Source organism: Leuciscus leuciscus (genome assembly GCF_965113295.1).
Source record: "Leuciscus leuciscus genome assembly, chromosome: 10".
NCBI classification, from domain to species: Eukaryota; Metazoa; Chordata; class Actinopteri; order Cypriniformes; family Leuciscidae; genus Leuciscus; species Leuciscus leuciscus.
Genome location: NC_138734.1, coordinates 8,240,406 through 8,303,491, shown reverse-complemented (window position 1 = coordinate 8,303,491; position 63,086 = coordinate 8,240,406). Strand labels below are relative to the sequence as shown.

Here is a 63,086-nt window from a genome sequence, read left to right as displayed (position 1 = left end):
TTGAATTAAGGCTTATGCTTCCCTGATACCCTACACAGGTGAAGTTGTTTGGAAAATGGAATGCTATGTTGGTTACAAGAGTGAAATCAGGCACAATATCAATGCATGTTATCAATAAGCTTTCTTTCCTAGTAAACTGGAACCACTCCAGCAAGCTTCACACTCCGAATGGTTCCATGAGTGTAGCAATCATTTAAAAAACATTTTCTGAGAAAAAACAGGGAGCAGTAGGCTAATTGTCTGTGCAAATCTCGCCGTAATGCAGGAGTGTTGGGTGGTTGCTTGTGGTCTACATGTTTCAGTTTTAAAAATCAAGATATGAGTAATAGGGAAAGTGACGCTTGCCTATAGCAGCACAACACGGAGTGCAATCTGTGTCAGATGTTATAAATATAGAACATTTTGAGACTGCATATAAAGTCTGTTTTGATTTATATATGTATCATTAATATTTATAATTAATCATAATTTGAATTGTGTGAATTGAATAGTTTTTGTGCAACCAAGTTCTTGGGTCAGACGTAACAACCCAGTTATTTATCAAGACTTTTTTTGCATCCTCTAAACACACAAAAAAATCTGCTGTCCAAAAACATTCACTGTTCCTTACTTTATTATTATTATTTAAACATTTGGTAAATGGTAAAGTAATTAAATTGTTATGGGAATTATGGGAAACAAAAAAGAAATAAAAAGAAATCAGTTGCAATTGTATTTCAGTAAAGTAATTCATAAGTTTATATTTGTTTACTTTTATATTTTCATATTTACACACAAATGTTTTTTTGTATGTTGGCAGCCTACCTGCCAAAGCCAAAGTTGAAGTGGAGATTTCTGTAACAAGCCAGATTGCTGAGAAATAAGTAAGGTGCAAAAGTTGTGGTCAGCCAGTACACTATGAAAAAATAGTACACTATGTACTTTAGTATAACTATTAATGTATTTGTGGCACACTATAAATTGGTATACTTAAAGTCTGTTAAATTGGAACAATTAATTTTGTACTAAATGCATTTTAGTTGTCCAAAAGCAGTGTTGAAGTTCAACTAAAGATGTATTTAATATACTTGTTTATTAGTGGAACTATTCCAAATATACTTAAGTACACTTTAAATATCCTCTTGTATTTACATTTTGAAATGCAGAATTGACTCAGCATAAACTTCCAATGTATTTTTGTGACATTCCAATTCCAATTCAATTACACTGTAAGAGTGTTGAACACACATTAATATTATACTGATAACAAACTTTTAGAGATTTTAAAACACATTGCAACGGTGAACCGAACAATGGTGTAATGATTCAGTTCGACTCCCAAGACAAGACGATGCTCACCCGACTGGCCAATAGGAACGTGGCCCCGCCCATGACACAATTTTCACACCAAAAGCAAAATCCTGACACAAGAGCAAGAAATTGCATCGAGAGCAAAGAAAAGCGTTTTGAGAGAAACACTTCTTTTTTTTGAGAAAATGTTTTCACACTAATAGCAAAAATATATATATTTGAGAGTTTTTTTCAAAGTATTTTGAGAGAGATTTCTTTTCTCAGAAATAATTTTAAAAAATTCTAATTTATATTTTTTATGTTCTGTGAGAAAATACTTTCTCTCAAAACTTTTTTTAGTCTCAAATATTATTATTTTTTGCCATTGGTATGAAAACTTTTTCTCTCCAATATTCTTTTTTCTCTCATGAAATGCTTTGTTGCTATCAGTGTGATAACTTTTTCTCTCAAACTTTTTTTTTTTTTTTCTCAGATCATTTATTTTCTCGCATGTAATAAAGACACAATTCTAGCTCCATACTTTAGCCAATGAGTTTCTAGACTCTAAGGTTCTCCTTCAAATGTACCGAATCTGCAACACAGATTCCCAATAGTGTGCAGTCTAGCGAGTTCGGTTGTTTGGCAAAAGTACAGAAAAAACGATTGTTGGTGATTGCATTGACTTTATGGCGTGTTCGAAACATAGATCAAGCATAGCAGTCTGACGTGCTAACTTCTGGTTCAACCAATGGTAGGACGTTGGGGTCAATGGGGGTCAAGTTTAGCTTCGCCAGTTACAGTGTTTTCAGCGGGATACACCGCTCTACAGTAATTTGAAAGTGATTGCAGTACCAGTTTTGGCCACAATCTTACATACAGTTCCTTTAAAATAGGCCTACATTTATTTCATACTATAACTACAAACCCATTGATATATTTACTGGCATATTGCCTGAGACTTACTGATATAAATATTATAAATAAACTTTATTTGGAGTTTTTCTTTATTTCCCAATGCACATTTCTTAATTTGATTTGATTTGATTACTTTATTATTGATTACTATTATTTATTAATAATAAGCCTATGTGTTTAATATCAATATTAGTAAGGATAGTATAAAATTTAAATGCAACATAATTAAAGTGTACCTATATACTTGCAATAGTTCCACTTTAGCACAATCAACTATAGGCCTACTTAAGAATATCTGTAGTTGGACCTCAGCACTATTTCCGGATAACTAAAGTGCATTAAATACAAAATTAATTGTTCCAATAGCAGACTTTAAGTAAACTAATTTAGTAAAGTACAGTTGCAGGGTATTTATATATGTAACTGTATACAAAATAAATGTATTTCAAATAGATTTTAGTATATTTATTTAGGGTAGTGTGTATGCCGATACTGAATAAATCTGACTGAATTGCAGGAGAGTGGGGGATGTGTTGTTCTATAAAGGAAATGTGTGGGCTTAATTGTTTTTTTCTAAAGAATTCAAATAAGGTAAGTTTGAGGTCTTGAGGAGGTACATTTTAAAGAGGCGTGTCTTGACATTCTGAGCACAAATCACGGGTCGTTGATCAGAGGTTTTATCACCCGGAGTGGACGAGGACACACATTTCTGAGAAAATAGTATTGTCATCCACATCAGGACAAATATGGAACAAATAACACACAAAGTCACTTTGGATGTGAGTATTTCTAAACTCTCAATGCATTTTTAGGAAATTACAGAATGGTAGTCATCACTGATTTAATTCACATCCTGTGGAATCAAAACAAGCTCTATCAATTAGAAAAAATATTGAACTGATTTGTACATTTTGAGAAAAAAAAGTTTTTTTAATAACAGCCTGATCAATTTGTTATTATTATTATTATTGGTATTATAGATACAAAATGATCAGTTTACATCTCCACAATAAATATTTCCTAGATGTTTTCCCATGAATCATTTAATTTGTCATAACTACTTTTTTTGCTACTATTACTGTTTATTATTATTATTATTAATTGTATTATTAATAATTATTTCCATTTATTTTATTTTCAAATACGGACATAAAAAAGGAAGTGAGACTTCCTTTAAATAGCTTCCTGTAAACGCCACAGGTGGATATAAAACTGCTTTGCTTTATGCAGCTAACTTTTTTCTTTTTCTTTTTTTTAAAGGCCCCCTAAGGCCCTATTAACAATAAGGTCCTATCACTTTGGATAAAAACATTTGCTAAATGCATAAATGAAAGTCTTTGTTGTCTGTTTTAATTCTGGATTTGATTTAGAAATGTATCAAAAACGGTGGTAATCAAATGAAGGTCTAAAACTAACATTTTAATAATAAATACATTTCAAATGATTAAGCAAAAAGCTTTAATGATTCAAATTATATATATAAAAAATTATTTAGATCTTTTTTGGAAGGCATCTTTAAATATTGCAACTTGCAAGTCAATCGTTGACATTACTGCAATGTGTAGTTTCAGAATTATGAGGAATTTGATTATCCAAATGTGACAGAAGGACCTGATGAAGTCGACCAGTACACCTGTCGCAACGAAAATAACCCACTGCATCTGTTTCACACCGTGTTCCAACCCCTTGTCTATGGTGTGGTGTTTCTCCTGGGCTTAACTGGAAATGGTCTCCTCTTGACAGTTCTGCTAAAACGGCGGAGAAACCTGCGCATCACAGAGATCTATCTGCTACATCTGGCCCTGGCTGACCTGCTCCTCCTCTTCACTCTTCCATTCGCGGTAACTCAAGGAGTAAGCGGGTGGCCTTTTGGAAACTTTCTGTGCAAGCTAGTGGGCCTCATTAATCGCCTCAACCTGGTGTGTGGGAGTTTGCTTTTGGGATGCATCGGCTTCGATCGCTACCTCGCCATTGTGCACGCCATCCCCAGTCTCCAGGCCCGTCGGCCTAGGACCGTTCACCTCACCTGTGCGCTGCTCTGGCTCATCTGCCTATCTGTGACCATTCCCAACATGGTGTTCCTATCCGTGGAGGAAGAGAACAACTCTACCAGGTTCTCTTGTTCTTACAACAACCATGGCATACATGCAAACAACTGGATGTTGGTCAGCCGCTTTCTCACACACCTACTGTGCTTCATCCTGCCTCTGGTGATCATGGGGTACTGCTACACTTCTATAATCATCACTCTTTGCCAAAGCCAGAGAAGTCTGGAGAAACAGGGAGCAATTCGCTTGGCCCTACTGGTTACATTGGTTTTCTGCCTGTGTTGGCTGCCGTATAACATCACCGTATTCATGGATACCCTGGTGGTTTTGGAGGTTATGCCTGAGCGGAGCTGCCATAGTAAAGCCTCACTGGAACGGGCGCTGATAGTGACGCAGAGCATTGGTTTTTCCCATTGTTGTCTGAATCCAATCCTGTACGCCTTCATAGGGGTCCGTTTCCGAAGAGACCTCCTGCATTTGCTAGCAAAAACAAAGTGTCTGCGTGTATGCCTGTCAGGTCTGCAAAGAAAAAGTCTTAACAGGATGTCGGTCACAGAGGCCGTTACTACCACAACAAGCAACCAATACATTTAAAAGCAGCTGAGCGTTTTTGTAATTATTGTTTTTCTGGCAAGAAAATGGAACCTTTAATAGGTAAAAAAAAACAAAAAAAAAAACGAATAGATATCACCATACTTCCCCAGTTGATTACATTAATAATTGCAACAACAACAAAAATTGTATTACAAGTTTACTGAAATGTTATGTTTAAATATGCAAACAAGGCTTTATCTAATTAAATATGCATTGGATAAAACCAGGCTCAAAATTCTTGTTTCATGTTTTATATATATATATATATATATATATATATATATATATATATATATATATATATATATATAAAACATGAAACAAGAATTTTATATATATATATATATATATATATATAAAACATGAAACAAGAATTTCTGGCTCAATGTAGGAGGAAAAACTCATTTTGAGAAAATGGCCTTTAAATATATATACTGCAATTGAAATCTACAGACGCAAACAGATAAAGTGCTCTAAAAAAGATACAGTTCTTTCCACTAGTCTGAAAAAACACTTTATGAAAAGCCAAAAAGCCCAAAATCTCAAAATTGACAGATGCATGAAAACACTGTTTTTGCCTGTAGTGTCTCGCCTTGCCAGCTATGAGCTTTACAGATATATATATATCAGAGTCAAAGGTTTTAACTGAGGGGATTTTGGATAGCTCTCTTTTATCACTCCATAAATCAGAAAATACTGTCAACAGCCAGAAATAAATAACTTTTTACCCCTTTTTTTTTAGGAATAAAATGTTGTATAAAATCAGGAAAATTATATATGAACAAACCCCTCTGTAAAAGCCTTATAAGACTATGGATAAGAATAAAACTAAAGTTTGGTGTAAGTGCTACTGAAGTGGAGATTTCTGGCTCAATGTAGGAGGAAAAACTCATTTTGAGAAAATGGCCTTTAAATATATATACTGCAATTGAAATCTACAGACGCAAACAGATAAAGTGCTCTAAAAAAGATACAGTTCTTTCCACTAGTCTGAAAAAACACTTTATGAAAAGCCAAAAAGCCCAAAATCTCAAAATTGACAGATGCATGAAAACACTGTTTTTGCCTGTAGTGTCTCGCCTTGCCAGCTATGAGCTTTACAGATTTGAGATTTACAGATCACTGAGCCAATGACTGGAAACATGACTGAAAGTACATATGTGAGTGTATGAAATCATATAAATGGGGACAATCTGTTAGTCAAAGAATGAATTTCATTAAGCAAAACAGAGCATCATCCCTAAACTGCTATAATGCTTTGCATTGTGTTTTGAATGGATTATTATTAAATATGAGATCAATTGTTCTGTAACAAATAACTGGAAATAAAAGAGTGATCTAATGGTGTCTTGAATTTTTTTGTAATGTGATCGTCGGTCAAAATGTCCCCTTAAACACATCAAAGAAGGCAAACACAAAGTAGCTGAACAGATTTTTTTTTTTTTTTTTCATATTTGTTATTAGATTTCTAATAAAACACAGTATACAGAACAGTTGCAAACAAGCACAAATTGCATATTATTTACAGCAACTATATATATATATATATACTGTATATATATATATTATATCTATATATAGATATTTATATATTACCTTCCACAACAGTTTGGTAGCCAGAATGTAATTAGAACATAGAAACCCAGAGGCTTTTTTCCTTTAACCTTTGCAATCAAACACACTGATCTCAAATTTACATATTTTACAAATATCTTAAAAAATGGCTTCAGATTTTACTTAACTGTTATGATAACCCTCAACAGTTGCATTTTCTCCCAATGTTATCTTCAGCATCAAGAGATTGTTACTTAAACCAAAGTTTTTAGCATTTTATTGCCACAGTTAGTCAAAGGCAATAAAAACATCCAAATGAGAAATAGCCATTAAGAAACAAGGTTTTTACAGTATTACAGATAAGCTAGTTTAAAAGGGCATGTTGGCCATACTTCCAGGCACGTAGCCCAATGGGCTGTCCAGTGACATGCTCCGTTGTCTAAGACTCTGGGGGCCCATCATGCCAGACTGTGAATGTGGAGGTCCCATCATAGGTCCTTGGGGGGACATGAGGGCACCCTGCTGGCCAAAGTGCTCCCCAGGGAGAGCCATGCCCCGTTGCTTAGCCTGCATCATCATCAGATTCTGCTGAGCCATAAGATTATGAGGGTGCTGCTGTGGAGACAGCATGCCACGGGGAGGGTGGGACGGGTGTTGTAAGAGGTTATTGGCCATCATGGCCTGCTGTTGCTGATGGTGGTGTTGTTGCTGAAGCTGCTGTTGAGGAGACATGCCTGTCCTGCCCATCATGTGCCCTGGGTGGCATATGGGCCCCATCCCACCTCCTGATCCCATGCCCCTGGAGCCAATCTGAGGCATGCCCATACCTTGGCGCATCCCACAATGTGAGTGTGAAGGGTGTAGGGGCAACTGTTGCTCAGCCATCATATTCTGTAGGTTAGCAATATGGGGGTTGGAGGAGGGGATGTTGCTATGGGGAGGTCCAGATGAAGAGAGCTGTTTGAGCAGTTGAGCAGAAGAAGCCTGTGGAGGCGGTTGGCCCTGGTGAGGATTTTGCTGCGGATGGGACATGGCTTCACTCTTGGGGAAGTACTGTAGGGTGCTGCTGGGCTTGTCCGCAGGAATGATACGGGAAAGATCAAACTCAGGAATGCCTGTATGCGAGGGCCTGATGACCTCACTTAGGTCTGGACCATCACCCATGGACATTGATGTAAAAGTGTCTGGTTGGTGAGGAGGCCGCTGGTGAGACATGCCTTTACTTAGAAGATGCATCTGTTGGGGTGGTAAGACCTCATCAGGACGCTGGGGATACTGCTGCCCCATACCACCAATAGGGGAGTGAAGAGGTCCCTGCATACGAGGGAATCCTCCCATCTGGTTTTGGGGGTGCATTGGGGAAACATTACAGGGCCCTATTCCATCTGGAGGTCCACCTCCCATTATTGCTGAGGTCATTCCTGGTATTCCCATAGGGTTAGGGGATGGGAGCATAGGTCCTGTGGGATCATGGGATAGCTGCGGGCCTCCTTGGAGAACCATTCCCATTGGACTTTGCGGACCACTGTGAGGTCCCATTGAACCCTGCGAGGAGAGGAGCATCTGTGTAGACTGGTGATTTCCCATGTTGCCTACTGAAAAAGAGATAACATGTAATGATTTTAATGAATAACTTCTCTAATAAAGACAGAAAGCAATTGAAAAGGTAAAATAATATAAATGGGCATCAAACGTTTATTATAGTATAATTTCCATGATGCATTGAGTTCTGGATTCTAAAACAGGTGATCAAATGTAAAATCTGTACCTGACATGTTGATTCCAGGTAGGAGGGGTCTATCAGGTAGCATCTCATCATCTGATGTAGCGATTGTTTTGATGGCGTCATGGTAGAGCGGAGTGGAGCTAGGCATGGCATACTTTGACATTTGAGACATTATAAGGGATAGAGGATTCTGGGAGGGAGGGGCATCTGGTGAGGATGTGAAAGGCATGCTAGGATTGATAGAGTTGGTAGGCTGACTGATGGGGGTTGAGTTGGAACTCCTAGGTGGTAGGGACATACCTAATGTAAACAAACAAATGGTGGAAGACATGTAAATCATGTAAAAGAGCATAAATATAAAAAAAATTAAAAAATCATATTTCTATGAATGAACAAAGAAAATAGATGTCCACACACTGAAATTGCAGCTCCAAAGAGTCTTACCAAAAAGTGCAACTTTTAAAGAATTTCAAGTTTGTATTTTTTCTTTGTCACATGTGTGTGTCTAATCAATTGTCACATGACTCTCTGTGTGTTTCCAATCTTTGTTATCACCTGTGCTTATCAAGAATTGAGTCTCAGTCCACAATGGTATTGTGCCTGATGAAGATCTGGCTGGTTGAAAAATTGCACTGTTTGGAGCTGCAATTTCAGTGTGTGGACATCTATTTTCTTTGTTAATTTGTTGCGGTTTTGTTGTCCTGCACCTGAGCCCAATTTGGTTTTGGTTTCTGATGTGCACACATTTTTTTAATCATTTTTATTCATATTTCTAAGATTTTTTTTTTTACCTGTATCAGTGGAGCTGCTCCCTCCATTGCCTGCAACCTTGACACTAGGAGGCCCTCCAGGGCTAGGCATAGCAGTCTTGGGTGAGGCAGTCCAGCCAGGTGAAGCAACAGGCATGGTTGGAGATTTAAGGTGTCCAGGGGAGCCAGATGGTGAGCGAAGACCAAGAGAAGGGCCTATTACCTGGGGGGACTTGATAGAGGTGGAAGAAGGTGTTCCAGCCCCAGAGGCTGCTGGTAGAGGAGGGTGAGATGGACCACTCTGTGGTAACTGGCTGGGTGATTTCAGGCCTGCTGCAGAGGGTGAAGGCATGAGGGGTGATGGCTCCTGGCTAAGAGAAGGCGATTTAAGCTGGTGAGATGGCGGTATAGCTGGGGAACCCATTGGGTTAACACTAATGGGTAGGTCAGGAGGGTGTCGGGCACCAAGGTCTGTACCCCTTGAGCCAGAGTTTATGGGAATGTGACTAAGTCTTGAGGTGCTGCTCATGTGGGGAGGACCTGGCTGGTCTGGTCCAAACATATCAGAGCATTGCTGCTGCATGTATAAGCCTTCACCTTGACTACCAGGAAAGGAGCTCTGATTGGGGTATTGAAGAGGTCCATCTTGCCCAGGGATCATTCCTTTGTTAGAACTACCCCGGCCATTCTGTGAAGCCCTAATGCGGGAAATGTCTTCAGGGTTCAACATCTCTCCAAGCTGTCCGCCAATTCCAGGACCTCCCCTCAGCTTCTGAGCCAACAACTGCTGCTGCTGTGGATTCATATTCATGCCCATATTTATATTGAGGTTACCCCCTAAAGGAGAGTCAACTATGTCTCTCATTGTGGGGCCACCATCACTGCCTACTCCACCAATAGGAGAGCCCATTATAGTCCGAGAACCAGGAAAGTCCATTGGATCGCCACGGGAGGGTGGGCCTCCTCCCATTCCAGGATTGGGAAAGCCTGGTCCCCCAGAGTTATCTATCATCCTAGGGCCTCCAAGCCCTGCCTGCTGCTGCTGCTGTCTGGATATTTGCTGCATGTCTAATCTATGGAGTCTGCGGAACATCTCTTCCCGTGTCATAGGGCGATCCAAATCACCTTGAAAGTGCTGGGGAGGTCCCCCAGGACCCCCTGGAGGATAGCACCCATGAAATGGGCCTCCACCACCCATGTTTGGAGGCATTTCCTCTAACCAACCCATGCCTGGCCTTGGAGGTCTCTGAGGCCCCAACCCCTCGATACCTAGAACTCCTCCAGGGCTTTCTGTGTAAACCCCCCCACCTGAAGGACCTCGCATCTGTCCAAGAAACCTTGGCCCTCGCGGACCTTCCTGATGCATGTCCATTATTCGTGAATTCCCTCCCATTCCACCCGCTACCATTGGCCCTGGCCCCCACTGTTGATCAACAGGTTTACTGTGATATGGTGGTGGGGGGCCCCTCATTAGCATTGGAGGTCCCCCAGGCATGCCCATTTCTGGGATCATGCGGAAATGCTGGGGATGTTGGTGGGGGTTAATCTCGTGTTGCCGCCTTTTCTCCTGGTAGTACTCTTCTTGTAGCTTCCTCCAAGCTAGCTGCTCTGGTGTTACACCCTCAGGTCCAAGAAGGGGCCCCATGTCTAACCCTGAGGGTGAGGAGAGGTGGTGGGAATGTGGTGGCATACTATGGTGTGGGCCCATCAGCGAGTCATCCAATCCAGGGCCACCAAGATTTTGTGTCTGTGAGATGATGGACTGTAATGGCTCCTCATACTTTTTCATTACACTGACATGGGGCATACTAGCATTGTTGCTATGGCAAACACCAGCATTCCCTCCACCATTCTCACCATCTTCTAAACCTCTACCCCCATCATTACTATTATTGTTGTTGACATTAGTGCCATTAGGATTGCCATTAGGACCTCTTGGTTCTTCATGGCCAGCACCGGCTCCACTACGGAGAAGCAACCTCTCAATGTCTCGAAGAGTCTGCAAAGAGCGTTCACGATGTTCCAGCTGCTCCTTAGAGAGGCCATCTGTGTTTCCTGGCCCTCCACGTTGGGCCAGTTCACTCTGACGGAGAACAGATAAAGCAGAGGGACTTGAGGAAGGAGACACACCTGCACCATGGTGGGGAATTGTACCTGGTCTGTCCACTCCTTCTGTTCCTGAAACCCCTGCAGACTGTGGACCTGAACTTCCTGGGCCCAGTGAATGAACTGCAGAGCGGCTGTTGCTGCTTGATGTTCCTCCTCCTCTGTGGGTTTGGGCTGGCTCACTGTCTGGATGGCCTGTGGAAGAAGGAGTACTGGTGCCAGGAAGGTGTCCTCCCACAACTCCACCAACGGAAGCTGGCCGGGGTGTACCACTTTGGGATTTGGGTGTGCCAATGGGTGGACTGTGACTAGAGCTGATCTCCGTTAGGTTGGTGAGTTTTCCAACACCAGTAGACTGCTCAGAAGAAAAAAAAGAAGAAAAAAAGGAGAAAAAAACAGGATAAGAAAGAAGGACAGGGGTGGGGGTGCTGTTAATGCCATCATTAGTCTCAGCTCAATACATCACAACAGACTTCAACTCTACTGTTTCTCATCGAAACAGGAACAAAGATGAGCATTGTGGTTTCAATAGCCATTTAAACAAATACAATTGTTCACGCCATGCAGCACCTGCAAGTGTAGGTGTTATGATACATTTTTTCCACTCTACTTTGCATTTCAAGAGCATATACATATGGATCATGATTACAAACATAAACAAACCCATATAGCTTAATCACATTTTATAATCTAACATAACAAAAATATGCAGTCATGTATGTACACTATATGTCTATATGTAAAGACAGACCTGGTCCAGCTTAGTACGAGGGACATTCTGCTGATGATACAAGAGGATAGAGTCTGTATGGCCATGCATCACTGCTTCTGCAGCGCTGCAGAAAAATAGAATCGTTTGTTTAACAACAAAATAATTGTTTTCCTATTATTTGCATAGTTTTCTATTCAGTCATGTGACAATTGCTTGTAAAAGCACACTCCTATATCCGTCACAAGAGTGTGGTGGAAAATTGTCTGCTACGTTATTACGTGCATATAAGCTCCTTTGTTGTGGCTTTCTCAAACATTTCCGGCTTAAACATGGCAATTTATGGTAAATATCCCATTTGTTCATTTAAAAATGAGACTTTCAAGCTGCAGGGTCTATTAGGACAGAAAAAAAGCAGTCATACTGACCTGTTGGCTAGGCTGGTGGTGAAGACATACACTACTTGCTGAGGGGGTCGAGGATGCAGATCTGTGCGAATACTGGGTCCATGGCCAGAACCTAATCCTGGACCTAATCCTGGACCTCCTGGATCACTAACATGGCCTGTGGCCGATGAAACAGAGTGGCCCTGACTGGGACACATAACATGCTCACCTGAGCAAGTGTTGAAAAAGAAAGAGAAGGATAGAAGAAAGATAAAAAATAAAAGGTGTATGAGTCAAACAAATAATTAACTCAGCAAACAAATTGAGTCACTTGTAAATGTCCGTGCCCAACTATCTTTTTAAGAAAAGGTAAGAAGCAATAATAATTCTTATTTCTGAAATAAATATGAATTATTATTTATTTATTATGATTTAAATATTAATAATAAATAAATATGAAAAATATCAGAATATTGTCTGATACAAGTGATTTTGTAGTTTTTGTAGCACTCATTTTTATAGTTGAAAAATAAAGATTATAACTCTGGCTGTTAGTGTTTAGGTGAAAATATGATGCTTGTGATTGCTAATTGTTACACAATCTGAAAAGTTTCAGACTCACTGGTTTATTATATCAGTATCTTGTATGCATTACCGCTCATAGAGTCTACTTTTACAAAAAAGCTCAGTGAAGGAGTTCCATGATGGCATCAGTATGTGATTGTATCAGATAATAATACATGGTACCACAGTACTGAATGATTACCATATTAATACCATATATTTCTTCATTGTTAGCATATATTATAACCCTTTCTAAAAAAAAAAATTGCAACTATAAAGATGTCAATCCAAAAACAGATTACTACAAAAAATAAAAACATATTCCAGAAAACCACAAGGAGGAGCTAAATCCCACAGAAAACTTCCCAGAGCTTCAGTTCCATTATGAACGTCTGATAGCTAAGCATTTACGTCACGAATTTATGTGGGCAGATATGAAACACTGAAGATTTGTACAAAATAGGCCATGTTCTGTCACATGAATGTCACAAGAAATTAATGGAAATATAGTGGTAAATTTGTGAACAGAAGTTACAGCACACAAAATATTAGGACAATTCGATTCATTCTAATGTCTTTCAAATTCTGATATGATTCAGGCAAGGTCAAGGTTACAGAGCTGGACATTTTTCTTAAAGGGCAACACCGAGCATGTTAGTGGTGTTATGTTGCCCTTGTGCAGGTAATGTTTCACGACACACCTTCAGTCACGTGTCTTTACACAGATAAGGGAAGCTGAGCTTACTTCACAAGAGGGGACAATAGCTCTGAAAGCTCAATATCATACCTTGCGTGCTATTAAATGGCAAGTTCACATTATAATGTCAACATTCCACTTTTTAATTTATAATATCTAATTTACTTTGCCAGATACAAATGGCATTATAAACTGTGGTTGATAAATGTCTTAAAAAGCATACTAAATTTAACTGAATACCTTTATTGTTATTGTATACTTGTTTTCAACGAAATGAATAGTATACAACGAAATTAATAATACATCCTACAAATACATACTAGTTTATTAATAGTTTATCTTAAGCTAAAAACAACTTTGGAAAGGTGGGTAAACTCAATGGTGTAGAAAAATATAATATATAAAAGCACATTATAGAAGTTTGTTGTCATTTGAATAACTATATGCCAATTGTGGCTGTCATGACAGAATTTTTAATAGATATTTCAACGAATATCGCTCCAAAACGAAAAAAGGAGATTGAGGCATTAAGTATCACAGCCTCTGTTACCATTCACTTTCATTGCGTCTTTTTTTCCCATACTGTACAATGACTGTCAATCACCAACACTTCTCTTTTGTGTTCCACAGAAAAGGGAAAGTCGTACAGAATTAGACTTCATAGACATGAGGGTCTGTAAATGATGACAGAACTTTCTTTTCCTTTTTTAGGTTGAGCTATACCTTTAAAGGGATACTCCACTTTTTTTGGAAATAGGCTCATTTTACAACTCCCCCAGAGTTAAACAGTTGAGTTTACCGTTTCCGAATCCATTCAGCCGAACTCCAGGTCTGGCGGTACCACTTTTAGCATAGCTTAGCATAGATCATTGAATCGGACAAGACCGTTAGCATCTCTCTCAAAAAAATGACCAAAGAGCTTCGATATTTTTCCTATTTAAAACTTGACTCTTCTGTAGTTACATTGTGTACTAAGACCGACGGAAAATGTAAAGTTGCGATTTTCTAGGCTGATATGGCTAGGAACTATATTCTCATTCCTGCGTAATAATCAAGAAACTTTGCTGCCGTATCATGAGTCCAGCAGGCGTAATGATATGACGCAGCGCCTGAAAATAGGTCTAATACGTTAGACAAACTTAGTCCCGGTCACGTTGGAAGTTACTGAGCTGGGGACTATTTTCAGGCGCTGCGTCATATCATTACGCCTGCTGCACTCATGATACGGCAGCAAAGTTTCTTGATTATTACGCAGGAATGAGAGTATAGTTCCTAGCCATATCAGCCTAGAAAATCGCAACTTTACATTTTCCGTCGGTCTTAGTACACGATGTAACTACAGAAGAGTCAAGTTTTAAATAGGAAAAATATCGAAACTTTTTGGTCATTTTTTTGAGAGAGATGCTAATGGTCTTGTCCGATTCAATGATCTATGCTAAGCTATGCTAAAAGTGGTACCGCCAGACCCGGAGTTCGGCTGAATGGATTCGAAAACGGTAAAACTCAACTGTTTAACTCTGGGGGAGTTGTAAAATGAGCCTATTTCCAAAAAAAAGTGGAGTATCCCTTTAAGACACTTATTTCTGTTTTGTTTTTTGTTGTTGTTGTTTGTTTATTATGTGAAAAAGTCTTCATACAGTATAGTATGCCTCTTTCACAACTTTCACATCGTCTTTGTTGAGAAGCGGTTTGGCTAAGTCTTGAAGTCCTGAGAGGAACGTGCCCTGGTCATATTTGACCCCAAAATCAAAAGAAAAAGAGGTAACAATTTATTTTACAGTGTCCTTGTTACACATGTTGCATGTAGTTACTATAGCAGTGTTATTCAAATGGTTTGTCTTAAAGCATATTTAAAAACACCACACAGACATTTAAACAACATTCAAAACTTGATTTTCACCACAGTGCGTCAGCATAGATAAACTCAGCATGTTTTGATTCCCGCATCTTTGATATGATACATTACACACTGCTGCATTTTATATATAACTTTGGTTACACTTTTTTTTTAAGGGTGTCCTTATTACATTTTAATTATACATTTAAGTACTAAGTAATATTAATTAATAACATGTACTTACTATGGGTTTAAGGTTAGGATAAGGGTTTGGTTTAGGGTTAGTTGCATGTAATTATGCATAATTTGTTATTGTTATAAGTACATGTAATATGTGTAACAAAGACACTAAAATAAAGCGTTGCCATAACTTTTTTTCCCTTTTGGTACGGTCATTTTTAGTGGCATAAAAATGGTAGTGTCATACATAACCATTACTATGGCTGTTTGTTTTTCATTTTGTTTTTAATTCAATTTTTTGTCTTCAAATGGCTCTTTCTCAGCTCTACTCTGCACAGAATAGCAGGTAGCGCAGGGTACACACACACACACACACACACACTCCAGGCTTGTGGTCACCAACTGACAGATGCACAGCCATGCTCGCAGACACAAATACACACAGTTTAATGTGAGGTGTTGCAGTGGAAAAGGAATGACTGTTTTAACATCTGACAGTTGGCCAAGATCTAAATGATGTGTATTTTAAGTAGTCATGTAATTATTCTTGTGTAATATATATATATATACATATTCAGTACCGGTCAGAAGTTTGGAAACATTACTAGTTTTAATGTTTTTGAAAGTAGTCTCATCATATGCTCATCAAGCCTGCATTGATTTGATCAAAAATAAAAAATAAAATAAAAAACTATAATATTGTGAAATATTATTATAATGTAAAATAATGGTTGTCTATTTTTATATACTTTAAAATATAATTTATTTATGTGATGCAAAGCTGAATTTTCATCAGCCATTACTCCAGTCTTCAGTGTCACATGATCCTTCAGAAATCATTCTAATATGCTGATTATCAATGTTGGAAACAGTTGTGCTGCTTAATATTTTTTGGAACCTGTGATACATTTTTCAGGATGCATTGATGAATAAAAAGTTGTATTGCATGTATTATTTAAATAGAAGTACAATGTAAAACATGTATGTGCATAATAAGTGCATTGTATGAAACCATTTAAGTGATAGTTTACCCAAAAATGAAAATTCTGTCATCGTTTACTCACCCTCATGTCGTTTCAAACCCTTTGTGACTTTGTTTGTCTCTGGAACACAAAAGAAGATATTTTTCTTATTTCTGTCCCTCCATTGACAGTCCACGCAACTACCACTTTGACGCTGTGGTCTCACTGTGACCAATGAGGTTTGTTCTCACGCATCAAGTTCACTGATCAATGTTTATATGTGAATAAAAGCCTAAATTCAATCTGTTCATCATATAAAGTGATTGTCTCTCATCAGAAATTTTGGACTAAACCGCCAAATTCATTTAGATTAGTTTTATGATCTCTTTAGGAACTTTTTAAAGCGTCAAAGTGATAGTTGCACGGACTGTCAATAGAGGGACAGAAATCTCTCAGATTTCATTAAAAATATCTTCATTTGTGTTTCAAAGATGACAACACATGACAATAAAGGTATAAAAAAAAATTGTTATTACAGTTTTGGAACGACATGAGGGCGAGTAAATGATGACAGAATTTTTATTTTTGGGTGAACTATCAGTTTAATTTAAATGTTAGTACATAGTAGTTTAAGACACTTAATATAAAGTGAGACCAAAAACTTTGCTAATGTCAATGTTACGATATGCTACAAAATGTTAATAACTGTAGAAATGCATCATCACAGACTGTGAAAAGGGCCCATTTTCATGCTAAATAAACAACATTAATTTCATTATTGTAATTGAGTTCAATCTTCGTTTTTTTTTCTTCCAAATTCTGAAATACATACAGTATGTGAGCTGAATTACAACATTTAGCCTTTTTTCACCACTGAATCAACAGGACTGCATGTTTTTATGACAACAACATCAACCAGACGTTTGTGCAAACAGTCTACAGGAAGAAACATTCATTAAGGTTTATAAGACAGTGTTTAAGTACAGGTAGAGCCTGGCAGTACTGTGTGCGCGCGTGCGCGCGCGTGTGTGTGTGTGTGTGTGTACTCACGGTGTGTGGCAGAAAGCGGTTTCTCATCTTCTTCCTCAGTTTCGGCCCCTGAACACCATTCATCACCACTGTACGGCTGCTTTCTCTCCAGCACACACCGGCGTTTGCTGCGCATCACGCCCTCTACTGGACACCATTCAGAAAAACACATAAGGCACAACAACGTAAACATACTTCAAATAAACAATTACACACGTTTATACATGACAATACGGTTTCTATCCACACTGCTATAAGCAAACACCCACAAACTGCCTCAAAAAGCACATTTAAACTGATAGAATTGTCACATACTCCAGACACAAAGCACTCCAGAAATGTTTTGGCATTTAAGAGGTATGAGAGGACACAAGGCCTCCAAAGCCTTGACACATCCCCTAACCTTGAATACCAGACACGGTGAGGGAGAAAACAGGGGGGAGAGAGTGAAAACGAGAGGAAGAGAGCACAGAGCGTTAGGTTGTGGTGTCCTCGGCCTGCGCACGCCGTGTTGGCGGCGGGCAGAGATAAAGAGCTGACCTTTTCTGCATCCTCTTTTGTTCCCAGCAGACATCAGTTTACGTAAATGAGTGAGTCAGCTCTCTTTCTCTCTCTCTGGTCTACTTTCTCTTTAATCATTGGTCCTTTCCAGGTGTGGCAGTGGAGTGGTCTGAAGTGGCTGAATTGCATTTCATTTCAATGTCTTTCTGTTTGCTTTTCTACCGGGTGAACAATATTAATAGAGAAAGAGAGAGAGGGAATACCCCTGAAAAACAGCTGGATGGTGACGGAAAGGATCTCACCACCCCATTTCTGATTCTCTCCACTCTTTCTTCACAACCAAGGGTATTATTGTTAAAACTATACTATAACTGACCTAAAACTAGAACCAAGCACTCCCTCATATTTTGACCGATAAAATCCATGACTTGACAGTTACAGAAAAAAAGAAAATATATATATATATATATATATATATTTATATAATATTTGAAGCATTTTCTATTTCAATATTTTATAATATTTATATCAATATGATATTATTTATATTTTATGTTATTAAAATATTTAATATATAAAAAAAAATCAAATGTAGGCCCTATTAATATTATTTTAAATAATAAATAAATAAATAAATAATTTAAATGAATTACATTTTAAAAACTATTTGTAGAAAATATTAAGATATTTTAAAATATTGTTATTCATATTATATTATTTATTTATATTTTAAATGTTATTAAAATATTAAATATTATTTGAATATATATATATATATATATATATATATATATATATATATATATATATATATATATATATATATATATATATATATTCATTTTATTTTAAACATTTCAGTAAAATTACATTTTTAATCAAAACACTAATTAAAATTAAAATGAATTTTTCGAAACTTTAAATTATTCTTTTAAATTATTTTAAGATATTTAAAAATATTATTATTTATATTTTAAACGTTGTTAAAATATGTTATATTATTTTTTAAAAAATCTAATATATTAATATTATTTTACACATTTCAGTAAAATTACATTTTAATCAAAACACTAATTGAAATTAAAATGAATGCTATTTTCAGAACAAATTATTTTTTAGATATTTTTAAATATTATTATTTATATTATTCACATTTTAAATGTTATAAAAAAAAAATCAAACCTATTATTTTAATCATTTCAGTAAAATAAAATATTTAATCAAAACACTAATTTAAATAAAAAGAAATGCTATTTGTAACCTACGATAACCCCATCTTCTACCTTTCATGCGGTTATAAAGCCAAACAGGTGTGAGTGTTTGTGTGAAAGCATGAGTGTGTATTCACACACAAAGGAGCTTCAGTGCTATTACAGGAAGCCCAGATGACTCAGTTTCTCAAAATCACACTATTGGCCCGTTATTTCCCCTGATCTCTCTCTCTCTAATACACACACAACATACACAAAGCACTGGGCAAATGGAAATAAAATAAGAATCGCACAATGAACCAAACAAAAAGAAACGGCTCGCTCACACTCACACACACACACACACACACACACACACACACACACACACACACACACACAGAGTGAAAAGAAAAACACGCCTCCGCAATCCAGGAAGAGAAGACCTGTTATTGCTTTTCATATTGGGCAGAAACTGTTTGGGTGATTCTCACAAGACCTGTCAGGAACAAGTTTTGCTCATATTTCACCCAAAATAAATAAGTACATACATTTTCCATAGATTTTATGCATTTTTATGACAATTGAGCACTCTCACTAGCTCCAATTCTCACTGTCGTAATGCAGTCCCGTTTGCTTTCACACATTTAAATCTAGCACTCCGTCAGGTTTATGCCCTGTCAGCATTCACAGCTTTATTGACAATTATGTGGCATAAAAACCGGTTAACATGAAATTATATTGTACAACATCTTAGCGGTAGTGGCATTCATAAGTGTTACTAGGGCAACCAGAAGTAGAAACAGACCAGCGTCCAATCAGTACAGCAACTGCTGACATGCAGCGACAGAGTCATTGGTGTGTGATTCCTATTGGTGAATTTTCATTTTGGTGAATGATTCCTTTCATGATGGTCCTGGTGAAGCAGTTAGACTTTTTTATAATTATTAATTCATTTGTTTTGGGATATTGTAAACCATTTATATATAATTTAAATGTTTATACATTTTTATTTTTGCAGTTTTAATTTATTAAATAAAATATTATTTTATTTTATTTTTGCAACTGATAAAAAAAAGTGCATTCACTTATTATATTTAACTTCTTTTTCTCATTTTCATTACATATAAGTATTATTTAAATTGTTTGTAAAGTATTTATATACCATTTTATTTTTACAATGATTTTAACTTACAAATGTATAGTAAATTTGTATTCTAATTCAACAAAAATAATTGCATGACAATAGATAAATATAATGAGAATCACCAGTAAGAATCTGAATTACAGAAGACTCCAAATTAAAACACGCAGATTACAGTAATGATAATTTGAGGAGTAATTTGCTTAATTGGCAAAAAAAAAATTGTTTATTTCTTTATGCAAAAAAAGTATTTCATATCTTCTGCTTTGGCTTTGGTGTGAAATATGACCTTATTATGTTTTTTTGTCAAAATCACCAAACCACATTAGGGAACTGTGTGTGTGTGTGTGTGTGTGTGTGTGTGTGTGTGTGTGTGTGTGTGTGTGTGTGTGTACTAGGGAACCTGTTGTCATTCAGGAACTTGTTGCGTAGTCTCCCTCCCCCTCAGTCTCTCCACCCCGCTCTATTCTACTTCCTGTGTGTGTGCAGTGTGTTTCTCTACCCCCACTTAATTAGAGAGTGACACACAAGAGGACGACCAAAAGGAAAACACAAGCACATGTGTGCACATGCATTGCACTTTGTTTCAGGAGAATAACATCTTACATGATACAAACATATAAGAACTCACACAAACTCACACACACACACACACACACACACCAGTGTTGCCAGATTAGAAATGTCGAAGTATCGTACCAAAACCTCAAAATTATCGTTTTTTGAGAAAAATTATCGTACACGAACCAACACATAAAATATAGCTATTTTCCAACAATTTTATTTTCCAAATAATTTTACAGCCAATTTAAACAAGCTGTGTAATACGCTCGCACTAACTGGAGGAAGTCTGGCTACTAAACTTTTTTTTGCCAAAGTGCAAAAGATATGCTGACAGTCCACATTTTGAACTAGACCATAATTAAACTATGATACAGAGAGAAAAAAGTGCACAATTAACACTAGAAAGATTCAAATTCCATCTCTAAGTCGCTGTCATCATCAGATGCCACATCCACTTGTGCTGTGTTGGCAGATGTCGTTGGTTGGGGAATACTTTTACGGTACAGATTGGATGCCGTCATGGAGCGCAGCATAGTGTTCGTCGGTTTGAAGGCGTGACACCCACCAGCATACTCATTTGTTTAGCACTTTACTGCTTCGTTTTGTTAAATTGATCTAAACTGAACTGTCTTTTTCGGCAAAACTGTAGTGTAGTGTTGACGTGCGGTCGACACCGTGTGGTGTGTGTGTGTGTATACGTGTGCTTGCATGCAGGCAGGCGAGCCTGCGAAATGATTCGGGGTCAGAGAGAGAAGCGGTAGGATGTGTGTTTGGACAAACGACTGAAAACTCTGAAATTATCGTACATTATGGGATTTTTTTCATTATTGATCGTACATCGTACAGAGGTCAAATTTATCGTACAAATACGATAATTATCGTACATCTGGCAACACTGACACACACACACACACACACACACACACATGCTCAGAAAGGTCAGGACATTTTGGGGTGGCTGAAAACAGGCAGTTTCATCTTTACTGTGTTTCCAGTTAAAAGGGGAATTCCAGAAGTATGGCCTTTTTTTTTTTTGTTGTTGATTGAGAGATACAGTGATACAGAAAAATTTGTAAAATGAATATGTGTAGTGTTGAATTTGGTTGTACATGACCTATTGAGTATCATGCTGTGTGTCAGATATCAGATATCAATATTAAGAAATTGAATTTTGTGAGCAAACTAAGGTGGAAAAGGTTTCCAAAAAGACGAACAGTTTTAACAGATGTACGTCACAAAAAAATTACAAATATTTGCAAAAAATTATCAAAACTAATTATAATATGCACCACCTTGCATGGGTCCTATCCATTTCAACAACAACAACAACAACAAAATAAATCGAACTATCTTCAATTTTCCTTTAACTCAAATCCCACTGATATATATGTATATACAGTATGTATGTATATACTATATGTTTCAGGCTGTAATCTGGAAATCAAAGGAAAATATACAGGTGTATACAGCCAAATCCAGGGATTAGTTATTTGTTTCTCAGGTGGCTCAGAAAACGAACAGTTATTACATAAAGTAAAGCTAGTCAGTCAGATTGGATCCGATGTTTTGATAAACCTCATGCCATTTTGTTCAACGGACTGTGGGCGGCTGGTGGACATTCGGATGAGTGTTTCATTACGCCTACCTTTGGCATCTGGCTCCAAAACAGGGGTGAGTGACTCTCTTTGGTCTCCTGTGTCCATGGAGACGCTCCTTTCCCTCTTTGCCTTGGTCTTCATCATCCCAGCAATGCCACCACCGGATTGGTTGAGGCTCTTCAGTCCAGGGTTGCCAGGAGAAATCTGGTTGGATTTGACTCCATGGCTCCCAGACCCACTGCCCTTTGACCCTTGGTTGCCAGCAGGTCCTTGCTGCTGTGCTTGGTTTACATTGGGGAGCTGTGATTGGGCCCCACTTGTCACTTGCTTGCCATGATTGGATAATTTATTTTCAGAGTGCATTTGATTGGCTGGTGATGGAGAGGAAACTCTTGGGTTGCAGCAATGTGTCGTGTCTGTCTGTCAGTGAGACTGCAAACAGACAGCTGAAGGGAGAAAGAGAAAGAAGAAAGAGTATAAGAGTTTGTCTTATAAATTTCCAGTAGTAACAAAGAAAATTTTACCAACTTCATGTCATGGCGGTATAACAGTTTAGGGCTGTCACGATTCCTCGATTAAATTCCAATACTCAAAAAAAATCCTTGATTGCAATTTATCCGTGTCGAGTAACCGGCGAAATACTGTAAGTGGCGCATTTCACAGACGAGAATCCATGAACTACCTCAGGAGGGACTAAATGCCGCTAGGTGGAACAAACTGTAATTGGCACTACAGTCTTTTCAAAATAAATGAAACGAGTTGTACCAAAGTTGTACCAAACTTGTATCGAACCATGACCCCAAACCCGAGGTGCGTACCGAACCGTGACTTCTGTGTTCCATTGCACCCCTAATATATACATTATATATATATATATATACAATTTGAAAGTGATATAATATATATATATAACTCTTTAAAGGTGAACTAAGTAACTTTTTTTACCTTAACTGAACAGCTTCGGAGTCATTGGAATGGTTATATTACTTATTTCGGGTTGAATGGTGGTCTTTTCGCACCCCCCTGGTGCCCGTGAGCGGAAAACACGCACTTGCAACTTTGAGCCGGCGGGCCGCCGGCCGCTGCGTCAGGAAGTCTCGCGTGATATCAGGTCTCGCGATGTAAACAATTGCTTTACGGCCAAAAGAAATCTGCAAAAATGCTGTCATTATTGCGCTCCCTCACGCTGTCCGAACGACCGTTTTAAAGAACGTCCCATCTGCTTTGATGTCGTTGATCTATAGCCTCTGGTGTCTGAGAATCACCAACGAGTCTTTACAACAGTGTTGTCAAATATCTATTCCGAAGCTGTGGGGGGAGCTCTAGAGAGAAACCTGCGAGCAAAAAGCGAGAATACAGCGAAAAAATCCCGAAGCTACTGAGTGCTGCTTTAAAGTCATCATGAAATCAAAATTGACCCTATTTACTGTTAACGCATATTACTAGTCTTGTGGTGAACAATTAATCTGTGCAAGTTAATACACAGAAAAAAATCGTTTGTCGTTGTAATCTTTAATCAAAATCTGAAAAGTCACTTCCGCTCTTGAATGGCGTTCCTTTTCTGATGACGTCAGTTTGACGGCTTGGGTTGAAAACGCTTAACCACTCCCCTCAAACCGTTGGTCTGCTATGAGCAGAGATGGAGAGGAGGAGCACTAAAGTAAAACCCCGCCCTCTATTCAATATTCCGTTTCACTTGGAAATACGTCACAACACTGGAGAAAAGTCGTTTGCAACTTCCGGTTCACGGGGACTTTAATAAAATCAAATCCTGAACTTGAGTTGCATGAGGAGCTCACAGGACTCTGTATAGGACTCTCATCTAATTTTGTTCATGTTTAGTGCAGACACAATGTCAGGTGGCAGAGGACGCTGCGGGTTTGATTTACGCACCTCATTGGGATGAAGGTCCAACAATCAAGCGCATTCCGACGTCTCCTCACTGCACGCACACTGATCTGTAACACACACGCATTCAAGAGAGATTTAATTATGCTTTAATTGAACTCAATTATGATCTATTAAACATAAAAAGAAAATAATGAACCATTTTAGCATACTGACTGGAGAAAAATGAAAACCTTTGAAAGAGAGGCTTTTGGAGAGGCGTAACTGTCCCTTTAAGAAGGGGGCTGTAAATGATGTTTGGATACTCTGATGCCCAGAAGTGAGTTTCTTGTTTAATTTGCTCCACCCACAGTGAGCAGAAACCACAAAAACTCCCCACCTTCAATAATAATATCCAGACTGTCTCATTTTTCAACAAACAATTCTCATCCTCGCTCTTTCTCTCCTTTTCTCATTTCCACTTCCTTTCTTTCTTTCTTTCTTTCTTTACAAATGTAGAAAATATTAAGACACCTTGTGAGAACTTAAACAGCAATATTTATGTCTTTCATTAAATGTGTAACTACTTAGAAAATGTACGTATTTACATAGATCCTAAATATCCATAAGATCATCTATATGCTGATTTACTCTGAAAAGGTGAGTAAATTAAACCTTGCATTATAAATACAGTATATAACCATTTAAAATTTACAGTATTTCACTTCTGGAAATGAACCGATGAGTCATCTTGCACTCAGGGGCGTGTCCAAATGACTAGCAAAAGCAAACAGCCCCCAAAGACAAAAGGCTATTTAAAAATGATTAAGACAAAAAAGGAAACATGCATTCATGTGCAAAATCAAGTTTGACTTTTCTTTTTTTTCTTTTTTTATATGCCCCTCATAATCTTTAATCAAATATGCTAACCTCCCCTCCCCCTTGTTCCCTTCATGACACACACTACCAGTCAAAAGTTTTGGATGAGTAATATTTTTAAGGTTTTTAAGGTTTTTAAAAGAAGTCTCTTCTGCTCACCAAGGCTGCATTTATTTGATTAAAAATACCACAAAAAAACCTGTAATAATGTGAAATATTATTCCAATTTAAAACAGCTGTTTTCTATGTGAATATATAGTAAAGTGTAATTTACTCCTGTGATCAAAGCTGAATTTTCAGCATCATTACTCCAGTCTTCAGTGTCACATGATCCTTCAGAAATCATTCTAATATGATGATTTGATGCTCAAGAAACATTTCTCATTATTATTAATGTTGAAAACAGTCATTTACATTTTTATTTCAGGATTCTTTGATGAATAGAAAGTTCAAAAGAACAGCATTTATCTGAAATAGAACGCTTTTGTAACATTAAACACTACCGTTCAAACGTTTGGGGTCAGCAAGTTATTATTATTATTATTATATTATTATTTTATTTTATTTTTGGGGGGAAAGAAATAAAATAAATCAATACTGTTATTCATTATGGATAAATTAAATTGATCAAAAGTTACTGTAAAGACATTTATAATGTTACAAAAGATTCTATTTTAAATAAATGCTGTTCTTTTTAACTTTCTATTCATCAAAGAATCCAAAAAAAAATAAAAATACACAACCGTTTCAACATTGATAATAATAAATATTTTTTTTGAGCATCAAATCATCATATTAGAATGATTTCTGAAGTATCACGTGACACTGAAGACTGGAGTAATGATGCTGAAATTCAGCTTTGATCACAGGAATAAATTTAAGTTATTTTAAATGGTCATAGTATTTAACAATATTATTGTTTTTGTTGTTGTTGTATTTTTACTCAACAGCATTGGTGAGCAGAAGAGACTTAAACAATCTTACCGATCCATAACTTTTGAACGGCAGTGTATGTCTCGACGGAGGGTGGTGTTATACAGTATCCTCCACAATTGACTACAAACTGCCATTCAGATCTGCCTCCATTTAGTTTAGCAATGCCCAATTTCGTACCATCCAATCAATTTCTGAAGGACGAAATCAAATCGCGCCCTAAGTTTTTTTCAATCCAGAAGCCGTTTAACTCGGACATATGTCACAATAGAGAAGAAAAGACTATCTAAACGTCTGTTTCATGTCGACTTTAAGATATATTTACAGAGGAAAAACGGGATTTAAAACAAACTGACCACATTCCAAGAGTTAGTGTGGACCCAGAACAAATACACACGTAAAAACACATACACATGGCTCTCAGCACAGCTGCCAGGGCTGAAAATGTGTGAAGGATCAGGTTTCCCTCATGTGAATGAAGAGAAACTGCACACAATCCCAGCAGCCACCTGCCTGTGTCCATAACCTGCAGACCTGTCCTGCATGTGTCTGTGTGGAGGGAGTTCCCATGCGTTCGCTGCAGGTCTGTCATGTCGAACGTGTAGGAGAGGCATGCGGTACATGTCATACATACAGGTCTGAACAGGACGCCCTGAAACCTATTGAACAAAACACACCAGCGTTCATGGAAATGATCGAAAGAAATCAGTCTTATTCTCCAGATTCTAAAAGCTAATAGGGCTGCACGATTTAAAAAAAATAAATAAAAAATGCTTGTGCTTGTTAGTAGGCCTGCACAATTTGGGCAACATTTTGTGATTACACAAAATAATAATAATAAAAATGTCTTCATTTTCAAACATTAAACTCTCAAACTTTTATTTTGCTTCTCTTTTGGTGATAAGCGCATCTCATTATTAGTTTGGGAAGATGTGTGAACATGTTGCGTTCCCAAATGCACGTTAAAGGACAAGTTCGGTATTTTACACTTAAAGCCCTGTTTTCAGATCGTTTCTGATGAAACACAATGGTTAAGATTGAAATTTGGACAAATGATGCTGGCCCGAGAATTTTCTCATCCAATACAAGTCAATGGAGTTGGACAAAAACTACGATAAAACCTGTTGGAAAGCATCTTTTGCAGCGATTTTTGTGTGAGCATATCAGCGAACACCCCTGACCACTCGGTGAGTTTCACGTCTTTGTAAACGAAAGTTTAATGCGTTTTAGGAAGGATTGTTCCAGTGCACATATGCAACTATTGTGGAGGTGGGGGGGGGGGGGGGGGGGGGGTGCTACCACAGAAACCGAAAATTCTCGGGCCAGCAGCATGTGTCCAAATTTCAATCTTAACCATTGTATTTCATCAGAAACGATCTGAAAACAGGGCTTTAAGTGTAAAATACTGAACTTGTCCTTTAAAGTGACCTAACTCAGAGCAGATGCAGAGATGGGGTTCGTGTGGAGAAGCATTTACTGCAAACCGAGCCGCTCTGAGATGCTAAAAACATGAGCTGCTCACGTGTAAAAGAACACAGTGCTGCGCTTCATTCTGAAACACAGAGCGCATATATTTATTTCATTAAATCACAGCCGTTGTACATTGTACCGCAATTTCGGTATATTTTTATTAATCGTGCAGCCCTAAAAGCTGGCATTTTAAATTGTACTTAAAACCAAAATTCTAATATTTACTCGTAAACTACTCGTAATACTCGTACGTATTATAGAGATGCACCGATCAACCGGCCAGGGACCGAAATCAGCCGATTTTCTGCATGCGCGCAATAACGTCAGCTGCGCATCCTCGCTCTCTTCTCTCCAACCCGCCTCCTCTCACTCACTCGTCTCATTCGCTCCGATTAAATAGTGCTTATACTGTATTTGCGCATAATTTTACTAATTCACACAGGTTTCACACTCACACCAAAAGCACGCGCACCACCAATCTATATAAGTGGTGCATACATAAAGCCGCCTCTCAAACAGCTTGTGAGTCACAAGTACCAAAATGAGTGGCTTACTTCACTTAAATGATCAAATACATACAAAATTATGTCAAAATGCCCGTCTTGGCAAGTAATCAGTTAAACAGTCAGTTTTGGAACGTAAATAGTCGAGAAAGATAACAGATTTTATTTTATTACTGGCTTTTTACTGGTGTTTTTTTTATGAAAATAAAATTTTGCATTGAAAAAAAAAGTAGATTTTTGTTTGTATGCTGTCAATTATAGTTCTTAGAAAGAAAATAATAATAGTCAAAATCAGTATCAGCAGGTCACACTTACAAAAAAAATACGGAAATCATCATCAGCCAAGACCATTGCAATCGGTGCATCTCTAACGTATTACACACACACACACAGGCTCACAAACTCTTCCAGTCAGTGTGTCTGTGATGCTAGCGGGGTCCCACACACATTTCCATCCCAGAGGCATTCAAGCTATTGACCTCAAAAACAAATGAAACATTATCGGTCCCTCTCACACCCCCTCACTCGCACACCTCTGCCCCTCTCGCTGCCTCCATCACACTCTCCGTCTCTTCAACGGGAAACTTTCTTTTTCCACTTACTGCCGTTCACAAACACCCTCTCCTTCCTCCATCGAGAGTTATTTACACCCTTTCTTCCTCTCGGTCTCAAATGATGCGCTTTTCCCCTTTCTCTTTCTCTTTGAGGTGAGGTGTGTAATTTCTGTGCCACAGCGGCACCAAATGGATATGTGAAAATAGTTCGATTTCAACACTTTCTGAAGAAGATGCGAGTGGTGTTTGCCAGTGCAAAACTGGGACGATAACTTTGTTTATTCTAAACGTGCGCCGTAGTTATGTATTCTGCTGCTTTAAATGCTAAAGCTCTGTAAAGTCAGCTGGATTCTGATTGGTTGTCATTGTTTTTATTATTCATCAGCTGGTAAAAATCATTCTGAAAGTGATTCCAATTATATTTTTTCTGTCTCGTTATAGTTATAGTGTAGACTTCATTATCCTCAAAGAATTAGAACGATTATTAAAACTTAATAGTAAACCAGTAGTACATTTATGCTGTTCCTGAGATTGTTACACTTGTGTGGTTGTTAGGGTGGTTTGAATGTTTTTATGCATTGTTGCTTTACAGTGTTTTGAACTGTTTTTGCACATTGTTGTGAGGTTACTAAGGTGTTTGAAATGGATTGTATGTTTTGTTGTGCTGTTGCTAAGTTGCTCTGAGTGTTTTTACACATGTTGTGTGGTTGCTAATGTGCTCTGGCCGGTTCTATATATTACTGTATTTATGTTTGTGGCACAAACAGTCAGTTTGCTGTTGTTGTATTTTATTTTATTTTCAAATAATTATATTAATCAAACAAACAGATAATCCCACACCCCAAATATAGTCAGTGTTTATATTTATCAGAGGAATGAATCTGAAAATGGCTTACTGATTGTCATCGCTGCACATAAAACTGTAAAATAGGTAACAAGTATTCTATAAAATAAATTTTAAAAAAAATTTAAAAAAACACACTTTACCATTAAATTGTAGTTTCAGAGGCGTTACCTCACACACAACCTGCTGGACATCATTTAGTCATTAACTAAAACACACACAGTGTTCATTACTCATTAACTCTAAGAGGAAATTCTCTCATGATAATGTATCGCAACACCCTTTGTGCTCATCTTCTAGTGTGGACAGGCCATGTTGACTGCACTAACTAAAATCATTAGCATTATGGCTGATGCCAGCGCCAGTTTCTAGAGAGAAAGGTGGCAAGCTGATGATACTATATACATATAGTCCCTAGTGAAAAAGTAGTAATAAACTTTATTTCAGACCCAGGGTTAAAACTGCAGAGCAGGTGTAGGTACCCCGACACTGACAAACATATGGCTTGCACTGGAGCTTCTTGGAGCTCTCAGCGGCAGCCTCATGCTGTCATTATAAGCCACTATGAGTTTTCTAATGCTGCCTTGCTTATAACGACACCACAGGTAGGCAGTATACAAAGATGTACAGTATGCTCTAAAAAGTGAGATCTTCACAGGTACAGAGCACATGCTAAACTTATGACACATGTTCGCTTGTACATACAGCTTCCGACGCTGCCTATAGATATCCTTATCATCAGAAAGGTCATTTGCAATAATATGGCCCAAATATGTAATCTCTCCGCACACCCCAAGTGCAGTGCCAGACAGATAGAAGTCGGGGAAGTTTGACTGTCTATCTTCTCTACTTCTGATAATCATGATCTTACTCTTTTTTGCATTGTATTTTATTTTATATCAAAATCAGCACCATACTGTGTGCGTATTCTCAGAAGCTGTTGTAGACCAGCACTATATGGCCTTAAAATGACCAAATCATCAGCGTACATAAGGTGATTAATTAGTGAGTCACCAACCCTACAACCTGTACCACATGCATTTAAAATCACAGACAAATCATTCATATACAGAATTCAGACAGATTTCCGCCCTGGCGAACACCATTGGTCACTTGGAAGGGAGCAAAGTTTTTTTTTTTTATACAGCCTATACTTTAAAAGAATATACATAAGTGCAATGTTTTCAGACACTTAATTGCGTGTTAATTGCAATTAAATTAAAATGTGTCATATTTAAAATTTATATATTAGATGCAATTAGCTGAACTTTAGAGATCTTGTTTTTTAACCCACTTACTGTAAGTAGCCTAGTCAGTTTAAAATATATTAACTTTAAATGTAATATTAAAGCTGCAATCCGTAGTTTTTCCTCTTCGTCGCCATCTCTGTTCAAAATCTGCAACTGCAGTTATTCGCGGAATTATCAACTTTATGTGCATTGTTTTTATGTAGCTCCTTTTCAAAGGTCAAAGGTCACCCTTCCGCCGGAACTCGACTCACTCGTGAACGCGTATACAGCCGTAGCGGGAAACCAGTGATTGTTTATTAAGTTTTAAATATGGATATATTTCTTACTAAAACCCATCGCTTCACTTCAGAAGGATTTATTAATCCACTGGAGTCGTATGGATTACATTTATGATGGATGGATTCACTTCAAAAACTCTATTCAAAGCCATTACAAAGCTGAGAAGAGCCAGATCCGATTGTGTTCGGCTGAATGAAGAAAGTCATATACACCTAGGATGGCTTGAAAGTGAGTAAATTATGGGATGATTTTCATTTTTGGGTGAACTATTCCTTTAAAGTGTGTTTAGAAACTCTTTTTAATTGGCCTTTTCATTCAGCATTATTATATTATCTCAAGTAAAGTTTTTTTTTTTACTTTTAAGATTTGAAGTACACTACGAGTGCACATTCAATACAATTAAGCACACTTTTTCACATGGGGAAGGGCTGTCAATCAACTAAAATATTTAATCTCACACAGACTAAAGGCTGCAAAACTATTCGGACGGGACTAGTTTTCTAAATGACGTTTGAGTTACAATTCTTTATGACAGAGTTTATAACAGAGGTGGGAGTGTGTGTTCTAGACGTGGGCGTTACAGAAGGTCATGGGCTGTGCGTGCATGTGTGCGTGTGTGCGTGCATCACGTATTATGTATATATCTTTTCATCTATTATAATCTATTTGTTCATTTTAATTTATTATTTAAAAAAAACAAAAAAACATTTATTGCAGTGGCTGTTTATAATAATCCTGCATTCGAGAGCAGAGAAATCTAGACAAGTATCTCACTCTTACCTGACACTGATATTAAAAACAGTAGGTCATGTGCTCTGGAATTTTTACTGAGGTTGTGTGAGAAAAACACAAATTCTGACGGGATCAAAATCGCAAAGTACGTCTGTGAAACACGAATTTCTCTAACGACCCCATGGAAACCCAGTCCCATCCAAATAGGGCTTTGATTTGTTTCTTATTCCTAGAACATTAAAGATCCCATCAAAACAAAGTATTGATGATTTGTGTTCAATCAAATGCCCTCTAAAACGAGAATGCCCCTCCCCCGATACCACCTGTGACAGCAACTATTTAAACAAATGTCCCACCTAAACTTCCTGTGTAAAAAGTTTTGTTGCATTTGTCATAGTTTCTGTGCATTTAACCATGAAGTCTTTAAAGCAGCAATTGCATCAGTGTGTCTGAATAACTGTCTTAGAGGAACACAAATGCACACCTCCTAAACCAATGAACAGTTTGTGTGAAAGAGAAAGAGATTAGAGAGAGAGAGGGAGGGAGAGAAAGTGAGATGTGGGAGAGAGCAGAAGACAGAGAGAAAAACAGAGAACATCTTAAGAGAATGACCCAGAGAACCCTGTGAAAAGCGTGATTTTTTTTCAACCGTTTCTTCTCAAAACTCAGCTATTACCGCTTGCCACTTTGATCCCATTTACACAGTCCAGGACAAAACAGAAAGAGGATGATATGAGAAAAAACAAGAGCTCGAAATGGGAGTTTGTGTCTTGCAAATGGCATTTGAATTGAAAACATGAAACTGACGTCAGCCAAAGAAACTTTCCAGAGATTCAAGTTGTGTTTGACAGAAACAAAATGAACTTCTGAGATGATTGGGGGGTGCTGATGTCATGAGGGGACCACCAGCATATAAAGCCCAGATGACACACAAGACAGATTCAGAATGGACATTCCCAAGTGTGTGTGTGTGTGTGTGTGTGTGTGTGTGCGTGTGTGTGTGTGTGTGTGTGTGCGTGTGTGTGCGCGTGTGTGTGCGTGTGTGTGTGTGTGTGTGTGTGTGTGTGTGTGTGTGTGTGTGTGTGTGTGTGTGTGTGTGAAATGAGAAAAATGAGTACATTACACAACTAGCGAATCACCACCAAACAAATAACTGCAAAAAAACAACAGATATGTGTCTGTCGAGTCGACAAACTCTCCCATCTGCTCTACAAATGTGCAACAAATGGGTAAATATTCTGCCAAGTGCCAAATAACAGCAAATGTGAATGGACATGCAAGGCCATAAAGTACAGAGTTTGTTAAATTGAAAGTGTAGCTTGCCACACTAATTAATTTAAAGTATTTAAACTACAGTTAAGGGTCGTTCACACCAAGGATGAGAACTAAACATTTTTAACAATCATTCTAATTCCGTGAGAACAAACCACAACTATAATAACAACACACAGAGGAACGATTTCGTTGGAATCATTTTCAGAAAAAATATTTTTGTTTCCAGTAAATGAATGATAAAGACATTGACAGCCAATCAGAATCCTCCAAAATTTAAAAAGCTCAAGCATTTAAAGCAGCAGTAGACATAACTGGAGTATGCATGTATGTTGGTGTGGACGATAATATAGCTATCATTAAAGTTATCGCTAAAAGTATTCCTTTATCATAATTCCTGAGAAACGCTGTTGAAAGTGGATCGGACTGAGCACCAAAACACACTTGTAGCCAATCGGCAGTAAGGAGCGTATACACTTATTTGGGGGGAGGTGCCTGTATTGCATAGCGTGTTTGTGAATTTGGGGGCGGAGCTATTAAGATATGTGTAATCCTATTTGATAGGGGTGTGTTTGTTTTGGTGATTTTAATGTCAACAGCGTTTTTCAGAAATCACTTACTGCAGCTGTAAGCTAACCTTTCTTGCCACACTTGTACAATTGTGTTGCGAAAAAAAAAAAGCAATACAAAAACCACAAAAAGACTATTTAAATACAAATCCTGCGTGTTCTGCATGTCTCCGTGTGAGTGAATGGCGCAGACGCACGGTTTCATTTGCCACACGCACACAGAAGCACGTGTGCACGCTCGCAGTGTTTTTCATCCTCTGCCGCCTCATATACTTCATCTCCAGAGCTGAGAGTCACTACATCAGCATTTTACCCTCTCATTTGAGAAACACAACAAGATTCAAAGGTCTTCACAGCAACCCGTCAAACTAAAAGTTTTGAAAACTTGAAGAAATTGTTTCAGAAATATATTACTGTTGTACAGTTGAATTAGCTAAGTCTCAATGGAATAACACTAACACTAATAATAATAATAATAATAAATTACCGGTATTAAAACTTTATTTTTAAGGAATAATCACAATTTCATAGAAATATATATTTTTTAAACATAAAAATTGTTGTTTATATGAATTCAATTAAGAAGACATGTTTTTTTTGGGGGGGGGGGGGGGGGGGTAAAAATAAAAACAGAAAACACAGAATTTAGTAAACAGTAAAACGGAATTTGAGAAAAAAGAAATTAAATGTATTTCAAAGAGCCCTAAACATGTAATTTTTGTTAAACTTTAAAAAAATTGTTGTAAAATTGCATAAGTTTCATGATTTTATTAATTACACATGCTTTTTGATTACTAAAATTTTATTTAACCATTAAAATATAGTCGATCGGACTCAGAAAGAAAGAAAAAAACGAATTTGGAAAAATATAAAACGAAATTTTTGGGGGGAAAAAACGGATTTCATAGGGCTCTAAGTACAGCTATACAAAGTTTTGTGACACTTCTTCCTCCACATCAGCAAAATAATGCATAAATTAAAGAACTGTTAACTGAGAAAAAGAAAATCATTTGAAACTAGCAGAAACCAAACCAACCCTAACACTCTTATCCATGTAGTTTTAAAATCTAAGAGCAAGTCTCCAACAGACAAGCGCACACACACACACACACACACACACACACACACACAGACAACTTACACTGTTGCACATTTTTAGCATGCTGAGGTATATTTATAGCTCCAAATGCCCAAAGGAGAGCAGGAGAAAAGTACTAGGAAAATTCTAGGCCCTCTCCTAAGACACACACACACACACCTCTCACCCTCTCTTATACTTGCGTAAACACATAAATCTCTCACACACATGCACACAGAGCCGTACTGTAGGCAATACAGGGTCAATACTGTGACCAAAGTGTGTGACAGAGGAGTTAAACGTTAACAACACACACACAGACGCACACACAGGGAAGGCTTTATGACATTGGCCCCAGCTTAACAAACTACATTTGAGCGCGGCGCCAGTGGAAATGTGGGGAGGGGAGAAAGAAGAGAGAGAGAAGAATGAAAGGGTCTGATGCCTCTCTGTCCCAGCCTGTCCACTTAGACTTAGTCTCTCTGGCAGACGAAATTGTTTGTTTCCAAAACAAGCTCTTTGACTTTTCCAACTTAACAACTTAACTTCGTAAATGTTGCAGCCAGATTTAATTTGGTTGAGAAAATGGTGCGAGATGAGAGTTGAATGACAAACCTATGGACGTCCTATTAGCAGCGTGTTGTGAGCTGATATGGGTTTATTGAAAGGCTGATACCAATATCTATATAGCAGATCCACACACAATATTAGGATATACAAATATATACAATAACATGAAAGAATATTTGCAACACATTTTACTTCTGCAATACGACATGATATTACCAGGTGAAACAGAACGTTCATCAACAACAACAACAACAACAAAATGTAGGTTGGGAATAGATTTTAACCATCAGGAATTTTGCAGGAAAGTTTGCAGTTATTTGCAGAGGACCGGGGTCAAAAACAATACAGTCTGTCCAATGAATCATGCCATATGGTCATCGTATTGTAATTCCCGAATGTACAACAATGTATAACTGAACATTTGCTTAGGGTATAGGCTAAGAGGGAAGGCTAAGTATGCTAAGCTAGTTTGCTGAGCAGTTAACTTGCCAAATAAAGGACAATAACATTTTATATAGATTTTAGGGTTGTCACAGAACCAAAATTTCAGCAGTCGGCAATACCAGTAAAACATTTAGGTTCTCAGTAAAATGTTGCCCCATTTTGTCTCGTCTATTGGGTATCACTGTCAATCATCGCAGTTTCCGATTCAATCAAACATTTATATAAGGTTGTCAATCTAGCAGTGTAGAAAAGCCAAACTTGTATTTAGATTGTGAATGGGAAGAGCCTTCCCTTTTTGTCAATCTCTAAAAGCGCCAGCTCACTGAATTCTGCACTCTGGCTAAAACTCCTGTTCAAATAAACAAATATGTCTTAATTGTAAAAATGAATGTCTTATTTACATTGCATTTTCACTTTTTTGGTTAAAATGAAAGGATTCACATTTAATAAAATAAAACCTTGTGCATTTTCAGCTTCATTTCAGCAAGTTTCATGTTAAGCTAAGTCTGACTAACTTATAGACTAGCACCTCTTATAGGCCACTGCGTTCACACACTTAAGAGATATGATTATGATTGTCTACAATGCTCAACGGTTGTAAAAACACGCTGTAAATAGAAGCCTTCAACGCTCAGAGCGTAATATGCACCAATGAATCAGTAAAACCAGAAGAGTCAAGTTTCATAAACATAGCCACTATATTAAGACTAGTCTGACCATCTAGCAGTTAGTTAGAGATATTCAGCCTCACTTTTCGGATTTGAATAAGACCAATCTACCTTTTTATGTAACTTTTGACTTTTAAAGGTTATGTCCAGTCTTAAAGAAAAAAATTTGATTACTAACTTGTAAGACTAGCCTAAGCAGTTTATACAACCGGACACAGGTATTATGTACATTTAGTCAAATTTGATTTCATGTCGACTTTAATGATGGAAAATGAGATGTACAAAAATTGCAAAAAAAAAAAAAAAAAAAAAAAAAAAATGTAGGCAATATTCAAAATTCACAACCAAAAATCACTCAAAAAAAAAAAAAAAATGCAGGCATTAAAAAGGCTGTTTTTCCCAGCAAACCCCTGTGACAAACTTCTGGCAACTATTTTCAGCAAACTGTTTTGATTCCCACAAATTAACCTCATGTTTTGTGCAAATAAACAGATTTTGCCAGGGCTGTTACTCGCACACTTCATATAATCAATGCAAATCACAGACAAAGGCTAGTTACTGTGATGAAAGTTTATGTACACACATACGTTGTTGACTGGCTCCTATTTGGCATGGAGTTCAAAGGGTCAGCGATAATGTACTTAATCCCACTACATCACCTGATGCCAAGACCTTTGCTCACACCACTGAGCACTATAAAGGAAAGTTAAACATGCTCAAGCTGACTGCCATGCTGAAAGCTCTAATCATTCACCTGCTACCGGCATTTAAAAGCCCATAAGCACGTCCAGGTCACAACTGAGCATTCACTGCCGCCAATCAGGTCTTTCAGCTACTGTACGCTCGGACAAGCCCAGAAACAATGATCTGAGCTTCAATTACAACAAATGTGATCACAAAGGTCACAAATTATTTCAGTCCATGATTTAGAGTCAAGAATTTGGGTGGGGAAATTTATTGTTAAAGGCACACCTTTTTGGGGTGCAAGTTAAAGAAAAAAGCTTTGTAAAGAGAGAGTATAACTGCAGACTCACTTAAGTATTTTTATTATTTCCGATTATGTTTAGAATTTCCAATAAACAATAAAATAAAAATACTTAAGTGAGTGTGCAGTTATACTCTTTCTTTACAAGGGCACAGTTCGCCCAACAATGATTGTCATCATTTACTCACCCTCATGTCTTAATCTGTATAACTTTCCTTCTTCCATGGAACAGATACGCGGAATATTAGTTTGAGATTGGTATTTATTTTAAGGATACACTGATACTTTGTTTTTAGATATTTTTGGTAGGGAATCGGGATTAGGGATGGGACGATTACCGGTTTCTCTATAAACCACGATAAAATGTACTGACGGTTAGTATTATCGTTTAAAATTGAATTATCATTAAAACCGTGTTCGATTATCGCGTTTTTAATAACTCACTGTAAATCCTGTCCAGCCAGCAACAGGCTGAGGCAAGCGCAGCGCGCAATGTTGTTGTTTTTTTTATTCGAGAAGGAATGGCGGAAGGCAGATGAATGTTTTAAATCTTACATGATCACAAAAATATTATCAAACTCAGTAAACAATAAATCAACTCTGATTTCATTTTCAATACAATCGAAAACGGAGACGCAAGACGGCAAGTTGTGTTTGAATGAAACGAGAGAGCACGTGCGCGTCTGTTGTGATGTGCGCTGTGTTATAATACATTGTTATTGACTACGGTCATTATAAGGAAGGAAATGCCACATAATATAATCTTGCTTAAAAATGTGCATAGAGCTGCTTGTTTTATTTGTTGTTTGTTGATTTTCAAATATAAAACTTGTTGAAATGTTTTCAGTGTGAGCATCAGTTATTTTTGAGCACTTTCATCTCGTTTTAACAAAACCGTGATAATATTGATAATCACGATAATTTTGGTCACTATTATCGTGATATGAAATTTTCATACCGTCCCATCCCTAATCGGGATGTGTAAAAATATTTTCAAAATCGATCATATTTTCCCTGTAATTGTTCCTCATATTTTCCCTCTAATCCTAAGGCAATCAATGGCAAAATTAACACACAAAAAATAGGACATGGCTTCAGGAAGGGATGAACACAGCTGATGAACGCACAAAGTTTGGCCTGTAACACTAAGCAATCATATGGCTTGAAAAATACAATGCGCAAATAGACTTCTGTGATATTTTTATGGAGCTTTTGTGTCCTTTTGAAGCCTTTAAAAAAAAGCGATTAACACAGTTTTTTACAAAAGTTCTCCTTTCGTATTCTATTGGAAACTTAAAAATTAAAAGAAATCCTTTGATGAACATGAGGGAGAGTAAATGACAACTATCCCTTCAATTTCTTGGGGGGAAAAAAACAAACAACTTCCACTATAACTCTACAAATCTCTCAGAATTGAGCACGCTTATGGCAATGCCATAGAAAATATATCGCCCCACACCCAAATGACGACCGATGACTCAGCGTTCGACAGAATAGCTACTCATCAGAATGAGAGAGAGACAGAGAGGCCTAATTGTTAGAAGTCGGGATTGTGTCTTGTTTGAACACGAAACTTGCCGAGCCAAAACCCAATTTCCCACGCGTCAGCTGAAACCACCTGAGTCAAACGTGCTTTCATCCCGAGTCTGACTAATACGGCCACTTTCTCACTTTCCTTAATTTCTTCCCTGCCTCTGCAGCGGGGACTACTTCACACAGTCTGAACACTTCCCCCTCCCATCGCTCTCTATTTCTGTCTCGGTATGTGTTCCGCTCATTCCCTAATGAAGTGTATGAAGAGGGAGCCATTAAACACGTTTTAAACCATGTTCAAACCCATTATTCATGCTGCCTGTAGGATCGCATTTGACATTTGACTGAGCATCAATTATGTTTGACAGCTCTATAAATGATACATAAAAGGACTTGTTGGTAGGGCTTGCTAAGGCAAGCATTACAATTGCTTATACTTATGGCTTGAGGTTCATTACAATTTTGAACTCTAAGTATTATAAACTTCAGCACATGACTCGTTTGTGCTACAGACATGAATTGCTCCTCACATTGTAATCTTGTTGAGAAGAGGTGATTGGACAGGTTTTTTTTAAGCATTTCATATTGATTTGACACAAAGAATGATCCGTTCAAGGATATTTAGGATATAGATACTAATCTAATGAAAATGACAGGAACAGCAAGGAACGAACAGACAGCTGACAAACAAAATTTGTACAAACTTCAGAAACAAAACTTCAGAATAGACTTGCTTTATACTTTTATGGTGTGTTTTTTTATTTATTTTTTGAAGCAATCAATCATAACTGAATGGGAAAAAAGCAACCAGTACATTTTTCTAAATTGTATTATGTTTCTAAGTGATTGTAATTGTTTCTGACAAAGTGACAAAGACATGGGTGTAGCATATCTAGGAACTAAAATATCATAGAGACTTAAAGGGATAGTTCACCCAAAAAATTTAAATTCTGTCATCATTTACTCATTGACTTACATAGTATAGAAAAAAAATACTCAATAGAAAGTCAATGGGGTCAATTTGGTTACCGACATTCTTCAAAATATCTTCTTTTGTGTTCAGCAGAAGAAATAAATTCATACAGGTTTGGAACAATTTTGGGGTGAACTATCCCTTTAAAGGTGGGCCCAAGGTTAGTTTTGCTTTTTCAAATTTGTTTTTATTTCAATAGCAAATTTACTGTAATAATGATTCAATGTTTTGCACGTTGCAGTTATGCAAGCAAATGTGGTAAAACATGCTAGCAAAACATGCTCAAGCATGCTAGCAATACATGCTCAAGCATGCTAGCAATATGCTACTACATGCCTGCAATGTGTTAAATCATGTTAGCAATGTGTTCAAATGTAATTCTAGATAAGGAATGAGATGAGGAATCGACAGAACAGTTCCTGAATTATGTTAAAGGTGCTGTATGTAACTTTTTCACTCTACTAATTCATTATTCATTGTCATGTAAAATCCTAATCCCCTACAAAACAGTCATTGGAAATGCTTTAGGGTCCAAAGGGGCTAAAATTTGGCAAATCTCAGTGATATGGGGGGGGGGGGGGGGGGGGGGGGACTGTGTTATTGGAGGCAGGACAAAGCCTTGCTTGGCCTATCAGGCACAAAACGGGGGCAGCTTACTGGATTGAGTGCATTTTCAGCAGAATCACTGGATTAACACGCCATTGTCATCTGCAATCCCATGAAGACACAGATCAAATGTGAAAGTTACAAGAATTATTGATTTTTATTGCATAATTAATTTCAGTTTTACGCACTTTCAGTTTTTTTATTTACTTTGCATTGGTTATTTAGTTTCCGTTAAAGACAATGTTTTTAAATAAACCGTTTTCATTTTAGTATAAGCTACCTATCAGAACACACAGAAAACAACTTATTGAAACACCCTAGCATTGAGGTGGAAGGTTTTGCATGTAGAAGTGTAGTACCTTTTGCAATGGGTGATGGGAAATCTAGGTGCTTAGGTAAAGAGGTATTAAGAGGTCAGTATGTCACTGAATTCTCTTTCCTGCTGAATCATGTTTGAACGTAACTGATCTAGTAAACTGATCTTGTGCACGTAGGCTTTCAAATTAATGTTGCATAACTAGGAGATGAGTAAATATGGAAAATAATGGCGCTGAACACTCCCAGCCTGGCTTTTAGTAAAAAAAAAAGAAAGAAAAGAAAATGGGTCAGATTGTTAAAACCTGTTTTCATCACAATAGAGGGTTTACCTAGAAACTTCCCACTGGTAGAGTGTCTATCTAGTAATTTTCTCTCAGTCTCTCTCTGTCCAGCAGCGAGTCTTCTCTCTTCAGTAAGTCTATTGTTCTTACGCTGCAACAGGCCGTCTGTTTTTCAGTAGCCTGTTGTCGTGGGAGTGAGTGCAGTGCAGTCTCGAGTAGAACAAAAGGTTACGAGAGTGCAACTGTCATTTGTGCAACAGGGACGACGACGAGGCTGCAGGTGAGAGCATGTGTGACTTTATCAGAAATCAGAAATTAACCGGGCCGGACCCTTTACTCCCATTCTCCAGGACAAGCTGAGTGCAGTTTGGGAGCGCTGAGACTTTAGGACGCCAACTGCAGGCTGCATGCGTCAAGAACTTGCTCATTCACACTGATCTAATTTTCTTCTGAATATTTCACTGTCCTAAGCCTCACTGATGCGTCACAGAAAGCCATCCGAAAAATCGAATCTGCATGATCTTCGTCAAAGTGACTTTGATGATACAGATGTTTGTTTTTGTTTTACCAATGAACTCCCATGACTTTTCCAATCATTTGTGGTCATATATATATATATATATATATATATATATATATATATATATATATATATATATATACTGTATACACATACACATGACTGTGTCAGTACACCAGTTTAGCAACATGGTCTACCCCCAGTAAAGTAATAGGAAATAAGATAGATAGTATAACTAAACATCCTAAATCTAAAAGATATATTTGTCAACACAGGAAAGGAAACCACTCCAGAAAATAATACTTGCAATGCACTGACCAATCACATCTGCATTCGCATGCTTGTGTAGAGAATGTTTCTGGGCTTAGTGGAGACTTGCATTATCTCCCAAGTGTGTACTGAACATCCGAGACACCCTGCTGAACAACTTTGATAAATAACATAATCAACAACAACTCACGACAAATTATAATCACTCTCAAACTCCTTTTTTGATGTCAGGTGATTACTTTTCTCAAAAGACAATTTGGTAATTATCTATAATTACCGAAAGCTTCTCTTCTAGTTTCACACAATCAGTTGGATACATACACCTCATGCCAGGATATTTGCAAATGTAAACTAATCATAATCATGTTGTAATAAACATGATTGGCATTTTCAAAACAAAAAACTTTAGAGAATAATTCGCATGCCTGAATAAGTGTGTTCTTTGGTGCACTGCAGGCGACTGGTGCAGTGCATTGTGGGACTTGCACAGGTGAAGCCAAAAAATCTGCCTGTTGGGGGTTTAGGAAGGTTGCTGTGGCACGTACACATGACAAGGGTCTCTGCAAATGAAAGCAGCGTGAGAGAAGAGAGAAGAACGCGAGGCCTAAAGCGGACTGGATGATGACACAACAACAAACAGAGCGACCGAGAACGGACGCAGTCGGGTGGAAATCATCTCGCAGCCGGGCTTGTTTGAAAACACTGCCCGTGCCCCTGCGCCAAGAAACAATGCCACAACAAAGTGAAAGAATACTGTTTATTTAAGAGGAAGGGAGGACAGACTGCAGCACTCTGAAGAAGGGAAACAAGGAAGGAGGAGTGGAGCAATCAAAGGCAAAGGAGCCAATATAAACACCCTCGCTGCAGATAGAGGCTGAGACACTGTTTCCTCAAAAGTAAAAACATGTCATCCCAAAACCTGTATGATGTTATTTTTCCCACGGAATACAAAAGTATAAAGTGGACATATTATGCCCTTTTACATTGTCTTGGTTTTGTTTTTGGAGTCTACAAGAATAAGTTTTCTTCCATAAACTGCTGGATGGAAATGCCAAGATGTGCATAAATTCAGAAAATTAATTTGAAATGAAATGAAAATAAAAAAAAACGTATGCGCTCATAATATTATAATATCATAATATTTTTATCCGATAAGAAAGCATACGCATAAACTAAAATTGAAACACATTTACTGAATAAATACCCAGATGCGCATCAAACAAATCATGTGACTTTGCGCTAGGGCTGGGCGATATATCGATATAAAAAATATATCGATATATTTTTTAAATGCGATATGGAATTAGACCATATCGAATATATCGATATAGTTCAAATTTGCGCTGTGATCCTTGCTCCCCGCGCCTCCTTTTCCACTCTGCGTGCGTGTTTAGAGCATATGTTATGAGAGGCGAATCATGACTACTTCAGAAAACCCAGCACAATAGGAACTACCAGGCAGTGACATAAGTGTACGCTGAGATAAAGTTTTTCACCTCAGAAAAACTGACTTTCTTGTCCTGTCAGCCGTTATCCTGTTCTCGTTGCGCACACTCTTCTATTGCACGCGCAAATGCGGCGGCGCGCGCGCTGTATCGCCTCACTGATCAAGTGCAAAAGAAACTACGAGCATGCAACGCCGTTACGTTGTAAATTACACGAAATAAAAGTAATGCAGGTATGATTTTCATTCTATTTACCAGGAGCAGTTTCCATGTTTCATTAACAGTTATTGTTAATATTGTGTATTCACCATGGTAACTGTCCTTTCCATATTAACCCCAAAATGCCACTATTTTTCTTTGTGTTATTTTTAATATTTTTAAATGACTGTAGTGGCTCATACCAACATTGTATTAACAAAAACTAGTTTGGGACTGCCATTTAATAACTTTAGCATAGGCCTAATGTTTATTTATTAGTACTAGTCTTTACTATTAGTCATATTCTTACAATTTATGTTATATATATGTATATGTATGTATATATATATAGGCAAATTATAACATGTCTACACAAAATTTGTTTATAGCCTATATATATTGAATGTAAACGTTGATAATCATAATTAATAAATCGCAATTACAATTCGAAGGGAATAATCGGCAATTATGATTTTTGTCATAATCGTGCAGCCCTAACTTAGGTGAAGAAACCTGTTTATTATTTATTCATCTGATTTTGCAACTGTTCACTGAAATAGTTGGTTTCAATAAAACTACTTGTGACGTCATATTTGGCTTTGACTTTGACTGAACATTTTCTCTCACTTTGCGGAAAAAATATCGGGATATATATCGTATATCGATATTCAGCCTAAATATATCGCGATATGACTTTTGGTTCATATCGCCCAGCCCTACTTTGCGCGATGAAATGGCGTCCCTCTTTTGCACCTCGCTTTTAAATCACTAATTTAAAAGCGAAAGTAAAATGCGCACGGGCATTCATAATGGGTGGAGCAGAGCAAGCGTTTGCAGTTCATTCCTATGGAAGCTTAACTTCTGCTCCGCACCATTGGACACGCACTGTTGTGAATGCCATGCGCCCACGCACATTTTATGTTCGGTTTCAAATTAGCGCCATTTGGGGAGAGGCAATTGCTTGAATGGTGGGTTCATTATTATTCTTAATGAAAATCACAACAACAAAACAGTGCACTTAACAACTCACTTAAATAGGTGCTTTTACATTTCGCTTTGAAATCAAATCTTCCGCCGTCGTCTTGTCAGTCAAGAGTGAGGTGAAATGGGTGAAGTAAAGTTAAATCTGACTCCTGCTGCTGATCTGTGCAGCGACTCTCATTCGGCTAACGCTGAATTGAGCAGACACGTTCAGTTTTTAACTGTAGTGTTTGTTCTCTAACTGAACCCATTTTTGTTACTATTAAAAATCTAAACGACGGTGGGGGAGGCAGTGCCACGGTGGGCAAGTGATGTAACCGGTGTTGCGGCTGAATAACGGTAACACCGACAATCACAGCAAGCCTAATAGCTAGTAACATTAAGCCCCTATTTACGAAAAGACCAATTGCTCTGATTGGTCGGCTAGACCAGTGTGTTGTGATTGGTCAACCGCTTAGAGCGTGTTTCGGAAATGTCACACCCCTTAGTAGAGCTGTACGATAAACCGTTAAAAGATTGCAATCTCGATTCAAACACCCACACAATCTCATTCCTAAAATTATTCGATTCGTCCATGTCTATTAAACGTTTAACAAAATCACAGCGGGACATTCAAATCTGCGTTTTGCCACTGACCCAGAGAGAACAGAATGAAACAGCTTCACAAACAGCCTTTTTAACCACACACAGTATCATTATTTCTGTGTTACAAATATTCAAATGATCACAGAAGTATTGGGATAAAAGTTTACAGTTCAGATATAAACACTGATGTCGATCAAAATAGAGCAAATCAACTTTTGAAAGTAACTTGGTGCTTTAAATAATGATTGCTTTAAACAAGTGACTGCTAACAAAAATGTGTTCATTGAATCATAAATTCAAGAGATTCGTTCAGAAATTCTGATTCATCCAGTAATGAAACAAGAGAAGTATTTATGAGTGAGTCATTGAATCATTATTTCAAATAGATTTTTTAAAAAATTAATTCAAATTAATTAAACATTTTAAATAAGACTGCAGCAATTAACATTTTGTCATAACCTCTATGACGTGTTATTTTGTTCAGTTGTCTCTTGTCTGTTCAGAATCATGGGAAAATCGGCATTTGATCAAAAAAAAAAATCATGATTCTCAATTTATCCAGAATAGTGCAGCTCTACCCCTTACAATAACCACATAACCAAGTTATAACCAAGCAACTCAACCAGGCCTCATCCCCCTTCTTCTTCTTTTTTGGCATATGCCTTGGGCGGGAATTATTTAAATGAGGAATATTGAAAAAAAAATTGGAATTGGAATTGGCCATGAAAATATTTTATTTTTATGTAATTTTGTCATTATAGGGTAAGGTTTTTTTATACATAAATCAAATTCTGATTAATTTATTCTAATGAATCAATCAGAGAGATTTGTGAATTTGTGTTTGTAATTATTAGGAATATGTATTCCATAGAAAGTTACGTGGCTTTTTCATGGCCTTTAAGTTATTAATTTCTATGATTGTCCATGCCTGCAAAACATTTTAAAATACTCTGATATTTCAGATTTTCCATGAAAACTGTGTCCCTTAAATAAATGTGATTTCTGTGTATGTGCGCATTAAGTCAGGAAAGAGATTTGTGTACATCATGCTAGTACACATGACAGTCTGCAAACAGGGCTGGGTGAAAATTAATTATTTTTCTTTGCTAATAATATAAAATTAGGGAACATTGTAAATATCAAAATGGCATCAATGCAATTTTAATTCATCCATTAAGATTCCTAAAGTTTATGTAATGCAGGTATTTCAATAGAAGTATTTGCAATCCATTCAGATTCTGAAAATCTGATTCTAAAACTATTTGTTTGCGTCGTTGCTCAAAAATGTTCACAGAAATTCCTGAAAATATTACCATGTTTTATTCCTAATACTGTTTTACTGCCTATAAATTAAAATAGAATTAGTCCTTGTGTTCCTTCAGTGAAAACAGTGTGGAAAACATACCTTGATTATTTTCAAGCTGTGTAAAGTGTGCATTTTAAAGCGTGTCATTCTCTTTCACTAATCCAACCAAATAGAATTGCACAAAAAATGACTATGTAATGTGTTTAGGTGCACTGAATACTCCCTCTTGTCTGCTATTGGACAGAACAACAGATCTTGCCCCAAACTCACACCATTGGTTGAGCCAGTGTTGCTGTGTCGGCCTGGTAAGGATAGTTTTTTCTTACCCAGATCAATCTGCAAAAATGACTACAAGGGGTATGAGGTAAACATGTATGCATTCATTTGGATACAGAATGATCAAATCATGGAACAGAGTTTCTTGGAAGCACATACCATGTGACCCTGAAGAGAACAGAAAAACAGAGAGTGAGAGAGAGCGAGAGAGAGGGCGGGCAGCAGTACAGCATAAACAGATTGTCATAGCCACAGAACAGCAGTGTGTGTGTATGTCCGCAGTCCCTCGGTGAGCTCTGCAGTCTCTCTCTCTCCGTCTCATTCTCTCTCTGTAAAGACAGGGAAGAGCTCGGCTCACTTTGCATGGGGGTCAAGGGTTGTCTCTTTTCCAACACACTCTGGGCCATCAGCCAACAAGAGCAAGGAAAAAGAGCAAATTGCAGCCAAACAGACAGAAGATGGTGAGAGTGAGACGGAGAAGTACTCATGTGGACTGTAGATCTAGCATTCAGCATGAGAGAGAGAGACACATGCAGGAAAGTGAGACATGCAAGTGTAAACAAGAGTTGTGTATATTTCTGAAGAGAATGTGAGTGGTGTTTGCCTGTGTTGTTGCTGCCACAAAGCCAGGATCTTCCAGGGGGTCAAAAGAACCCACCGCCAATTTACTACGATATTCTGGTTTCTAGATATTCCTTAATACTTTCTTTTTTTTTTATCATAAAAAAATATGCAATGCTGCAACAGTAATCTGTCAGTAACAAGTAGGAGTATGATTCTGATTCTGAACAGACAATTAAACAAAATAACATGTAATTTACTAGAGGTTCTGACAAAATGTTGATTGCTGCTATATTTAAAAATGTCTAACTCATTTGAAATAAAAAATTTTTTTTTATCTGTTTGAATGAATGATTCAATGACTCACTCATAAATGTTCATGTTGGTTTAATATGGTTTTTAAAAAACTTTTTTCACTATTTTTAACAAAAGTTTAAACTTAATTATTTCCCCAATATATATATATATTATTATTTTTTTTTACAAACATCATTAATTATTAATTAAGAAAAATCATGAAGTTTTGTGAAGTATTTTTCCTGCATGTTTCTGCACTTGGGTTGTTCCATATTTATAATATTCTAATAAAACCACTTTTTTTTTAAGAAATAGTAATAATAAGTAGTATAATAAGTTTTGTTTCCAATAATTTTTTAATGGGACTTATTTTATTTGTTAAGATACTAGGACAGTTTTATCACCCTGACATTTCTTACTATTTTAGCCATTAAAAATGTGTTTATCACAGAAGAGGGGTATTCAAGTCATTGTATTTTTAAATTAAAAAAATTGTAATGCATTTTTAAATAAATTAATAGATCCTGACAAAAAATATTAGCATTATGTCAGTCATTACTTTTTTAATTTTGTGAATCGCATTTTCGATCGTTTAACTGGTCAATTGAAGCCTGATTAATGTTTTACCATGTTTTGTTAGTACTACCCCATTCTTGCATGATACACACCAAGACTTTTAACCATTGCACTTTTCCAGGTCTTTGCAAATCGAAATGAACGACATAAAATCATCATTACAGACTCAGAGGAAACAATACAGTAAATTTTCTCTTATGCGAGAAATTTCACTTCATCATTGGCGTGTAAAGCAAAATATTTAGGCTTTAAATTAAGCCAGTGTATACACACTCTGCCATCCAGCCAATTGCAGCGCTGGAGGAACAAACTCAACCGGAATCTTGTACACACACACACACACACACAGAGAGAATAATTTCCACTCCACCTTAAATGTAGGGCAAAGTTCTAGCTTGATTCAGTTTGTACTAAGGGGAAAAATAGGCTTGTTGTGTAGAGCGTGGAGTGTTCCGAGTCTCACAGCTGGCTACTGTTGTTTTCTGTGCGCTGAAAGCTTCTCGATATCACATTATTCTTTCATAGCTCGCCTTAGCACCGCGACTTGTAACTCATCTGGAAGCTCTCAGATCACCTGACCAGATAAGAAACACTTTGTTCCAAACGCTGGATCTTATTGTCCTTCCAACACACTACAAACAGCCTTTAATAGACCCAAAACACAGATCTACACTTGATGACACAATTCACCTTCCTCTGCCTTCCCTGGCTTGAGATAAGATGAATGATGTCATTTCCTAGCAAAACCATCGCCAAACTCTTGTTGTTTTATGACGAGGTGATACTATGGTGGTGCATTCAGGGATTATATGACATACCATAGACCTGCGGTGGTTCTTGCGTGTTACGGCACACAAGCACACCGAAAGCCATGCACCGGCAGGGATGATCTGTGATAGGAATTGATCAGTTGATGTGATAAAAAACACACACGCACACAGTCTTAGTGAATATGCATCCCCTGGACGCCTGTCTCTGTGCCGGAGAGGATGCACAACTTTTCAAACATGGAAGCAGATGGTACACAGGGACGAACGCTGTCCCTTAGCAAAGGTGATCTGAAGTGTGGCATCACATGATCTGAGGTGAGAGGCCATATGTCAGGGAGTAAAACGTTTGCACAGGCCAGTGTGAAGAAGCAGAAGAAATTGAGTGGCATTAGAATAGGGCATCGTTCAGCAACCTTACACCACGTCTAAGCCAAAACTTGATCGCTTCTGTTATAATCGATGGAGCTGGACTTCAGCCCATTCATGGACGGACACCGTTTCTGTTTTTAACTCCAGCTGCTATATTTTCTTCATCTTTTATCAATTTATTTATCTATTTAAATTGCTACGAATTTATTTGTTATATGTATTTTTAAACTTCAAAATATTACATCAACTCAAGCTCATGATGGCGCAAGATGCTGGAGAAAGAGCGGGATGCAATGTGCCAGATAAAGTCAGCGCTAGCACCATTCTGGATAAATTGAGATACAAGATTTTTGTTGTTGTTTCAAAATAAAGATAACAATTCCCACGATTCTGAACAGACAAGAGACAACTAAACAAAATAACTCGTCCATAGCTGCCAACTTTTGAGTTTTGCTTGGAGTGAGATTTGGGGGGGGGATTTGTTGGGATGTAAAACAATAATCTTGCATCATAATAAGTGTATTGTGATTGTCAAAACATTTTAGTAACTAAACAGAATTTTATTAGGTTTAGTGACAACATGTTACAATGTTTATATGGTACAATTTCTGGTAAGCTACGCTTTTTATTATTGCTTGAAACAAATTTCAGGATTTCAATTCAGTTCAATTCTTGTGATTTGATTTAATATTGACTAATTTGGATAAATATTAGGTACACAAGATAGGCATTAATTTTTCTCAAGAAAAGAAAATCTCACCTAATGCTATAAACTTACTCTGAGCCTTATCAGCTGGTAGTATTATTTAAGGTTAAAAATAACTCAAATTAAATATAATGCGTTTTTTATTATAATAACAACTTTATTTAATGATATAAGTACAAATATAATAAATATGTAATATAGTACATATATTTAGCTAAATGCTCTCTATAGCTCTTTTTTTCTAGCCAACTAACGTGCTATAGCCTATATTATGGTCATCAAATGGCTTTCTTGAGGTTAGGTAAATGTTATGTGACATAATTGTTCTCCAGCTGTTTTATTGACCCTTTCCGCGGTTGAAAAACACTGATTGATTGATGATGAATATACATTTCGGTAAGTTGTACTGTTTCTTTCAACATTGTTCATTCGTGTTCATTTACTATTAGCTAGTCGAGATGATCGGGTCACGTGCCGCTAGGGATCTGTCACGTCACATTTACAAACGCCAAAACGGTATTTATTGTTTGAATTTCGTAATAAAATTGACAGAATCTGAGAGCTGAGATTTTTTTATATCATAACTAACCTGCTCTGTCTAGTCTGTCGGTCTCTGTGTCCTCTTTGCTTCGCGATTTTTCTGTGCGTGAGAAAATGGATGTGTGGCGTGAGAGCGTGTGAAAAGTGTCAATTGCGTGTGTCTCACGGTGAATGCGTGAGAGTTGGCAGCTCTGCGTCAGTTACTAGAGGTTCTGACAAAATGTTAATTGCTGCAGTCTTGAATTAATTGCAGTTTAATTCATTTGAATGATTTAAAAATACATATATGAATGAATGATTCAATGACTCTCATAAATACTTCACTTGTTTCATTACTAGATGAATCAGTGTTTTTGAACAAATCTGTTGTATCACTGACTACGTTTACATGCAGCCAATAACCCGTTCAAAACCGGGATATTAGCAATAACCCGGTCGCGCACGGCCATGTAAACACCGGCAAAAACCCGGATATGCTCATATCCCGGTTTTTAAAAACCCGGATATTATACCTGGGGTACCCCCTTTCTAACCCGAATATTTGGTCATGTAAACGCGTATCGGCATATCCCCATCAAAAGGGACATTGATTTGTGTTCTGCGCATGTTCTATTCGCAAGGAATCTTGGTCTTTTGAGTAGAGACGGTGCATACAAAAACCCGCGTGCAGTATACCGGAAGTAAACAAGAAGTAGAGGTAAACATGGCGAGACGCAGCACAGCACCACACTTTTGGAGCGAGGAGGAAAGCGCAAACAAAGGCGATCGCTATCTGCCCGGAACTATTCCTTATCCGCGTGCTGCTGCTGTTGTTGTTGTCTTTGGATACAGGAAAAAGAATCGGAAATGACGCATATTGCGTCTTAAGGAAGTCCGTACGTCCAGACGCTAACCGTGCGTCGCCGTTTACATCGGGATATTGTAAATTCCATGTATACAGGAGTAACTCTCTCTGCTCACGCATGTAAACGCGTTATTCCGAATGTTTCAGAAACCCAAATAGTGACTCTAACCCGACCATAACCCGGATATTGGCTGCATGTCAATGACTACGTTTACAAGCTGTTAAAATTCGGGTTATGGTCGGGTTAAGGTCACTATTTGGGTTTCTGAAACATTCAGAATAACCCGTTTACATGCGTGAGCAGAGAGAGTTACTCCTGTATACATGGAATTTGTAATCAATTGGCAATATCCCGATGTAAACGGCGACGCACGGTTAGCGTCTGGACGTACGGACAACCTTAAGACGCAATGTGCGTCATTTCCGATTCTTCTTCCTGTATCCAAAGACAACAACAACAGCAGCAGCACGCGGATAATGAATAGTTCCGGGCAGATAGCGATCGCCTTTGTTTGCGCTTTCCTCCTCGCTCCAAAAGTCTGGTGCTGTGCTGCGTCTCGCCATGTTTACCTCTACTTCTTGTTTACTTCCGGTATACTGCACGCGGGTTTCTGTATGCGCCGTCTCTACTCAAAAGACCAAGATTCCTTGCGAATAGAACATGCGCAGAACACAAATCAATGTCCCTTTTGATGGGGATATGCCGATACGCGTTTACATGACCAAATATTCGGGTTAGAAAAGGGGTACCCCAGGGATCATATCCGGGTTTTTAAAAACCGGGATATGAGCATATCTGGGTTTTTGCCGGTGTTTACATGGCCGTGCGCGACCGGGTTATTGCTAATATCCCGGTTTTGAACGGGTTATTGGCTGCATGTAAACGTAGTCAGTGATACAATGACAAATATTTTTAAGTCAAGTGTCACAATCAAGTGGTGTAACGATATAATTGATACAATTGTTATTTGAAGTGCCAAGTTACTTTCAAAAGGATGTGCTCTATCAGTGTTCATGTCCAAGCTGTAAAGTTTCAACCCAGTACTTCTGTGATCATTTGAATATTTGTACCACAGAAATGATAATACTGTGTGTCTAAAAATACTGTTTGTGAAGCTGTTTCCTACCTATACATGATAACTGCTTTCTCTGGGTCAGCGGCAGCACAAAAACACAGATCTGAATGTTCACTGTGATCGTACTTGTCAAAGGTTTAATAGACAGAAGAATCGCTGTCATTTAGGAATGAGATCGCGTGGGTGTTTGAATCGAGATCGCGATCTTTGTGCAGCTCTATTCAGCGCAGAGAGTAACTTAAAAATAATAATAATACCACTTCATGTCTGAAAGGTTTATCAGGTATGCATGCTTAAAGGAACAGTTCACCGTAAAATGACAAATCTGTCATTTAATTCATCCTCGTGGCATTGCAACTCTATGATTTAAAGTCACCATCAAATCCAAAATGACAATTCTTGTTTTATTTATGGAATATTGCAGTATTTGTTAAAAAAAACACCATTATAACAGTAATAGCAAACCACAACAACCCAATGGTCCAATCAATTCCCGATGGACAAAATCAAGTCTCGCCCTACATTTTTTCTTGTTTGAGAAGCCGTTTCACTTGGATATACATCACAATCACAACTTCCATTTCATGTCGACTTTCATCTACAAATAAGGATTTATTTTTAGACCTGAGACATTCCTCCTGTACATTCATTGAAATGCAATCCATTGAACCATCTGATAAACGCACATACACAGGTAAACATGGAAGCTCAACCGTGCTTGCTTGACTTCAACATCAAGCAGGAGCCTCTGCCAACAGGTCGGTTTGGCTGCGGGCTGAATGAATGTGCAAGCGGTAAATGGCAAACACCAATCAAAACCTGCTTTTCAGCAAATCAGTTAAGATAAATGTCAAAATTAATATTTACGACCAAAGCTGTGCCTTGAGAAGCAGACATGTTAACTTCCTGAGGAGTGACGACATGAAGACTAGACTATGGCAAATAAATATATATATAACGCATGCTATTATTTTTTTCCACTTTAACGTATTACAAATATTTAATGCAATTAATGCAGCATCCGTTTTTCTGTCATCCTTTGGCTAGCGTTACATTATATGATCTTTTATTCATGCAAATACTTTTAAAACATTCAAGCGTGACAAGATAAAGAGAACGTGCTGGCTGTGAATGTAGTGTCTGTGTGACACACATGACGCACAGAAAGACACGTGCCGGTATCATGCGCACAGAAAGAACAATAACACATTTATATCAAAATGTCAGTTTTGTCAAGTATCTGCAAAAGAGCAGTCTTAAATGAGTTAAATGATTAGCATGTGCAGCAGCGGCAGGTCTTAAAGTGACAGCAGCCACTAATGCTCTGTCATTAATGCTAATCAAAAAACAAAGGTAACAGAGAACATTACTCATTGCTCTTGATTAAAGAACGTTTGTTGCTTTAATAAGGATTAATCCATATTTAAATTATAATTTATGCAGTGCAGACTGTTTGATAACTTTATTCAATGTCTAAATATGACATTTATTATGGGTTTATGTGAGGATTGTTTTAAGTTTACTTAAATTAAAAGTTGCTATATTTTATAAGCTTAATAAATGTTTAAAAATATAATAATTGCACTAATGTTGAATGGCTATAATGTAAAAAAAAATATATAATAATAATAATATTTCATCGAGACATCATTAGCTGTATTAGTAATACTGGCCTTCATTCATAAAAAGATGCCATTAAACAAATATTTAAAATATACTGTATTTATGTTGTTTCTACATTAATTAGGAGATTAACTAGGAAATTATTACATTATAAAATATACTAAAAACGTATATAAACGTAAGTGTTTTTAATCGCGATTTTAGTTTTTTAATTTTAGTTCATTTTTTTATCTATTGACAGCAACAATAATATATATACACACAGTATCTCACAGAAGTGAGTACACCCCTCACATTTCACCAAAAATTTTAGTATATCTTCTCAAGGGACAATACTATAGAAATGAAACTTGGATATATTTTAGTCAATGTGCTGCTTGTATAGCAGTATATATTTACTGTCCTCTGAAATAACTCAACATACAGCCATTATTGTCAAAATAGCTGGCAACAAAAGTGAATACACCCTAAGTGATAATAGCTGTACGTCATTTAACCATGCAAAGCCACATGTCCTATTCATCATGTTCATGTTTTTGTCTGCTTGACAGGACCATACAAATTGTTGTATCTTGTATTAGATCAGTTAAAATTTGTGCTTTGAGTACAATTCTCTCATATTGACCACTGGATGTTCAACATGGCACCTCATGGCAAAGAACTCTCTAAGGATTTGAGAATTAGAATTGTTGCTCTCCACAAAGATGGCCTAGGCCAGGGTTTCTCAAACTCGGTCATGGAGGGCCACTGTCCTGCACAGTTTAGCTCCAACCCTGATCAAACACACCTGAGCAAGCTAATCAATGTCTTCAGGATCACTAGAAACTCACAGCTAGGTGTGTTTGATCAGGGTTGGAGCTAAACTGTGCAGGACAGTGGCCCTCCAGGACCGAGTTTGAGAAACCCTGGCCTAGGCTATAAGAAGATTGGTAACACCCTGAAACTGAGTCACAGTTCAGGCCAGTTCAGGTTTTCCAAGACGGGTTTCCACTCAGAACAGACCTCGCGAGGGTCAATCAAAGGAGTTGAGTCCTCGTGCAGCGCTGTGCGTCAGCACATGATCGTGCCAGCATTGCTTTAGAGGTTGCAGAAGCGGAAGGTCAGCTTGTCAGTGCTCAGACCATACGCTACACACTGCAACAAGTCGGTTTGCATGGCCGTCGTCCCAGAAGGAAGCCTCTTCGGAAGCTGGCTCACAAGAAAGCCCGCAAACAGTTTGCTGAAAGCAACCTGTCCAAGAGCATGAATTACTGGAACCATGTCCTGTGGTCTGATGAGACTAAGATAAACTTGTTTGGCTCAGATGGTGTCCAGAATGTGTGGCGATGCCCTGGTGAGGTGTACCAAGAAAACTGTGTCTTGCCTACAGTCAAGCATGGTGATGGTGGCATCATGGTCTAGAGCTGCATGAGTGCTGCTGGTACTGGGGAGTTGTGCTTCATTGAGGGAAATGTGGATTCCAACATGTACTGTGACGTTCTGAAGCAGAACATGATGCCCTCCCTTCAGAAACTGGGCCGAACGGCATGATAACGTCCCCAAACACACCACAAAGATGACAACCGCCTTGATGAGGAAGCTGAAGGTGAAGGTCCATGGAGTAGCCAAGAATGTCTCCAGACCTGAACCCTACTGAGCACCTGTAGGGCATCCTCAAGCGGAAGGTGGAGAACCGCCATGTGTCTTACATCTAGCAGCTCCATGATGTCATTATGGAGGAGTGGAAGAAGGTCCTAGCAACAACAACCTGTGCAGCTCGGGTGAATTACATGCCTAGGAGGATTAAGACAGTGCTAGGTAACAATGGTGCTCACACAAAATATTGACACTTTGGACACAGTTCTGACATGTTCACTTTTTTGTTGCCAGCTATTTTGACAATAATGGCTGTATGTTGAGTTATTTCAGAGGACAGTAAATATATACTGCTATACAAGCAGCACATTGACTATGCTAAAATATATCCAAGTTTCATTTCTATAGTATTGTCCCTTGAAAAGATATACTAAAATGTTTGCTGAAATGTGAGGGGTGTACTCACTTTTGTGAGATACTGTGTGTGTATATTGAAGCGGCTTGAAGCAGGAAGTGAGATCATTGAATGACATGAGCTGGATTCGAACTGAGCCCAGACAGGGGCAAAGACTGGGGAGATTGATGATAAATCTCATCACCAGCAATATGACACGATTGTGCAATATTGTTGCACAAATTGTAAAATGCCTTTTTGTTTATATGTATATTTATATATATATATATATATATATATATATATATATATATATATATATATATATATATATATATATATATATATATATGTATGTATGTATGTATGTATATATGTGTGTATATATATGTATATATATATATATATATATATATATATAAACAAAAAGGCATTTTACAATTTATGCAACAATGTTTGAGGTCCAATTATAACATTTATAATAAAACTATTCAATATTTTACAAAAATACTGGCCTTTCTGAAATGGTATCTAATATGAGCGTATCTATGCCAACCAGACATTTACAATCGTGTCATATTGCTGGTGAGATTTTACCATCAATCTCCCCAGTCTTTGCCCCTGTCCAGCTGTGCTCAGTTCGAATCCAGCTCAGGTCATTCAATGATCTCACTTCCTGCTTTTTTCCCCCCATCATTTCCCCATTCATCATCTCTGACGCTCTCAAAAAATTATTATCCAAAAGAATCTCAAGAATCCAAGTGCATTATCAGATAAATGTTCCTCCTGGCTAAAATGTGACGTCTGACAATGTAGCCTAGTCAAGTTCTTTAAAGCAGTTGTTTATCCTCTACTGTTTCCACAGAAGGAGAAGTGAATTGTAGGTTTGAACTCAGGTCAACTCAGGTCACTCTAACCACACTCAGTTCCTCACAATTGCTCCAGGAAGAAAGATTTTTCTGTAACACACAAACCACTGCTTGAACACTTCTAAATTTAGTTTAAATCAGACCATGTTTTTAGAGAACTGTTTTTTAAAATGTTAAAATGATTTATCCTAGTATCCAGTTGAATACGTAGAGACAACCATAAGTGTGGTATTTCCAGGTCGATTCCCCTTGAAAATGTGCAAACACTGGGACTCTGTGGCGCTATTAAAACATTGCTCTGTTTATTTAAGAATCCCAACCAGTCCGACACACCAACATTGACTAACTGCACCAGTGGTGCGGGTTTGGGTGAACTATCTGCTTGTTCAACCAATGACAGATGAAGGGAGTGTTCAAGAAACCTGTTTGCAGAGCGTTGAATGGCTGTACATGAGAGCTTATATGGAGGTGGTTTATGCTAATGTGTATTATGCTAATTAACTAACTGTGGCTACAGTTTTAACTCCCTCTTTAAAACTATCCAGATTTGACAACTTATGGTAAGAACAAATTTGTTTGCATACAAACTTGTGAATTCACCAGAAATGTTGCACAAGAACCTTAAATGGTTACATAACTTCACTTGTAAATGAGGCCCAATATCATGCCACAAAGCAAAGTTGAATTGGGTAAACACTTAATATTCACTGTTCTGCCTGTGCGGTACTGTCCCTCCAGCCTGACGATGCATAGGCGAAAGAGTCAGTCCACAGTCCACAACTGAAGCACAATCACCTCAAGCTGAGAACGACGTCACATCTCCCTCATCTCTGTGATGTTACAACTGGAGCCATAACACAATATAGGCTAGATCATCTAAATCGCTTTAAAGGCAGATCCCTTTGTCGGTTCTCTCTAAAACACTCGCTGAAGTCTACGAGGTGTTGAGCCAATGTGGGGCAGAGCACACTGTGAGCCTTGGGCCTCAAAGACAATTCAGATCAAGTTGCAAACTCTGTGAGCTTCTAAAAATAGCGTGGTAGGATATCACGCTCCCAGCACTAGCTAATGGCCTGTGTGGTCAGTGGGCTAAAGAACAGCCAAACACTGCCAGAATACACTTCACACATTCTCTCTCTCCGCTCACACTGCTGACTACTACTGACGGTCTGTCGGGTTCTTGTGACGGAGGAAAATTTGGGAAAAGATGTGTTTAATTTAAACAGACCGCTGTGCCAAAACTATCAGGAGAAAACGCAACATTATCAGCTCTGTTTGATCTGGGGTCAGCTCATAGTATCACTATCTCTCCTTCTATCACACACAGCACTAACTTAATCAGCTTGCGTCACCGAGGCCCTGGAGATCTGACAGGAAAAGACAATTAGGGGAGCATGTGAAGGGAATGAATGGGATGCAAATTTCTATTCAAATATAAAGAATGAGAAGAATTAAATATCACCCCTATTTGATATTGATCGTAATAAATGTACACTAAGAAAAAATCATTTTGCGCACCTCTGAAATAACTAGCCAACCTTGTTCATGTGACGTCATCAAGCCCCTACTTTCACAATCCAATCAATTCCCAATAGATGTAATCAAATCCTGATTGAAATGCTGATTTTAAAGGAATATTTCAACCCAAAAACCAACTCATGCTGTTCCAATCCTGTATTCCTTCCGTAGAACACAGAAGAAAATCCCAGCAACTCTTTTCCATACAACAAAAGTAAACAAGGGTCTTGCTGTGCCTTGTTTTAATGTGCGCAAGATTCAGACACAAAGCTATCACATGCAGCAGGGATTTCCAGACTTGGTCCTGGAGGGTCACTGTCCTCCAGAGTTTACACTAGCTCCAACTTGCCTCAAAACACCTGCTTGGAAGTTTCTAGTCAAAGTCGTAAGACCTTGATTGGCTGGTTAAGGTGTGTTTAATTGGGGTTAAACTCAACAGGACAGTGGCCCTCCAGGATTGGACACCCTTGACAAATAGGCTGCCTTCGGAGAGCGCATTCCAAGGAAGGAAGTCATCAAGGCTCGTCCGAATCCAATGTTAGTTTCACTTCCTGTCTCCTGAGATACCTTCAACTGATCGATATTTGAAGGCAGCATTGGTGTATACTTCACCTTTGATATCCCACAATCCTGTGCTTTCCATTCTGTGACAGACACAGCCATTGCTTCAGAAGAGTTGAAATATAGTGGACAATTCATATAGACTATTTTTAAGGTGCCATGTTTGGAGGGGCTCAACTAGCCCTATCCATTTGTTCCAAAGGTTGACTATTTTTTGGTTTAATTATTCCTTTAATATTAATAAATGTTAGTGTCATGCCAAAGACAAAAAACCTTGTCTTTTGGTCAGAATGAATATGACTACATCATCTCCGAAAGTACATGAGGCTATTATAGGGTAACCGAACAAATTAATCATGTAATTTTCTACCCAAATATCTGATAATATACTGAGGTGAACTATGTACAGTGACCGCAAAAAATATTTGGACACGACTTTTTCTTTTTTACTCAATTAGACACAAAATATAAATTTAAAGGAATAGTTCACCCAAAAAAATTTATTATCCCATAATTTACACAGCCTCAAGCCATCCTAATAATAATAATATATTATATTTATATAGCGCTTTTCTCTACACTCAAAGTACTTTACATGGAAGGGGGAATCCTAGGTGTATATGACGTTCTTCTTTCAGCCGAACACCATTGGTTTTATTTTAAATAATATTCTGGCCCTTCTCAACTTTGTACTAGCATTGAATAGAGCCCGAGTTTTTGAAGCTTCAAAAAGGGCATCGATCCATCATAAAAGTAATCTATACGACTCCAGTGGGTTAATAAATGCCTTCTGAAACAAAGCTTTTTGTAAGAAAAATATCCATATTTAAAGCTTTATAAACTATAATCACTGGCTTCCGGGAAAGGGCCGTACAGGCGTTCACGAGAGAGTCGAGTTCTGGCAGAAGCGTGACCTCTGACCCGAGGTATGATGTAGGATGCATGGCGTAGGCGTAGCGTAAGTTTAGGTGAGAACAGACGCCTCTCACGCAAACCATGTAACTCTCTCGTGAACGCATGTGCCATTACTTTTACTTACTGGTCCTGAAGCAATTTTTAGTGAATGTATAAAATCATTTCCCCTTAAGTTCACACAGGTGTCCTAGCAGAGTAACCAAAGGTGTAGTAGTTCATCACAGAGAAAGGATAGTTCACACAAAAACTGAAAATTCTAACATTCCTTACAAACCTATATGATTTCCTTTTCTTCCATGAAACATATCCTGGTCTCTCTTTTCAATATAGGCTAATGAACATGAATTAAGACTAGGCCTATAAAAAAGCAGTATAGAAGTACCATAAAAGTGGTCGATATTCTATGACTTCTAAAATCATACAAAAGGTTTGTGTGAGAAACAGAATGAAATTTAAGTCTTTAATAATTTAACTGAAAATCTAGACATCAGCCCCGGCTCTCCTTGTCACGTTATAAAGGTTCATGAATGAATTATTCCTTTCAATGATTCTGTAGATCCAGTTCACAAAACCAGTTTGAATGATTTGTTCAAGAATCTCACTAATGTGGTTCTTGCTTTCAGCTCAATGACTCAACGATCCAGTCGTAGCGGTTAACAGCTCACTGGAGTCAGATTTCAGTCCGTTCCTCACACAAAGCTGTTGTATTGCTTCGAAATATCATGCACAAATCATATGGACTTTTTGAAGCTTGAAAGCTTCAATCCCCATTCATTGTAAGGAATGACCAGTACATTCCTCAAAAATTCCCTTTTTGTGTTCCACAGAAGTAAGTAATACAGGTTTAAAACAACACAGCCGGGTTTCACAGACAGAGTTTAGATTAAGCCAGGATTAGCCCTTAGTTCAATTAGGACATTCAAGTAGCTTTTAAAAACATGCCTTAGAAACAAAAACATTATGTGTGCAACTTGCGACAAAACAATGGCACTGACATATTTTAAGATGTGTCAGTGCAAGTGTCTTTCAGTTAAAACAGCTCAAACATGCATTTTAGTCTGGGACTAGGCTTAAGCCTTGTATGAAAAACCGGAGGCAAGAAGTTTAGGCTTCACAAACAATCAAACATGTCCAAAAAAAATTGCCTTCATTCTGAACAGTGTATTTTATCATTTAAAACTTGCCAAACATAATTTATGTAATGTTTTGCTTACAAGCTGTGCTTGTGCTATCTTTGTTTACAGTAAATGCCTCTTGGTTTAATATTGTGATTTTTGTTATGCTGCAAGGACATTCAGACATTAAAGTGTGGCTTAAGTGGGGCCACTGTATGTGTGCACAACACTCGTTTGCACAATATTCAAAATTCAAAGAGTAACTAATGTTCTGCATACATACCCTGACAGTTTGCAGCACACTTTGGTAAAACATTTTTTTTTTTAAATCCCATGCCTGATGCTGACGGTATTACTACAGACAACCGCTTTTCCATTGACTTCATGAATGTGATGGTGAGCAGCGGCCACATTCACCGTCACATTCTTCAAGTGCCTGCCTCTTTCTGCCAATCACTCGCGACATTGTAACAGCCTAGCTCGTTTTCCTCAACCCAGTCCTTCAAACGACTGTCAAAACGCCCTAACTCACTCTTAAACCGCAGCTACAAGTCCTTCCTGGCTTTTCGTGTCTTTTTACGGTCACATGGAGACGGGCCCTACGTTACACAGAGCCTATCGTCAGCTCATTAGCATCCATTGCACTGAAGAGAGGCAGTTAGCAGGCGAGGCTAACTCCAGGATCCCCTACAGCTGCTGCTGTGACTACGAGTTCAGCACACCGGAGCGATACACAACACACGCGCCGCGATACATGCAGACAACTGACAGTTTGCCGTTTAGTACGCGCCGCGTTGTCACGGCATTATACGCCGAGCTTGTGTGGGTGCGTGAGCGGGGAGCTTTCCTACCCCATTCCGCGGTGTGACTGCGAGCGGAGGCCGATGTCAAGAGTGACGGCCAGCCGACATCACCCGAAGTGTCCGCCGCCACTGCGCAAGATCCTCCGCGGCTGTGTTAAGCGACCAATGCGATGCCCCGAAGTAAAGCCGCTGGTTAAATATCAGATGCTTTAAAACGTTGTTTCGGTTCGGCTCCGAGCGGAAGACGAGTCCTGGGGAATACAGCAGATCATGACTCCGCTGTTGGAGACGCTGTCTGCATATTCCAGCTAGTAGTGTAGAGGTAGCAGAAGGCGCTCAGACAGACAGTCGCTCTCGCGCTCATTACTCAACTCACTGTACACACATATGAGTGACACACTCACTCACTCGCTCGCTCGCTCGCTCACTCACTTACCCAGAACTGTTTCAATGAGCTCCTTTCATATTAGTTGATAATACACCACCACCAAGCAGAATGAGATATTTTTTATTTTATAATAATAAATATTATTCATAATATCATAGGTTGTTAGATATCAGTCTAAAATGTGTTTGTTTAAAATGTAGAATACATGATTGCACAAGCAAAATCACAAGAAAAAATAAATAACATAACAATAACACACAATACAAAGCATTAAAAAAAAAATATATATATATATATATATATATATATAAATTAAATAATAAATCGAAAAAAATACATATATATATATATATATATGTGTGTGTGTGTGTGTGTATTTTCTTCTATTATTTAATTTATTATTTATTATATGTATATAATTTTGTAATTAGTATTTATTATTATACACACACACATATATATTTATATATATATATATATATATATATATATATATATATATATATATATATATATATATATATGGTAACACTTTACAATAAGGTGCATTAGTTAACATTAATAAATGTATTAACTAACATGACCTAACAATGAGCAACATATTTGTTACTGACAGTTAATAAAAATACAGTTATTCATTGTTTGTTCATGTTAGTTCACAATGCATGAACTAATGTTAATAAATACAACCTTTGATTTTATTGAAATTAATATTAACTAAGATTAATAAATGCTGTAGAAGTATTGTTCATTCTTAGTTCATGTTAACTAATGTAGTTAACTAATGTTAACTAACGAACTGTATTGCAAAGTGTTACTATATATATATATATATATACATGAGCATTTATACATTAAAGAGTTATAAAAAAATGTTTAATGTATAAGGTGTATACGCCATATTAAACATGGTAAACAAATCATTACTGTATTATTTTAATATGATCTTGATTATGCTCATGTTTTTTCTGCCACTGAAACAAACCTTTCAAATATCCATGACTATTTAAGACTGATAAAATATGGCCTAACTATAATTGACTTTTACTAAGTGAATATGTTTTAAATTCACTTCGAGAATAACACAGGAACCACTCATGACTGATCAGAGTGTG

The 63,086-nt window shown here is 37.6% G+C and overlaps 2 protein-coding genes across 7 annotated transcripts; one reads left to right on the top strand and one right to left on the bottom strand.

The window, feature by feature from the left end:
- Nucleotides 1-2,819: 2,819 nt before the first annotated feature.
- cxcr5 (chemokine (C-X-C motif) receptor 5) lies at nucleotides 2,820-6,168 on the top strand. The gene is made up of 3 exons (XM_082183068.1): nucleotides 2,820-2,963; nucleotides 3,750-5,066; nucleotides 5,434-6,168. The coding sequence occupies exons 1-2, from the start codon at nucleotides 2,931-2,933 to the stop codon at nucleotides 4,824-4,826; spliced, it is 1,110 nt and encodes a 369-aa protein (XP_082039194.1). The 5' UTR covers nucleotides 2,820-2,930; the 3' UTR covers nucleotides 4,827-5,066; nucleotides 5,434-6,168.
- Nucleotides 6,169-6,640: 472 nt separating this feature from the next.
- bcl9l (bcl9 like) lies at nucleotides 6,641-61,938 on the bottom strand. Of its 6 annotated transcripts, none has more exons than XM_082182853.1 (10): nucleotides 61,632-61,938; nucleotides 24,216-24,280; nucleotides 22,370-22,768; nucleotides 17,347-17,472; nucleotides 16,399-16,437; nucleotides 12,099-12,285; nucleotides 11,713-11,797; nucleotides 8,898-11,316; nucleotides 8,149-8,406; nucleotides 6,641-7,972 (listed from the first exon to the last, which is right to left on the bottom strand). In XM_082182853.1, the coding sequence occupies exons 3-10, from the start codon at nucleotides 22,683-22,685 to the stop codon at nucleotides 6,750-6,752; spliced, it is 4,653 nt and encodes a 1,550-aa protein (XP_082038979.1). In that variant the 5' UTR covers nucleotides 22,686-22,768; nucleotides 24,216-24,280; nucleotides 61,632-61,938; the 3' UTR covers nucleotides 6,641-6,749. The 6 variants fall into 6 exon arrangements, with proteins under 6 accessions (XP_082038979.1, XP_082038978.1, XP_082038977.1 ...); XM_082182852.1 differs by having other exon boundaries at nucleotides 6,641-7,975; nucleotides 17,347-17,469; XM_082182851.1 differs by having other exon boundaries at nucleotides 6,641-7,975; nucleotides 61,632-61,937.
- Between the last annotated feature and the right edge of the window lie 1,148 nt (nucleotides 61,939-63,086).

Coding starts and splice junctions, on each gene's coding strand:
- bcl9l (XM_082182851.1), bottom strand. CDS start 22,685: ATGCACTCTGAAAATAAATTATCCAATCATGGCAAGCAAGTGACAAGT. Junction 17,473..22,369: donor TTTGGAGCCAGATGCCAAAG/GTAGGCGTAATG, acceptor AATGGTGTCCAG/TAGAGGGCGTGATGCGCAGC. Junction 7,976..8,148: donor ACCTGGAATCAACATGTCAG/GTACAGATTTTA, acceptor TCTCTTTTTCAG/TAGGCAACATGGGAAATCAC.
- cxcr5 (XM_082183068.1), top strand. CDS start 2,931: ATGGAACAAATAACACACAAAGTCACTTTGGAT. Junction 2,964..3,749: donor CACACAAAGTCACTTTGGAT/GTGAGTATTTCT, acceptor TGCAATGTGTAG/TTTCAGAATTATGAGGAATT.